General features: G+C 45.0%; 1 protein-coding gene across 1 annotated transcript; it reads right to left on the reverse strand.

Annotated features, from left to right (window-relative positions):
* Positions 1-5,028: 5,028 nt before the first annotated feature.
* LOC122539526 (selenoprotein P-like) lies at positions 5,029-23,655 on the reverse strand. The gene is made up of 5 exons (XM_087975246.1): positions 23,517-23,655; positions 15,787-15,998; positions 8,459-8,671; positions 6,437-6,557; positions 5,029-5,749 (listed from the first exon to the last, which is right to left on the reverse strand). The coding sequence occupies exons 2-5, from the start codon at positions 15,978-15,980 to the stop codon at positions 5,480-5,482; spliced, it is 798 nt and encodes a 265-aa protein (XP_087831372.1). The 5' UTR covers positions 15,981-15,998; positions 23,517-23,655; the 3' UTR covers positions 5,029-5,479.
* Between the last annotated feature and the right edge of the window lie 48,434 nt (positions 23,656-72,089).

Here is a 72,089-nt window from a genome sequence, read left to right on the forward strand (position 1 = left end):
GGCATGGAAAGATGTATATTCTAGCCTAATCACCTATAATGGCACCTACTTTTTTTGTGGGCTACAGGCCTATCTATGGCTCCCTGCAGACTTGTGGGGATCATGTTACATTGGGTATGTGGTTCCCCTTATTTGAGTTTTAGACAGGTTGCCTTTGCCCCCAAGGACCAAGAGGTACCTCCCTGCTCTTCTCACATCTCTTGGAATGTCTTACCCCCCCCCCCCCCCCCCCCATTTGCTTTCATTTACAGGGCACCCAATTAAGTAGATTGAGAACAATCCTGGAAAGTGTTGCTAATGATACAGCAAATGCCCTGACTAATTTTAATGCTAACATGGTCATGATCAGGACAGTGACCCTTCAGAATTGCTTGCCTTGGACTTTCCACTTGCTAAGGAGGGTGGGACCTGTGCCATTGTAGGAAAGGAATGTTGCACTTTTATTCCTGACCGGTCCTCCAATATCACTGATCTCTCAAGACACATTATCCATGAAGTTCTTCAGCTGAATAACATAGGCTATGGTGAGATGGGTAGTATTGCGGGATGGTGGCCATTTAATGGTATCTTTGGGAGTATTGGGAATATCCTTTTTCATTTTGTTTCTATTACACTCACTGTTCTTATCTGCCTTCTCCTTTCAAATGCGTGTTTTCCCTCATATTGAGCTGCTTCTACCATAACTCAGAAGACTGACCCAATTGATCAAAAGGAGGGAATGATAAAGTATGAAAGAAGTAATAGCTAAAAAGAACCTCTATATTTACAGGACTCCATTTTGTATTAATAAATTGACATTTAAAAAAAGCTAAGTTAGGTGACCATGAGAATACATGAATCCTGGCACAGATTAATAGTCGTCCTGTTTCTCAGACAGTTGCCATAATAGTTGCTATGAAACCATGACAATGACTAGAACAAGATAGTTCCCTAACTACTGACTTATATAACCCTGAATAGTTGGTTTGTTTAACATGTGTGAAAGAATCCTAGTAGAATTAACGGCTTTGTTCCTTATCTCATTCCCATACACTTACTCAAATAACAGAAAATGTCAGCGGCTTTATTTAACAATATTAAATTATTAATTATCTAATGAGAACTAATTAACAAAGAAACACTGTATGGTGAGAAATAGAGAAAATAAGATAGTAGTGCATAATAAGGGTATAAATGATGCTGTCTCTTTACTATGTTTCAGAGATCAGTTATTAGCATATTCAGGATTATCTCTTATTGATACCCTGGATTTTTGTCTATTGATCTCTCACTGGCTTAATTGCAATGAAGTGTGCTTTTTGTTACTTATGTGTGGTCCGAGAATTTCTGAGTCTACAATGCTAAATCGGATCAATTTATGGCAATGCAAAACTTGACATCCCTAAGGAAGTGTGGACCATCAGCAGGAGCAAAATTGAATTCAACCACAATCTGTAGCCCCATGGTCAGTAGAATCCCCACTCCACCATTATCATTAAGCCTGGGGATTGCATCTGTCACTCAATACTTTGATGTGCTCCTCAAAACATTGTGCTATATTTCCATCTCCTTTAAGAGTTGCCTGACATTTCTGCATTCTTCCTCCCTGGCTTAGTTTCCATTGTTTCAAGACAACAATCCATATGTTGAACTTAGCAGCAAAAGACATTCCAAGATTTATAAAGGTTTTATTGTAAATCTATCAGTTTTACTGTAAGATCTATAACACCAATATTAGTTTCCATCTTTCGCCTTTCGAACCCTATCCTTGTCTAAAATCAACTCTCTACTGGAGAAGAAGCCAGCTCTTATTTTTGTGTTAAACATTCACCATGATCAATGTCATTTAGAAGGACAAAGGCAACAGGTACATGGAAATACCACAATCTGCAAGTTCCTCTCCCAATCACTCACCATTCTGACTTCAAATGTTTTGCAGTTCCTTCACAGTCATTGAGTCAAAATACTGGAATTCCCTCCCTCATGATATTGTGGATCTACCTACCACACATGTAACCCTAACCCTATCACAGTGGTTTAAGAAGACCTCCACCTCCACCTTCTCAATGGCAACCACGGATAGGCAATAAAATCTTGCCCAGCCAGCAACACCCACATCACACAAATGAATTAACAAAAACAATGAACTCCAGATCAACCTTTCAAGAATCTTTTCATTAATCAAGAACCACTATCAAATCACCCATGTCACTGGTTAAATACCAATTACCCATCATAGAACATAGAACATAGAACAATACAGCACAGAACAGGCCCTTCGGCCCACGATGTTGTGCCGAACTTCTAACCTAGATTAAGTACCCATCCATGTACCTATCCAAATGCCGCTTAAAGGTCGCCAATGATTCCGACTCTACCATTCCCACGGGCAGCGCATTCCATGCCCCCACCACTCTCTGGGTAAAGAACCCACCCCTGACATCTCCCCTATACCTTCCACCCTTCACCTTAAATTTATGTCCCCTTGTAACACTCTGTTGTACCCGGGGAAAAAGTTTCTGACTGTCTACTCTATCTATTCCTCTGATCATCTTATAAACCTCTATCATGTCACCCCTCATCCTTCGCCGTTCCAACGAGAAAAGGCCGAGAACTCTCAACCTATCCTCGTACGACTTCCTCTCCATTCCAGGCAACATCCTGGTAAATCTTCTCTGCACCCTCTCCAAAGCTTCCACGTCTTTCCTAAAGTGAGGCGACCAGAACTGCACACAGTACTCCAACTGTGGCCTAACCAAAGTCCTGTACAGCTGCAACATCACTTCACGACTCTTGAATTCAATCCCTCTGCTAATGAACGATAATACTCCATAGGCCTTCTTACAAACTCTATCCACCTGAGTGGCAACCTTCAAAGATCTATGTACATAGACCCCAAGATCCCTCTGTTCCTCCACCTGACTAAGAACCCTACCATTAACCCTGTATTCCGCATTCTTATTTGTTCTTCCAAAATGGACAACCTCACACTTGGCAGGGTTGAACTCCATCTGCCACTCCTCAGCCCAGCTCTGCATCATATCTAAGTCCCTCTGCAGCCGACAACAGCCCACCTCACTGTCCACAACTCCTCCTATCTTCGTATCATCTGCAAATTTACTGACCCACCCTTCGACTCCCTCATCCAAGTCATTAATAAAAATTACAAACAGCAGAGGATCACTGCCCATCAGGACATTTCTGACACTGTCATCCATTTCACAGAATCATAGCATCCCTACATTGAGGAAGCCGGTCTTTCAGCCCAATTCCACACTGACCCTCCGAAGAGCATCCCACCCAGACCTCTCCCTGTAACCTGCATTTCCCATGGCTAATTGAGCAAGCTGGCACATCCCGGACACTATGGGCAATTTAGCATAGCAATCCACCTAACCTACACTTCTTTGGGTGATGGGAGGAAACTGAAGTATGCAGAGGAAACCCACACAGACACAGGTAGAACGTGTGAACTCCATGCAGTGACCCAATTTAGTACTACCTACAACTTAGTGAAGTCATTATTGAATATTTTGTTGCGTGAAAAGTTCTATTGAAATGCAAGCGGCTATTTTTGATAAAAACAGAAGGTATCAAAAAGCTTAAATCCTTAAGCAGGAACTGTGGAAACGGAAACAGAATTAATGCCTCAGGATGATGACCTTTCCTCCAAACAGGTATGATGAAAGTTCAATGACATGATATATTAACCCTGTTTCTCTCTTCATAGATGCTGCCGGACCTGTTGAATTTTTCCAGTATTTTCTGTTTACATTTCAAATTCCAGAATCAGAAATCTAACATTTTAATTTTGTATTATTATTGTTTAAATCTAATTTGAAATACTAGCTACTGTATACACAACGATTAACTAATGGTGCAATTACATCAGAAACCAATTACTTTGTCCTAAAATTTTGTAGTATGTATCTGGTGTCAGGTAATGACTGCAATATAAAGCGAACAGAATTGAAACTCCTGAAAGATTCTGTTTTGATCCAGAGTCAGGTTAAGCCTGAACTGTAGTTTTACATTAATAATGTTAAAAATCACACAACCCCAGGTTATAGTCCAATAGGTTTAATTGGAAGCACTAGCTGTCGGAGCAATGTTCGTGAATCAACCACCTGATGAAGGAGCAGCACTCCAAAAGCTAGTGCTTCCAAGTAAACCTGTTGGTCTATAACCTGGGGTTGTGTGATTTTTAACTTTGCCCACCCCAGTCCAACACCTACATCGTGCATTAATAACATGAGTATAGGAGCAAATTAAAATCTGTCTTGTGTAACTGATTCTTAAATTGACTAAAACTTAATTGCAGAATTGAATCTCAATGTCTAAATCAATTTTTCCAGTACAGATTGCCCAGCATAAAATATGTCTTCATCATTAATGGATTTCTTCATAAATAGACAAGACTGTGCCAATAGTGATTTTTGAAAACAGAATGTTTATTAAAATATTCTAACATAATAATTCCAGTGCACTACAGACATTCCAGAAAATCTAATTCATTAACATTTACCATACGAGAATTCAGGTGAACTAGGGTAAATGGTTTCCCTGGTAACCATCATGAAATATGGTACTTGCTCTCAAATGATCTTTCATTTCCCTTGAATTAGGGAGTGGAGTAGATCTGAGTTGGAATTGCAACTTGTCTATTTATGACTCCCAACCTCCTGTTTCCACTGGCTGTATTTAATTACAAAAAAGGAGGAATTATTTGCTAATTTCTCTTTGAAATGTTCTTACTTGTTATAACTGAAATGAAAAAATGTTAGAGGAAGACTAAAAGTAGAAGAATCTCTTTATCTCAAAATTATTGTAGAAAATGAATATGATGAGTTGAAAGTACCAATCTGGTTAAAAAGTTGTTGGATATAATGCAGATTAGCTTTTCTACTTCACTTATCTTCCCTTTGTATTTGCCTTACATCAAATAGCAGCTCCTACAGAATAGTTTGTGCTGCTGTCCTCATACAGGCAACCACAATGATTAGGACAACAAGCAATAGTGAGAAGGACTAATCGGTACCTTCTACTGATCAGCTTTGGAGGATGTTTGGCAGCAGATCAGCTCTTAAGATAGAAAAGAGGGCTTAGAGTGAACCTTGGAGCTAAAATTCAACATGGAGTTTCAAAGCTTTATGAAAATAGACAGCAGTTTACATTCCAACTGAAATGTTTACTGCTGCCTATCTTGTCATTCTCAGTTTTTATCTCCTTGTCAAGGTCCTCATTGCCTTTGGCTCACCTGATCTTGGGGTCAGAGAGCAAGGAGCAGGCGTCATTGTCAGGATTCAGTGAGGCTGTCCAGCCGTCCCTGTTCCTGTCATTGTCAGGATGATGACTGTGTCCTGCAGTGTCATGTCACCTCATTATTGGAGGACTTGTCACTGAGCAGCAGACGACAGTATCATCATCATCTGATCCCTGTTAACTCTGACATACCTTCGGGTTTTCACTTGAACTTTCTCTTACAATTTGATTTGTGCATTCATAGTTGTGGTGAGCCATTATCTGCTGTTAGGTCATGAGTTTCTGATTCTGCATCAACTTGGTCATGCAGATGGTGGGGATGGTGATGGCTTTGGGGATGTTTATGTGTATTATGCCCTAACTGCGTGGCATCCGTCCTGTTTTTCCGGAGTTGGTCATTTCCATAGACTTTGGACCTGCGGTTCTGATATAAACGATGGTGCCCTCTGTGGAGTTTGCTTAAATCACTTGTTGTTATGTTTCTTGCAATACATTCCGGAGAATTATCCTGCAGGTACAAGGAGAGGACGTGTCAAACAATGAAAACATAGGAAATATTTCAAAATACCTCAAATGTATTCCTTTACATACTTGGATATCTAAAATAAAGTTATCTAGCCATTATCACATTGTTGTTTGTAGGATTTTGCTGTGCATAATTGCAACATTACAACACTAACTACCACTTCAAAGTGCTTCATTAACTGAAAAAATGCATTGGGAAATCTTATGGTTGTGAAAAGCGCAATAAAATTGGAAGTCCTTGTCTTTTTGACATTGAGTTATACTGATACCATTTATTCTTTCTTGAAATGTGGGTACCACTGAATTAAGTGTCTTTTTGAGCCATTATAGGGGGCTAATTAAGGATCAAGCAGTAGGCCTGGCCAAGTAAGGATGCAGATTTCTCTCCGTAAAAGGACATTATTAAACTGGATAAGTTTTCACAATTATAACTAATTACAGTTCTGTTGTCAGTAATTGCTAGTTTCATTGTGACCATATTCTAGTGTGCTCAGTCTCTGCTGGGATTTCTGTATTTCTCAGTCAGATGACTGTTGTGCTCACTAATCCTCAGTCTATCATTCATCCAACTGTTTAACTCTCTAATCTGTTCTCAGGTTATCACTGTGCAATGACTCAATACATTTCCTAGCATTTGAATAATATAATAAATTCATGGTTTGGTACTTACTTGAACAAAAGAGCAGTTACTACATATTCTTTGACAATATGTTTTTATAATCGCATGTGCCACATACGACTGTGTTAGGATGGTAAATGGCAGTTCCAGGTGATAAGTCAATTGGCCACAGCTGTTAAAAAATTTACAGTTTATTAGATTCCTACAGGCAGAAGATTAGAAATTTAAATAGAGATATTTAAATCTGTTTCTATTAGAGCTAGTAAAAAGAAAACAGTGTATGTCGTTTGTGATATTCAACTTATAAAGTGATTGCAGTGTTGTGGAAAATTAAACATCAACAAAAGCTTAACTAATTTTTTTGGTAGTACAGACTTTAAGCATTGTTAAAAAGAGTTTTTTGTCTTACACTCATTAAAATCATGGTACATTGAACAGACTTTGACAAAGGGACATCAATCTATACAGCATGAGAATAGGGTCCTAACTTATCAGTCCATCAGTAGAATGGAGATGCATCAAGTACAAATAATTGTCAAACTTAATTCTCAGATCAGACAGAGAGATTTTGATTGGTCAGGATATTGTCATGGGAATACAGAAGCGATCAATTGCCTCCGTGATGTCTTCTTCTAAAAAGGTATGTACAATACATTGCACTACAAGCCCGGCTGATGGGTGTCCAGCGCAACTCTTAGCATAGTCCGGATTATTTAATGAATGATTCTCAATAGCAGAATAACATCCAATGATGGATATACTTTTGAGGCTTGCAATCTCAGACTTATGGAGCATGCTGACAGCCTAGAGTGGTTGACAGGATGTATTATTTGATATGGTGTATGTATAAGCATTGGGATGCCAATGTAACAAGTACTGAAATTCATATATCACATTACACATTTGTGTGGTTGCTAAATGTCTTTTTAGCTTGATTACAGGATCCTGGTAATAGAGAAAACCCATGGATTGACTGTATAATAGCGGTTTGTTGTGAAGACACTTCCCTTCGCAGGGTAATCTGAAGTAGACTGAACTTCATTTAAGGTCCAAAAGTAGCATATGGAGCTGTTTCTTGAGTTTTGCAATATACAAGTGATGATTTGATCAGGGCATCCATCATCATGCAGGATAATTTTGATAAGCTCTATCTCAGCATCAGGCTTGCATGGTGAGCAAATGGCTAGAGCCCTATTCATGAGATTGCTAAAAAGATCGATCCTGTATATGTGAGACTGTAGGAATTCAAATGTACAGACTGATTGGTGAACTTAGGCTTTTGGAAGATCATAATTAACCCATTGTCAAACTTCTCAGCTAAGGCACAAGCTAAGGGAGCTCAGTAAATTGCTCCATTCTAATGGATGGAGTTTATTAAACTATAAAGAAATTATTTGATGCAAATGTAGATTCAATTATTACAAACAATAGGATACGAGCTTCATTGTTCTTTCACTGAAGATGTGCTTCTCATGATAACCAACAACTACCTTAGCAATATTGAATCTAGTGGGGATTTCTTGGCAATGTACATGGTGTCATTGAAACTGAACTCAACTGCATGAGTTAAGTTTATGAGTTCGCTGAACAGAGATTTCCACACAGATGGCCATGGTATAGTGGCTTAATGCAAATGTCAAGAGCTTATTTGTGTTGGTAAATCAGTTAGCAATGTCAAGAGAGCACATAGACATATTATTATTCTCAATATGTAAACCTTGTTTAGTCTTATTTATGTGGTAGTTAAGATTGACAAGTAACTGATCTTGCTGTATCTCCATACCAACAATCATCCAACCAATCAGCACTCTATTATCATGCAGTACAAGATGTGTCTGTTTTTTGTTCATAATTCTGATATATGCAACACTAAAAGCTTCAACTTCTTGTGTCCTTTTAGAAATGTTTAAAAACACAACTCATTCTTTCAAGATGCACTTATGTTATAAACAAGAGACAAAGTTACATGGTGTGGTAGTGTAGCATCAATGCAATTTGCAGTGAGAAACATAGAGTATATACATACTGAAATGCTGTTGACTAATCTCAACATTAACCATTAGTGTAACAGACCTGTCATAGATAAGAAAATCATCCTTCTTTCCTTGGAGCAGATCCCAAGCATCAGCTTGATCAACATCCTGTTGATACACGGGAATTTGATTTTCCACCTTTGATTTTAAGAGTTGGTACTTTTCACGTGAGGCTTTCCCATGGTGATTTAGCACAATGATGGAGATGTTCACAAATCCATTTTCATGTAGTTTTTGTTGCAGGACTGTCAAACTGAAATGATAAATTAAATTTATAAATCACAAACTGAAGATAGAATGTTAATGTAACTTAGCTAAGGAATTTATGAATAGAAATGTTTCATTAAGTTATTAATTAATACCGTTGATATTAATTATTTACAAACCAATAACGTAAATACCAGCAATGAAGTAAAAGGAAGGATAACTTTGTTCAAATGTTACTCAGCTTTCTGAAAGAAAACAAGTTATGCTACGGGTTTCCAAACCTGGAAAGTTGCTAAATTTGCAATCTTGCCTGCAGCATTTAAAAAGCAATAATTTTTGGCAGTGTTGGCAAAGCAGTATTTAATGGTATAAATTACATAAGTTGGTATTAACTTTAAAAAATTTGCTAGACTCTATATTCCATCAGCCTGGCAAGTAGCAAATAAAACCTCACTTTCGTGAAAGAAGGGAAACGGAAAAAGATAGACTATAGTTAGTCAGCCTGAGCTGAACACATAGAAAAACTTAAGGTAATTAAGAAAAGTCAGAATTGTTTCATTTCATGAAAGGGAAATCATACTTAACTAGTTTACTGTAGTCATCTGAAGGAGTATGTGAGCTGTGAATAAGGGAACCTGTACTTGGATTTCCAGAAGGCAGGAGAAAGTGAGGACTGCAGATGCTGCAGATCAGAGCTGAAAAATGCGTTGCTGGAAAAGTGCAGCAGGTCAGGCAGCATCCAGGGAGCAGGAGAATCGACTTTTCGGGCATAAGCCCTTCTTCAGGAATGCATTTCCAGAAGGTATTTGACAAGGTGCCACATACAAGGATATGAAGAAAATAAAAGATCATTGTGCTTTTATTGGTGGGGGAATAATATGCTAACATGGCTAGAAGATTAGCTGGCAGAAAACTGAGAGTATGCTTTAATGGATCTCTGATTGGCAGTTGTGACAAGTGCAGTAGCCTTTTCCAATTATTATCAATGATTTAAATGAGAGGAGTGATGTCATGGCAGCTAAACTGTAAATGACAAAATAGGGAGGAACATATGCTGTGAAAAGGACATAGGAGGATGCTGAAGAGGAGTCTTTGGACTCAAAATGTTAGCTATTTTTCTCTGTTCTCAGATGCTTCCAGAACTGTTGAAGTTCTCCAGCATCTTTTATTTTTAACTGAGGAGGATACCTATATAAGTTAAGATGGCGGGGGGGGGGGGGTAAATTTGCAGATGGAGTATAATGTGGAATGAATGAGTTGTCTTACAAGGACAGGATGAACATGTTGGGCAATATTTTCACTAGAGTTCAGAAGAGTAAGTAGTGATGTGTGTGAGCAACGTTGTTTTAAAATTAGGGGTCACTATTTCAGGTCAGGGATGAGCAGATTCTTGTTTCTCTCAGGGGATTATGTGTTCCAGGAATTTTATCTCAGAAATAAGTGGAAACAGTGTAGTTGAATGTTTTTTTAAGACTGATGTTGATGGATTCTTGTTAGGCAAAGGATTCATGGGTTATTGGGAGGAGATGGCACTGTGGAATTCAAAACACAAACAGATTGGCCATGATCTTTTTGAATAGAACAGCAGGTCCAAGGGGCTAAACAGACTACTTTGTTCCTAATTCCTATATTTATGTCATATGTTTTACAGTTTATAGGTTTTTAAAAAGTAAGGGGTGGTGGATGGAAGAGGAGTTCAGACCAGATTGGAATGTGGTCCTGGATAATTGCAGAGGATTATCTCAGGATGAATTAATAGCTAATTGAATTAAGTTCTAATTCCAAGAATCAGGCTCCAAAACCTGTCTTTTATGCCAAGGAGTACATTATACGACAAGATTATTAAAGGGGAAATTTGGAGACGGTGAAATACAGATGCTGGGATGCTATGTGAAGACTGATACATCAGTGCACAACCTACAACAAACTATTCTACATACTGCGTATAAATAAATGAATTGCCAGCTGGCAGTGAATAGGAGTGAGTTTATATCAATGAGTATGAAGAGAAACAATTTTTAAGATGTGGAACTCAAAAGTTGAGATTTTCAGTTCAGGTCGGAAGCTGAGCAGCTGGAGAATTCTTGGGTTTTGACCCCTGTGTCAGTCACGCAATGCTACCTATCTACAAAGGTTCATGTCCTAATTAAGGTGCTGGTGATGTTAGTGCTCAATTAGTGATGGCCAAGAGGCAGGGTGAACTCCTGAACTGACATGTAGCAATGATTGTGAATTTTTAACAGATCTTTGACTTTGTACAGCAAGAATTGACATGGCAGGTCTAATGGATGTATGGTATTCTTCAAAATTTGTCAGACTGTTTGAAAACATCTAGAATAAGGAACTGACTACTGTTAGTGTGGATGGTAAACTGATGGAATGTTTCAAATTAATAACTGGGGTGAGACAAGGATGAAATATTGAATCTTGTACTGCAGGCTATACTAGATATAGGTTATACAGGTGTTGTGTAACAAGATAGGATTAATGAATAATGAATAGTGAAGGCTAGCAATCATAATGTGATTGAATTTTACATTCAGTTTGAGGGAGAGAAGAGTAGGTCAGCTTTTAAAATTTAAATAAAGACAATTCAGAGAGCATGAAAGCCTGGCTGACAAAAGTGAATTGGCAAATTGGTCAATGAAGATGCAGTGGCAGACATTTAAGCGTATATTTCAAAATATACAGAATTAATACGTTTCAACGAGTAAGAAAAATTCCAATGGATTTTATTCCATGCACCCACTGTCTGTGGCTAAATAGAAATATCAAAGACAGTCTCAAACTTAAAGCAAAAGCATGTAACTGTGCAAAGACAGGTGGCACTTAAGATGATTAGACAGAATATAAAAAACAAGAAAAATATCACAAATAAAGAGGGAGAAATTAGAGTACAAGAGGAATCTAGTCTGTAATGTAAGAGGGAATGGTGGGAGTTTCTATAAATATTTAAAGAAGAAAATAGTTAACAAAGTGAGTGTTGGTCCTGCAGAAAGTAGAAGTGACAGTGAGGAATTAATAACAGAAAATAAAGATTTGGTAGATGAGTTAAACAGTTATCCTGCACCAGTCTTCACCATACAGAGCATCAGTAACATCCCGGAAACAGGGATACATTGGGAAATGGAAGGGAGGGAGAAGCTCAGAAAAATAAATTACAATTATCAGGTAAGTGGTGCTGACTAAAATTGTTGGAGGTGTGGACTGACAAAATTTGATAGACTCGAAAAAGAAGTGGCTAGTGAGGTTGATGAAGTATTGACTTTAAATTTTTCCAAAAATCTCAAATGTTGGGATGGTAGAAAGCAAATTTAACTCTCATTCAAAAAGGGAAGGGAACAGAAAAGAGGAAATGACAGACAGGTTGGCTTGCCATCTGTCATATGGAATTTCTTAAAAACTATGATTAAAAAGGTTCTATACCAGCACTTGATTAAACTCAAGATAATCAGGCAGAGTCGACATGATTTTGTGACAGGGTTATCATATTTGACCAATATTTTGGTGGTCTTTGAAGAGGTAACAAATGCTATAGTTTAAAGGGAAGCTAGAGGATACACTGTACTTTGATTTTCAGAAGGCATTTGATAATGGGCCATAATAAGAGTTCTTATAGAAAATAAAAATTTATGGTGTAATGTGTAACATGTTGGCTTAAATTGAGGATTGACCGACCAACAGGAAGCAAAGCAGGTTGGCAAGATATAATGAGCAGAGTACTACAATCATTGGTGTTGGGGGGGCCTTATAATTTATATAAAAGGACCTAGCAGTTTTGGGCCTGCTATCTAAGGAAAGAGGATGTTTACAAGAATGATCCCGAGGATGAAGGGCTTGTCATATCAAGAGAGGTTGGGAACTCTGGTTCTCTACTTATTATAACAGGATGCAGGGAAAATCAGATTAAAGTTTCCACAATGCAGAGAACCCTGGATAAAGTGGATGTGGAGAAGATGTTCCCATTAATAAGTGAGAGACTAGGACTAGAAGGCATAGCCTTAGACTGAAGGGACAACCCTTCAGAATTGAGATGAGGAGGAATTTTTTCAGCCAGACGATAGTTAATTTGTGGAACTCATTGCAGAAAGGAACTGTGGAGGTCAAGTCATTCAGTGTATTTAGGACAGAGATATAGTAAGAAGATCAAGGGTTATGGATGGAAGGCAGGAGAATGGAGTTGAGAAACATATCAGGCAAAAGTGAGGACTGCAGATGCTGGAGATTAGAGTCAAGAGAGTGGTGCTGGAAAAGCACAGCAGGTCAGACAGCATCTGAGGAGCAGGAGAGTCGATGTTTTGGGCAAAAGCCCTTCATCAAGAATGCCTGTAGAGAGAGGAGAACTTCTTCAAGGTAGGCATCTTTGGGAACATATCAGCCATGTTCGGATGGCAGGGCAGATTCAATGGGCCCAATGGGTTAATTTTTATTGTCTCAGGTGTTGTTGTCAAATTGGCTGATGGCACAAAGATAGGTTAAAAAAAGTTGTGAAGAAGACACAAAGAGGTTACAAAATAAGATAGGTTAAATGATTGAGGAAGGATGTGGAAAATGGAGTAAAAGGGAAGATGTGAAATTGTCCATTATAGCAGGAAGAATGAAAAAGGATATTATCTAAATGATGAGACATTGCAAATCACCGAGATACCAAGGAAATTGGGTGCCCTGGTTTGCATTTTGATAAAACAAAGAAGGAAGGATTTATACAATTAATGGTAGGGCCCTGGGTAGTTTTGTTTAACAGAGAGACCTAGGGGTTCAGGTACATAATTCTTTGAAATTTGTGTCACATTGTGACAGGGTAGTTAAGGCATTTAGCACGTTTGCCTTCATTGCCTTTGAGTATAGGAACAAAAACAGAAATTGCTGGGAAAGCTCAGTAAGTCTGCAGCATCTGTGAAGAGAAATCAGAGTTAACTTTTCGGATCTGGTGACCCTTCCTCAGAACAGGAGTTAATAAATGCTGTAGTTAATAGGCGAACTGGAGGATATACTGTACTTTGATTTCCAGAAAGCATGTTTTTCTTTGAGTAAAGGAGTTGGGACATTATATTGAGGGTATAAAGGACATTGGTGAGGCATTCTCTGGAGCACTGTAAAATTCTGGTCACCCTGCTATAGGAAGGATATTATTAAATTGGAGAGGGTTCCGAAAAGACTTAATCAGGATATTGCCAGGAATGCAGGGTTTGAGTTATAAAGATAGGCTGGGACTTTTTTCACTGGAATATAGGAGGTTGAGGGGTGACCGTAGAGAGACTTATAAAATCATAAAGGTGATAAGGTCTTAGATAAGATGAATAGTAAGGGTCTATTCCTTAGAATGGGGGAGTTTGAAACAAGGGGCAATATTCTTAAGGTGAGAGGAGAAAGATTTAAAAAGAACATGAGGGGCAACCTTTTCTAGACAGAGGATAGTTCATGTGTGGAATGAACTGCCAAAGGAAATCGTCGAGGCAGGTACAACATTTAAAAGACATTTGGATAAGTACATGAATAGGAAAGGTTTGGAGGAATATGGGCCATATACAGGCAAGTGGAACTAGTTTGATTTGGGAACATGGTTGGCATGGACTAGTGGACTCAAGGGTCTGTTTTTATACTGTATGAATATGATTATGAATTTAAAAAAGGTTACTATGCAGGTCTAGCAAGTAATTAGGAAAGTTTATAGAGTGTTATCATTTATTGCAAGGGGGAATCAAACACAAAAAAGGTGTATTATGCTTCAATTATAAAGTGCATCGGTGAGACAAAATCTGGAGTACTGTGCACAGTATTGATCAATTTCTTAAGAGGAAAGATGGATGTGAATGTGTTGCTAACAGTGCAGAGACATTTTCCAAACTGAAATCACAAAAATAGGTAAAGTTCTTCTAACTTATTGATATAATCAGGAACAAATGTGTTTAATTTATTGTCATTGCCTGAATGAACAGGTAAGGTTTGGCAAATTAATCTTGTATCCAATGGAAGTTAGATTTAGAAGATGTACTTGAAACATAAAATCCTCAAGATTCTTAACAGGGTAGATGTGGAGAGAATGTTTCCTGTGTGGTAGATTCTCAAACTAAGGGGTTACAAATTAAGGGCTTCCATTTAAAACAGAGGCTTGGGAGTCTTTGGAACTCCATTCCTGAAAAGGTGATGTAAGCAGAGTCCTTGAATATTTTTAAGGCAGAGATAAATAGATTTTTGTTAAGAAAAAGGTGAAACGTTATCGGGGTGTGGGGTGGGGTGGGGGGAGGTGGGAAGTAGATTGGCTGTTATAAGTAGGTGGTTAGCACTGCAGCCTCACAGTGCCAGGGGCCTGGGTTCAATTCCAGCCTTGGGTAACTGCCTGCGTGGAGTTTGTACATTCTCCTTGTGTCTGTGTGGATTTCATCTGGGTGCTTTGGTTTCCTCCCACAGTACAAAGATGTATAGGCGAGGTGGGTTAGCCATGGGAAATGCAGGGCTAAAGGGATGGTTCAGGATTGCTCTTCGGAGGGTTGTTGTTGATCCTATGGGCTGAATGGCCTGCCCCCACATTGTAGGGATTCTACAAAGATAAGCCATAGTCCTATTGAATGGATTGCAGAACTGGTGCAGAATTAGATTCTGTAAATGTCTACAATCTTGAGGTGTGAATAATTATAACAGACCAATAGAATCATAGAATCCCAACAGTGAAAATCAAAATGAGATCATTCTAGCTTCTTGCCACTAGCTTCTTGCATTGTTTTCCCCATAGGCCATCTGAGACCTTCAATAACACTACTGTTTTCATTAAAACTTGGAAAGGAGCATGAAAAATTTTGAACAGCAAAATGATCCACACAGAGGAGACATTTTGGCCCATTGTGCTGTGCGAACTGTTTAGAAGAGCTATAGAATTGTATGGTTGAAGGAAAAAAAACTGCTGAGCAAACTCTATTAGTCATTATTTGCCAGACGTTGTTTTAAATCCTAGCAATGTTGCTGGGAAAAAATACGTTAATTTCCAGTTCTACTGAAAGTTTGTTAATTTGTGATTTTGCTGTTCAAACCACTGTGTGTGCCTATCTTCTACTTAATGACCTTGTACATACTGAATAGTCTCTCCAGAAACCTATATACAGTAAAATGATTCCACCTTATTGACGTAACCAGGAACAAATACATTTAACTTATTGCCCTTACCTAGATGCCTGAGACAGACAGAAATGTCAGCTAGCCTGGAGCAATGCAACCACTGTCACTTTGCCCAGAGAATCATTCATTGGTGCTTTCCCTCCTATGGTCCATGCTGGTGGCTTGTTGCAGTGCCCCTGACTCTCCACCCACCCCACCAGGAGCAGGCAGAGAGTCAGGGCAACACCCAGCCCTTTTTGCATTGATGCTCAGGGCTTTGGCTGAAAGAAAAACATTAAAGTGTTGACTAGATCAAATTTTAACAAGTTCTTTAACTGGATAGTACATACTTTGGACATATCCCATATTTCCAGATCTTCATTTCAGACAACCATCAATCTCCAGTTCACCATAATGATAATATTATTTTATAATAAACCACAATTTTATTGGAATATAATTTTATTAATTGTACTTTCATAGAACAGCAATTTGGACAGCATTAAAAGATTCTCAATGCATTAGGACACTCAACAAACCAAAATCTTACTTAGTGTGGTGATAAAAGTGTTAAAGCAAAATGCTGCAAATATAGAGTTAGCATAAATCTGCCCAGAGGATATTTGATTCCTTTAGGATAATTGGGCATTGCCACCTCATTTCTAAATTCACTGCTTAACAATGACTCAAATCCCATTTGCATTACATGGATTATATGATCTTTGCTGGTTAATTTGGGATCACATCCTCTGATCCTATCAATTTATATTGAATTTAATTAAGCATCCCTCTTTTTGGGAACAGAATGATGTGATTTAATCCAATTCTCCATTGGTCAGAGTTAGAAAAACCAAACTAACATTTCACCAGAACAGAAAAATTATCAGAGTTATATTTCTTTTTGGCACTCCCACAGTCAGAGTGTTTCCAGCATTTTCTGGGTTGATTTCTGCAACTGGACTGTTTAGTCTAGTGCTTAAACATTTAGTACCACAAGGCCATAAGGCATCGAAGCATAAGTAGGCCATTCAGCCCATTTGAGTCTGCTCCACCATTCATTCAATGAGATCTTAGGTGATCTCATAATTCTCAACTACATTTTCCTGTTTTTCCACAGAACCTTTAATTCCTTGCTGATTAAAATTCATCTGTCTCAGCATTGAGTGTACTTTACTACCCAGCTTGGATAGCCCTCAGTGGTAAAGAGTTCCACTGATTCTGTATCCTCTGAGAGAAGAAACCCCTCATCTCTGTCTTAAAGGGTGTGATCCTTATTCTGAGATTGTGCCCTGTGGTTCTAGACTCTCCTGCAAGAGGAGCTGAAAATGTGTTGCTGGAAAAGTGCAGCTGGTCAGGCAGCATCCAAGGAACAGGAGAATCGACGTTTCGGGCATAAGCCCTTCTTCAGGATTTAAACTAGTAAGGTGGGGGGGGGGGGGAGGGGGGAGAACCCAGGGAGATAGTGAGGAAAGAGATCGATCTGAGACGGGTACAGCTGAGAACAGAAGTGAGTCAAACAGTCAGGGCAGGCAGGGACAAGGTAGGACTAATAAATTAAACTCCATTTATTTCAATGCAAGGGGCCTAATAGGGAAGGCAGATGAACTCAGGGCATGGTTAGGAACATTGGACTGGGATATCATAGCAATTACGGAAACATGGCTCAGGGATGGGCAGGACTGGCAGCTTAACGTTCCAGGATACAACTGCTACAGGAAGGATGGAAAGGGAGGCAAGAGAGGAGGGGGAGTAGTATTTTTGATAAGGGATAACATTACAGCTGTGCGGAGGGAGGATATTCCTGGAAATACATCCAGGGAAGTTATTTGGGTGGAACTGAGAAATAAGAAAGGGATGATCACCTTATTGGGATTGTATTATAGACCCCTAATAGTCAGAGGGAAATTGAGAAACAAACTTGTAAGGAGATCTCAGTTATCTGTAAGAATAATAGGGTAGTTATGGTAGGGGATTTTAACTTTCCAAACATCGACTGGGACTGCCATAGTGTTAAAGGTTTAGATGGAGAGGAATTTCTTAAGTGCGTACAAGACAATTTTCTGATTCAGTCTGTGGATGTAACTACTAGAGAAGGTGCAAAACTTGACGTACTCTTGGGAAATAAGGCAGGGCAGGTGACTGAGGTGTCAGTGGGGGAGCACTTTGGGGCCAGCACCCATAATTCTATTTGTTTTAAAATAGTGATGGAAAAGGATAGACCAGATTAAAAAGTTGAAGTTCTAAATTGGAGAAAGGCCAATTTTGACGGTATTAGGCAAGAACCTTTGAAAGCTGATTGGGGGCAGATGTTCGCAGGTAAACGGACGGCTGGAAAATGGGAAGCTTTCAGAAATGAGATAACAAGAATCCAGAGAAAGTATATTCCTGTCAGGGTGAAAGGGAAGGCTGGTAGGTATAGGGAATGCTGGATGACTAAAGAAATTGAGGATTTGGTTAAGAAAAAGAAGGAAGCACATGTCAGGTATAGACAGGATAGATCGAGTTAATTCTTAGAAGAGTATAAAGAAAGTAGGAGTATACTTAAGAGGGAAATCAGGAGGGCAAAACGGGGACATGAGATAGCTTTGGCAAATAGAATTAAGGAGAATCCAAAGAGTTTTTACAAATACAATAAAGACAAAAAGGTAACGAGGGAGAGAATAGGGCCCCTCAAAAATCAGCAAGGCGACCTTTGTGTGGAGCTACAGGAGATGGGGGAGATACTAAATGAGTATTTCACATCAATGTTTACTGTGGAAAAGGACGTGGAAGATATAGAATGTAGGGAAATAGATTGTGACATCTTGAAAAATGTCCATATTACAGAAGAGGAAGTGCTGGATGTCTTGAAATGCAGAAGAGTAGATAAATCCTCAGGACCTGATCAGGTGTACCCTAGATCTCTGTGGGAAGCTAGAGAAGTGATTGCTGGGCTTCTTGCTGAGATATTTGTATTATCGATAGTTCCTGGTGAGGTGCCAGAAGACTGGAGGTTGGCTATCGTGGTGCCACTATTTAAGAAAAGTGGTAAGGACAAGCCAGGGAACTATGGACCAGTGAGCCTGACATCGGTGGTGGGCAAGTTGTTGGAGGGAATCTTGAGGGACAGGATGTACATGTATTTGGAAAGGCAAGGACTGATTCGGGATAGTCAACATGGCTTTGTGCGTGGGAAATCATGTCTCACAAACTTGATTGAGTTTTTTGAGGAAATAACAAAGAGGATTGAAGAGGGCAGAAGAGTAGATGTGATCTATATGGACTTCAGTAAGGCATTCGACAAGGTTCCCCATGGGAGACTAGTTAGCCAGGTTAGATCTCAGATTACAGGGAGAACTCACCATTTGGATACAGAACTGGCCCAAAGGTAGAAGACGGCTGGAAAATGGTGGTGGTAGAGGATTGTTTTTCAGACTGGAGGCCTGTGACCAGTGGAGTGCCACAAGGATCAGTGCTGGGCCCTCTACTTTTTGTCATGTACATAAATGATTTGGATGGGAGCATAAGAGGTACAGTTAGTAAGTTTGTAGATGACACCAAAATTGGAAGTGTAGTGGACAACGAAGAGGGTTACCTCAGATTACAACAGGATCTGGACCAGATGGGCCAATGGGCTGAGAAGTGGCAGATGGAGTTTAATTCAGATAAATGCGAGGTGCTGCATTTTAGGAAAGCAAATCTTAGCAGAACTTATACACTTAATGGTAAGGTCCTAGGGAGTGTTGCTCAACAAAGAGACCTTGGAGTGCAGGTTCATAGCTCCTTGAAAGTGGAGTCGCAGGTAGATAGGATAGTGAAGAAGGCGTTTGGTATGCTTTCCTTTATTGGTCAGAGTATTGAGTACAGGAGTTGGGAGGTCATGTTGCGGCTGTACAGGACATTGGTTAGGCCACTGGTGGAATATAGCATGCAATTCTGGTCACTTTCCTATCGAAAAGATGTTTTGAAACCTGAAAGGGTTCAGAAAAGATTTACAAGGATGTTGCCAGAGTTGGAGGATCTGAGCTACAGAGAGAGGCTGAACAGGCTGGGGCTGTTTTCCCTGGAGCGTCGGAGGCTGAGGGGTGACCTTATAGAGGTTTACAAAATTATGAGGGGCATGGATAGGATAAATAGGCAAAGTCTTTTCCCTGGGGTTGGGGAGTCTAGAATTAGAGGGCATAGGTTTAGGGTGAGAGGGGAAAGATATAAAAGAGACCTACGGGGCAACGTTTTCATGCAGAGGGTGGTACGTGTGTGGAATGAGCTGCCAGAGGATGTAGTGGAGGCTGGTACAATTGCAACATTTAAGAGGCTTTTGGATGGGTATATGAATAGGAAGGGTTTGGAGGGATATGGGCCGGGTGCTGGCAGGTGGGACTAGATTGGGTTAGGATATCTGGTCGGCATGGACGGGTTGGACCGAAGGGTCTATTTCCATGCTGTACATCTCTATGACTCCACTAATTATAGGTTTCCATCCTGATAATAGCCCCATTATACCAACTCTGTTTCTATTAGTTAGCCAACCCTCTATCTATGCTAATAATTAACCCCAATACTTACTAAGTTGCCTAAGGTGTAGCATTTCATCAAACACCTTCTGAAAATCCAAATCCACTGCTTCCCCTTTATCTATCTGGCTTGTTACCTCCTCAAAGAATTTTAGTCAATTTCTCAGGCATGATTTCCCCTTCATGAACCCATGTTGTCTTTGCTTGGTCATAGTCTATATTTCCAACTGCTCTGCTATTACATCCTTTAGAATAGACCCTAACATTGTTCCAATAACAGACATTAAGCTAACAGGCTTATAGTTACCTTTTTTTTGTCTTCTTCCACTTTTAATGAAAGGTGTTACATTGGCACATTTTCAATCTCTGGAGATTTTCCAGAATTTAAGGATTTCTGGAAGATTATTCCCAGTAATCCAATGTCTCTGCAGCTACTTCCTTTAATATCCAATTTCATATCGGTCTTGATATTAGTTATCTTCAAAGTTTATTGTCTTCCTTTTTTGATACCTTATGGTGGTTTTAAAAACATTCCCAATGCTCTGGGCTCCCACACTGCATGATTATTTTTGCTGAAAATGTGTTGCTGGAAAAGCGCAGCAGGTCAGGCAGCATCCAGGGAACAGGAGAATCGACGTTTCGGGCATAAGCCCTTCTTCAGGAATGAGGAAAGTTTGTCCAGCAGGCTAAGATGTTCAGTTTGATGCCACCCTTAACTTTCCTGGTTAACCATGGTTGCCTTATTCCCCTTCCTAGAATCCTTCTTCCTCACTGGGATATATCTTTGTTGCGTGCCATGAACTATTTTCTTAAAAGTCTATCATTGTTCCTTAATCATCTTTGCTGCTAAACTCCTTCCCCAGTCCATTCCAGCCAGCTGTCATCATTCCTTTGTAATTAGCTTCATTTAGGTTTTGCACAGTTGTTTCCCAGGTTCCTCCTCTCAAAGTGGATGTTAAATTTTACCACATTATGTACACCGTTTTCAAGGGGATCTTTTACTCTGAAATAATTTATTAAATCTGCCTCATTGTTCATCTGCAGATCAAAAATATCCTGATCCCTGGTTGGTTCCACAACACTTTATCCCAAATCCTCTCAACTGATTCTTCCCCATGGCTTCCCCTGCCACTCTGACTCTCCTCGTCTACATGATTAATATACTGTGTTACATTCCCTCTTAATCTCTTGGTTTATTCCCTGTCTCTCCGTACAGTTCCTGTTAGTGGGCCGACAGACCACACCCCCCTACAACCCACCCTCCCATCCTGGCACTTTCCCCTGCCACCGCAGGAACTGTAAAACCTGCACCCACACCTCCTCCCTCACCTCTATCCAAGGCCCTAAAGGAGCCTTCCACATCCATCAAAGTTTTACCTGCACATCCACCAATATCATTTATTGTATCCGTTGCTCCCGATGCGGTCTCCTCTACATTGGGGAGACTGGGCACCTCCTAGCAGATCGCTTTAGGGAACATCTCTGGGACACCCGCACCAATCAACCACACCGCCCTGTGACCCAACATTTCAACTCCCCCTCCCACTCTGCCGAGGACAGGAGGTCCTGGGCCTCCTTCACCGCCGCTCCCTCACCACCAGACGCCTGGAGGAAGAATGCCTCATCTTCCGCCTCGGAACACTTCAACCCCAGGGCATCAATGTGGACTTCAACAGTTTCCTCATTTCCCCTTCCCCCACCTCACCCTAGTTCCAAACTTCCAGCTCAGCACTGTCCCCATGACTTGTCCTACCTGCCTATCTTCTTTTCCACCTATCCACTCCACCCTCTCCTCCCTGACCTATCACCTTCATCCCCTCCCCCACTCACCCATTGTACTCTATGCTACTCTCTCCCCACCCCCACCCTCCTCTAGCTTATCTCTCCACGCTTCAGGCTCTCTGCCTTTATTCCTGATGAAGGGCTTTTGCCTGAAACGTCGATTTTACTGCTCCTCGGATGCTGCCTGAACTGCTGTGCTCTTCCAGCACCACTAATCCAGAATCTGGTTTCCAGCATCTGCAGTCATTGTTTTTACTTCGACAGACCACACCTGCCAATTTTTTTTTATTTTTAGCTCCATCCAGATGGAGCCTGCGTCTTCGGATTCAAGATCCCATCCTGCACTAACAAAACTTACTCCACCTTTCCTTTCTGTCCGTCCTTTCAAAAAGTCACATACCCCTGAACATTTAATTCTCAGCTTTGAAATCTCTGTAGCAACCCCTCCATAATGGCTATAACATGATACCCATTAATCTGTATTTGTGCACTTAATTCATTTATTTTGTTCTGAATAAAAGTACAGATTCACTAATTTTGGCATTTTCCTATTTTTGCCCCTTTGATCCGATTTACTGCTTTTCTTAACGTTTGAATACTCTCTCCCAGTCCCCACTCCCAACCCTCCCCGCCTCTAATTCGTTGAAAGCTCTCTGGGCAGACCTTGCTGGGTCATGGGTGGAGATGTTTTTGTTGGTGAAACATCCAATTCAGATAATGGAGCTGTATTTATAGTTTGAAACTGACAGTGGATGGATTTCCAATAAGTTTCGTTTAGATCTTCAGATAACTGGAATTGAAATCGAAGTCCACATAACACGGCGAATTGTTTTCACCAGCACAGTGGGTTCTCGATTGATGTGGCATGTTCTGTTTTATTTAAATTACAAGTTCTAACTATTGCCACCAAGCAAGACAGATTCGCACAGATTTGGTGTGTGAAAGTTGCTAGAATTCGGTGCAATTCTGGTGTTGGCAGATGCCTGTGTAAAGCACTAACAACGCCTGTTAATTCTGCAACAGTTTATATCTATTGCACAGATTCTAATGTAGTCAGATTAAAAATAATTCCTACAAATACTAAAATGAAACCTAACTCTACAAAAGATTTTTGAAAAGGGTCCTAAAGAAGATTTTAAAAGCCGCAGGTTCTGAAATTAACGCAGTGGTAACTGGGCAGTAATTAACATAATTATTCGCCGGGTTCAAATACATTCCATTCACAAAACCTAAACGTGTAACTCAAACCAATGGCTTGTTCGGGTCGGACTTTTCACCATAAACGGCATGACTCAATCCCACATAGCCACTGAGTAAATTAAACGACATAGCTGATTAAGAAAAAAACGATCAATTTTAGGTGTTTGCTTCATTAAACTTGACACGTTTTAAAACAAAAGTACGCTGACAAAATAAGGACAAAGTATCAATCTACCTTGCATTATTAATTGATATTTACTTATTTTAATATTTTAATGCAACATATCCGTTAACTTTATTAAAAAGTACAACATTATGCCTTACGTGTTGTTTTGGTTTTCCTGTTTCGGTCTGAATCTTGCTCCGATTAGTCTTGTGTATTGGGGGGCCAGCTGTTCCTCGCTATTTATATTCCTGTCGTTTGTCTGTTTGCAGTCACAAGATTTGGCTCAAAGTTCACAACTGTCAGCCACATTGTAAAAAGAAAATCAGCAACTATGTTCCCAGTTCCCAATTTCTTGTCCTTTTTTAAAAGCTATTGTTTCACTTTATGAAAAAGGCCACAGTCAGATACTTATTCAGATATTTCCTCATGGTGTTACCATCATTTTCAGGAAGTTAAAATATTTCAAGGCCCTGCAGTAGAATGTAGAATATTCGAAAATAAACAATTTGTCTAAAATTAACTGCTTCCAGAAGTTTTTGTTTCATTCCCATGGGAGATTTCACAGAAAATTCTCCACCACCACAAAAGGTCCAAAAAATCTGAGCAACAAAGTAGTCTGAAATTTGGTGAAAATATCAGGGTCTTAATTTGGAAGTGACAAATTTTGGATAATTGCTTTCCTTCTACAGGTCAAAGCTCCATTTAATGATTAATTCCTAGTTAATCTAGAAAGAGATAAATTCCATTTTTAAGTCAATCTAAGCAGAAATATCCAAGACTGTTTCTGCCTGCCTGCTTCACAAGGCTATATACAAGCACAATAGTAACATTCATTCACCTGGCATCTTTCACATGATTAAACATCCAAGGTTTTGCACAGTAAGTGAGTGTTATGAATCAAACCATGATGATGAACCGTAGAAAGTGGTATTAGGTCATATAACCAACATCCTGATGAAAGAACATGGAGCACAGAACATTACAGTGCAGTACAGGCCCTTCAGCCCTGGATGTTGCACCAACCTGTGAAATTAATCTGATGCCCATCTAACCTACACAGTTCCATTATTAGCCATATTAGATTAGATTAGATTCCCTACAGATTGGAAACAGGCCCTTCAGCCCAACCAGTCCACACCGACCTTCTGAAGAGTAACCCACCCAAACCCATTTCCCTCTGACTAATGCACCTAACACTATGGGCAATTTAACATGGCCAATCCACCTGACCTGCACGTCTTTGGACTGTGGGAGGAATATGTCTAACGCCCATTTAAATGCCCTTAATGTCAACAAGTCTGCTACTGTTGCAGGCAGATGGTTCCACATCACTACTATGCCCTGAGTAAAGAAACTATCCCTCATACCTGTCCTAAATCTGTCACCCCTCAATTTAAAGCTATGTCCCCTCATGTAGCCTTCACCATCCAAGGAAAAAGGCTCTCATTCTCCACCCTATCTAACCCTCTGATTATCTTAAACGTCTTGATTAAGTCACATCTCAACCTTCTTCTCTGCAACAAAAATAACCTCAGTTCCCTCAGCATTTCCTCGTAGGACCATCCTTCCATACCAGGCAACTTCCTAGTAAATCTCCTCAGAACCCTTCCCAAAACTTCAACATCCCTCCAATAATGTGATGACCAGAACTGTACACAATACTCTAGGTGCGGCCTTACCAATGTCTTGTACAGCTGAAGCATGACCTCGTGACTCTGAAGCTCAGTCCCCCTACCAATGAGTTGTCTTAAACAGAGAAAAGTGAGGTACAGAACTGGAATTTCGAGAGGCAATTTTAGAATTTGGAGGTCAAGCAACTGATGATGAAGCAATTAAAATTGGGAAGCCACAAGTGTCAAAATCAGAGGAGTGCAGATATTTCAGAGGGTTGTGGGACTTGGCAAGATTTCAGAGATACAAAGGAACAACATGATACAGGGGTTTGAAATCAAGGATGTTTCTTTTAAAATCAAGATATTTCTTGACAAGGAAGGTGAGTGAGCAACATCAGTGAAAGGAATACAGGACTGACTGCATTTTAAGTCAGAGGCAGCAGAGTTATAGAGGATTGCATCTGGGAGTCCAGGAATGGGTTGAAATAGTCACATTCAGAGGAAATAAAAGCATCGATGACAGGTCAGTGGCAAATGAGCTGAGACAAGGGTGAATTTGAACAATGTCACAGAGGTAAAATTGGCAGTATTAGGGATGTACATATATGAAGTTGGAAGTTCACCTCAGGATTAAATATGACACCAAGGTTATGAATAGACTGGCTTACTTTCAGACTGTTGCTGGGAGATGGATGGAGTCAGGTATTAGGGAACAGAATTTGGAGTGGGTACCAAAATAATAATTTCAGAATTCCCAAACATTTTTGCAGAGAAAGAACGGTGTAATATAAATGGGTATCCATTATGAATGTGTTAGTTCTCTGAAGAAACTATCCTCTTCCTTTTCAAAGCTACAACATAGTAAATCAAACAGATGCCCAGAATTTGGGCTAAGACCAAGATAGGGCACAAACCACCTCACAAAAACCACTCAGCAATATTTGTTCTGCCTCAACAGCAGAATTGCATCCAGTTTTGAACATTGTATGTTAGGAAAAAAATTGAATCATAGAATCATAGACTCTTGTCAGTGCAGAAAGAGGCTATTTGGCCAATTGAGTCTGCACCAACTGTCTGAATGTCAGGTAAGATGATGGTGGAATACGGCTTCTGAGTCTGGGGAGGTCCACTTTTTTTGTGTTTTTTCTCATTTGTTTCTCGTCTAATTTATTTTACTTACCTCTTAGTAAAGAACTCAGTCACAGTGTTGGCATCGGCGGCGATGGATGGGCCCAGCCTCGCAGACTCATGGTGACAGCATGAGAAGTGAGTTTGGGAATCCGTCCGAGTGTGCATCCAGTACAGGTTCATGGAGGCAGCAGCAGAGAGTGGTCTGGGCCCAGTATGAGACCCAGAGGCATCCACAGAAGCCATATTGGCAAGGGTGAGCCTGAAGCAGACTCATGGTGGTGGTGGAGCTGAGTTTGCGCTGGTGCAGTACCCGGCAGCGCCTGTATTGTTGTGATCCAGCAAGGACTCACAATGGGGAGGATCTCAGTGAAGGCGAGATGGTTCTGAAGGGTGGGAGACTTTTATTCCAGCAGTGGCCATGGCGGAGCACTTAACCAGAAGGAATGTAACGTTTGTTTTCTTTATTTTTCTGACTTTACATTCTATATTTTGTTTTTTTTTGCGTGTTTTAAGATGATACCAGAGAGTGATGCCACTATACAACACTTTTCACTATATTTTAGAACAAAGAACAGTACAGAACAGTACAGGCCCTTTGGCCCTCGATGTTGTGCCAGCCTTTTATCCTACTCTAAGATCAAATTAACCTACATACCCTTCATTTTACTATTAGTCATTTCCACCCTGGGAAAATAGTCTCTGGCTATCCACTCCCTCTATGCCTCTCACCATCTTGTACACCTCTATCAAGTCACCTCTCATCCTTCTTCACTCTAATGAGAAAAGTCCTACCTCCCTCAACCTTTCTTCATAAGACATGCCCTCCAGTCCAGGCAGCATCTTGGTTAATCTCCTTTGCACCCTCTCTAAAACTGCCACATCTTTCCTATAATGAGGCGACCAGAACTGAACACAATATTCCAAATGTGCTATAACCAGGGCTCTATAGAGCTGCAGCATAACCTCTCAGATCTTAACAACATATACATGAAAATAAATAAATCAAATCAAACTCAAATTGAAGAACATTCCATCCAGCCCCAGCAACCCCACCCTCATGGCTAATCAACAATTGCCTGGATATTATAGAAAATTTTATTTTAGACTATGGGAGGAAACCGGAGCACCCAGAGGAAACCCATGCAGACAATGGGGGAATTTCAAAACTCAAGATAGATGGTTGCCCAAGTCTGGCATGAACCCAAGTCCCTGGTGCTATGAGGCAACAGTGCTACGAAAGGCATTAAAAAGTGTCAAAAAGATTTATAAGAATGATTCCAATGATCCACTTTAATTATGAAGATATTTTGGACAGGTTAGGGGTGTTTACCTTGGAGAAGTGAAGTTTGAGAGGAGACTTGATTGAGATGCTCAAGTTCATGAAGAGGCCTATGCAGAGTAGATGTGAAGGAACTGCTTCCATCGAAGAAGGATTCAGAACCTTGTGGTACAGATTTGAAGCAATTGACAAAAGAAGCAACTGATGAAAAAAAATCACAAACCAAATGGTTAAGATCTGGAATGTACCATATGAGAGTGTTGGGGGGGGCAGGTTCACTTGAAGAGTTAAGGTCTGGAATGTACTGTCTGAGAGTGTGGGGGGAGGCAGGTTCACTCGATGGGTTAGGGTCTGGGATGTACTGTCTGAGAGTGTGGGGGAGGAGGAGGTTCACTCGAGGGGTTAGGGTCTGGGATGTACTGTCTGAGAGTGTGGGGGGAGGGGGAGGTTCACCCGAGGGGTTAGGGTCTGGGATGTACTGTCTGAGAGTGTGGGGGAGGGGGAGGTTCACCCGAGGGGTTAGGGTCTGGGATGTACTGTCTGAGAGTGTGGGGGGGAGGGGGAGGTTCACCCGAGGGGTTAGAGTCTGGGATGTACTGTCTGAGGGTGTGGGGGGTGGGGAGGTTCACTCGAGGGGTTAGGGTCTGGGATGTACTGTCTGAGAGTGTGGGGGGTGGGGAGGTTCACTCGAGGGGTTAGGGTCTGGGATGTACTGTCTGAGAGTGTGGGGGGGAGGGGGAGGTTCACCCGAGGGGTTAGAGTCTGGGATGTACTGTCTGAGGGTGTGGGGGGAGGAGGAGGTTCACTCGAGGGGTTAGGGTCTGGGATGTACTGTCTGAGGGTGTGGAGGAAACTTGAGAACTTAAAGATTTTAAAGTGAATTGGATCTTTATCTAAAAGGAAAACATTTGCAGGACAATAGGAAAATGATGAAGGGAGCAGTAATATTTCCATCAGGGACCAGCTCAGACATGGTGGTTTGAATGGCCTCAGTCTGTGCTGTAACCATTCTATTGGTGTGCCAAGGTTGCGTGCCCATGTCCCAAGGGAAAGCTACAATCATGTCAAAGAATGGCCACGGGTCAGGGTATTTAGGGATGGAGAACTGCACTGACAGTGGGTCATAGAGTCATAGAGATGTACAGCACAGAAATACACCATTCAGTCCAACCCGTCCATGCTGAGAGATATTCTAACCTAATCTAGTGCCATTTGTCAGCATTGGCCCATATTCAAATGCCCATTCATTCCTATCCATATACCCATTCAGATGCCTTTTAAATGTTGTAATTGTACCAGCCTCCACCACTTCCTCTGGCAGCTCATTCCATATACACACCACCCTCTGAGTGAAAAAATTGCCCCTTAGGTCCCTTTTAAATCTTTCCCCTCTCACCTTAAAGCTATGCCCTCTAGTTCTGGACTCCCCAACTCTGGGGCAAAAACCTTGTCTATTTGCCGATTTGTCCTATCCATGCTCCTCATGATTTTGTAAACTTCCATAAGGTCACCCCACCCCAGCCTCCGATGCTCCAGGGAAAACAGCCCCAGCCTATTCAGCCTCTTCCGATAGCTCAAACCCTCCAGCCCTGGCAACATCCTTGTAAATCTTTTATGAAGCCTTTCAAGTTTCACAACATCTTTCCTGTAGGAGGAAGACCAGAATTGAACCAGTATTCCATAAGTGGCCTAACCAATGTCCTGTACAGCTGCAACATGACTTCACAACTCAATGCACTGACTAATAAAGACAAGCATACCAGATTGCAATGTTAAATACCCCTACTTCTGTGGGGAGAAAGTGAGGTCTGCAGATGCTGGAGATCAAAGTTGAAACTTTATTGCTGGAACAGCACAGCAGGTCAGGCAGCATCCAGGGAACAGGAGATTCGACGTTTCGGGCACAGGCCCTTCTTCAGGCCCTACTTCAGTGGCCCCACAAGAAAAGCATTTTTATATTCCCTTTTGCTTGCAGTCTCCATTGGAGAAATAGATATTGAAGAAATGTATGTCATTAGTGTATGGTGAAGTATGTTGGTATATAGAGAATGTAGGATGAAGCAATAAAGATGAACAATTGCCCTCACTGACTATTGTCTATTGTCTATTATTGTGGATGATCAGCCATGATCATAATGAATGGTGGTGATGGCTCGAAGGGCTGACTGGCCTACTCCTGCACCTATTGTCTATTGTCTATTGCTGCTGTGCCCCAACAAACGCGCTCTCTTGCTCACAAGAAACTGCTTTGAACTCAAACCTAAACTGAACCAGGCAAAAATAAACAGAAAATCGTGCACTTCAGATGGAGCAAGGTCACGTTGTGGGGGAAATTTAATGCATCACATATGGACCCTTCTTGAACTTGCCATATGTTTCCAACACATTCTGATTCTTAAATGCAAATTTCCAACATCTGAAATATTTTGCTTTTTTTAATCCTATAGAAAGATTCATTTAAATATTGCATTTTTGTGCACATTCAGAAAATGTTGATGCATGATATGCTGCGTGGCTTAAATTATGCTAATTTCCAATACAAATTATCCATTGATTGTAGCAGTATGTGAAACTGATATGTTGAAATGTGCGGTGCTGGAAAAGCACAGCAGGCCAGGCAGCATCCGAGGAGCAGGAGAATTGACGTTTCGGGCACTGTGAAACTGATAATCCAAGATGCTTACACGCTGACCTTAAAAGGAGGCAAGTGACAGTTACTAACAATAGGGCACTGGAGCATGCTAGCCATCATTGTTAGTGCTGGACATTGTGTTTGGAAGGGTGGCAATTAGTATTGACAACAAAAGATACCACAAAGTTATTCTGAATATTTACTCGCAGCGGTGCAACATGGTTATTGGGTCTGGTGGAGTCCTGGCCTCCAAAAAATGGCAAAAATATATTGAGGAGATAAAGCAAAGGGTTTTGAGAAAGTGTTGATTCAGTGTGGAGGAAGAAAGAAATAGAAGTCCCTGGAACTGAGTTTTTATGTTCTTGGTAAATGTTGATTCATATTGACCTGTTTCATCGTCACCAACCGACCCATGAATGTATGTTCCCTCCTTTCTTATCGTGGTCACCCTGGAGTGTGAGTGACATTCTGTTGCTAGAATGCAAACCAGATGTGATTGATCATATGTACCCATGTTATATTTTAATGTATCTTGATTATGACTGTTTTGTTATTGTTCTGAATTCAGATCAAAAATTCGTAAATGTGTTCCTATTTTTCTGGATCCTGACCAAGAGTCTGATATTTAATTGCCTTCACTAATTCAGTTTGAGACTTTCAATTAAATGCTTTGTTTTGGGGAAGGAAGAGCTGTTCTCTTTTTGCTGTATCATTTTCCAAAGTGTGTCTTGTTGGAGTGAAGTTAATAAGTCTGCTGGGAGACTGTTGGAAATGAGGGAGTTTAAGTCAGGTTTTGTGTAGATTCCTCACATAAAATTGAGACAAGCCAGAATTTAAACAAACTCTCAAACCAATTCCACTCATCAGATTCCTATTTCTTTTTTGATAAATTCAAAGTAGATAATTCATTCATTTATTTTTAAGACAATATCTATACTTTGTGTTGGTTTATAATCCTTGGTTTTAAAACCACAAACAAGCATCAAGAAACTGTTTTTATGACAAAACTACCCCATGTTTATTCTATTTTTAAGAATCCTTTTTTTGTAAAATGTTTAGAGTTGTTTCTGTTTGCTTTCTGCAATTGGCATTTAGAGCCATTTTTATATTTGAGCTGAGCAATTGTGTCCAATTATGTGTCAAAATTGCAAGTTTTTTTTAGTTTAACTCAGTTCTTCGTTTTCCACAGTGGAATGTTTGAATGATTAGAAAGGCCATTTGATAGGGTCCGATGTAGCTCAGAGACTAACTGCTTGGAGAACTGTGGCATCTAGCTGAGCAAAGGCTGAAACGGTTTCAGATTTGATCCATGATGAGAGGTGACTGATCTGAACTGAAACAGCATTATGTTGGAAGCACGACAATGAGGGAGTTGGCAAATGATTAAAAGAAGGATGAGCTGCAGCCCTCGGCTGTGACAGTGCATGGAGCAGGGACACCCGGCTGTGCCAGTGCCCGGAGCAGGGACCCCCGGCTGTGGCAGTGCCTGGAGCAGGGACCCCCGGCTGTGACAGTCCATGGAGCAGGGACTCCCGGCTGTGACAGTCCATGGAGCAGGGACTCCCGGCTGTGGCAGTGCGTGGTGCAGGGACTCCCGGCTGTGGCAGTGCGTGGAGCAGGGACCCCCGGCTGTGCCAGTGCCCGGAGCAGGGACCCCCGGCTGTGACAGTGCGTGGAGCAGGGACTCCCGGCTGTGGCAGTGCGTGGAGCAGGGACTCCCGGCTGTGGCAGTGCGTGGAGCAGGGACACCCGGCTGTGACAGTCCATGAAGCAGGGACCCCCGGCTGTGTCAGTGCGTGGTGCAGGGACCCCCGGCTGTGCCAGTGCGTGGAGCAGGGACTCCCGGCTGTGGCAGTGCGTGGAGCAGGGACTCCCGCCTGTGGCAGTGCGTGGAGCAGGGACTCCCGGCTGTGCCAGTGCGTGGAGCAGGGACTCCCGGCTGTGCCAGTGCGTGGAGCAGGGACTCCCGGCTGTGGCAGTGCGTGGAGCAGGGACTCCCGGCTGTGGCAGTGTCCGGAGCAGGGACTCCCGGCTGTGGCAGTGTCCGGAGCAGGGACTCCCGGCTGTGGCAGTGCGTGGAGCAGGGACCCCCGGCTGTGCCAGTGCCCGGAGCAGGGACCCCCGGCTGTGACAGTGCGTGGAGCAGGGACTCCCGGCTGTGGCAGTGCGTGGAGCAGGGACTCCCGGCTGTGGCAGTGCGTGGAGCAGGGACACCCGGCTGTGACAGTCCATGAAGCAGGGACCCCCGGCTGTGTCAGTGCGTGGTGCAGGGACCCCCGGCTGTGCCAGTGCGTGGAGCAGGGACTCCCGGCTGTGGCAGTGCGTGGAGCAGGGACTCCCGCCTGTGGCAGTGCGTGGAGCAGGGACTCCCGGCTGTGCCAGTGCGTGGAGCAGGGACTCCCGGCTGTGCCAGTGCGTGGAGCAGGGACTCCCGGCTGTGGCAGTGCGTGGAGCAGGGACTCCCGGCTGAGCCAGTGCGTGGTACAGGGACTGCCGGCTGTGACAGTGCATTGGGCAGGGACTCCCGGCTGTGACAGTGCATTGGGCAGGGACTCCCGGCTGTGACAGTCCATGGAGCAGGGACTCCTGGCTATGGCAGTGCCTGGAGCAGGGACTCCCGGCTGTGGCAGTGCGTGGAGCAGGGACTCCCGGCTGTGGCAGTGCCCGGAGCAGGGACTCCCGGGTGTGACAGTGCGTGGTGCAGGGACTCCCGGCTGTGGCAGTGCGTGGAGCAGGGACTCCCGGCTGTGGCAGTGCGTGGAGCAGGGACTCCCGGCTGTGACAGTGCGTAGAGCAGGGACTCCCGGCTGTGGCAGTGCGTGGAGCAGGGACACCCGGCTGTGACAGTCCATGAAGCAGGGATCCCCGGCTGTGTCAGTGCGTGGTGCAGGGACCCCCGGCTGTGCCAGTGCGTGGAGCAGGGACTCCCGGCTGTGGCAGTGCGTGGAGCAGGGACTCCCGCCTGTGGCAGTGCGTGGAGCAGGGACTCCCGGCTGTGCCAGTGCGTGGAGCAGGGACTCCCGGCTGTGCCAGTGCGTGGAGCAGGGACTCCCGGCTGTGGCAGTGCGTGGAGCAGGGACTCCCGGCTGTGCCAGTGCGTGGTACAGGGACTGCCGGCTGTGACAGTGCATTGGGCAGGGACTCCCGGCTGTGACAGTGCATTGGGCAGGGACTCCCGGCTGTGACAGTCCATGGAGCAGGGACTCCTGGCTATGGCAGTGCCTGGAGCAGGGACTCCCGGCTGTGGCAGTGCGTGGAGCAGGGACTCCCGGCTGTGGCAGTGCCCGGAGCAGGGACTCCCGGGTGTGACAGTGCGTGGTGCAGGGACTCCCGGCTGTGGCAGTGCGTGGAGCAGGGACTCCCGGCTGTGGCAGTGCGTGGAGCAGGGACTCCCGGCTGTGACAGTGCGTAGAGCAGGGACTCCCGGCTGTGGCAGTGCGTGGAGCAGGGACTCCCGGCTGTGGCAGTGTCCGGAGCAGGGACTCCCGGCTGTGGCAGTGCATGGTGCAGGGACTCCCGGCTGTGACAGTCCATGGTGCAGGGACTGCCGGCTGTGACAGTGCGTGGTGCAGGGACTCCCGGCTGTGGCAGTGCGTGGAGCAGGGACTCCCGGCTGTGACAGTGCGTGGTGCAGGGACTCCCGGCTGTGGCAGTGCATGGTGCAGGGACTCCCGGCTGTGGCAGTGCATGGTGCAGGGACTCCCGGCTGTGACAGTGCGTGGAGCAGGGACTCTCGGCTGTGGCAGTGCGTGGAGCAGGGACTCCCGGCTGTGGCAGTGCGTGGAGCAGGGACACCCGGCTGTGGCAGTGCATGGAGCAGGGACTCCCGGCTGTGGCAGTGCATGGAGCAGGGACTCCCGGCTGTGGCAGTGTCCGGAGCAGGGACTCCCGGCTGTGGCAGTGCATGGAGCAGGGACTCCCGGCTGTGGCAGTGTCCGGAGCAGGGACCCCCGGCTGTGGCAGTGCCCGGAGCAGGGACTCCCGGCTGTGGCAGTGCATGGAGCAGGGACTCCCGGCTGTGGCAGTGCGTGGTGCAGGGACTCCCGGCTGTGGCAGTGCGTGGAGCAGGGACTCCCGGCTGTGGCAGTGCGTGGTGCAGGGACTCCCGGCTGTGGCAGTGCGTGGAGCAGGGACTCCCGGCTGTGGCAGTGCGTGGAGCAGGGACTCCCGGCTGTGGCAGTGCCCGGAGCAGGGACTCCCGGCTGTGACAGTGCGTGGAGCAGGGACTCCCGGCTGTGACAGTGCGTGGAGCAGGGACTCCCGGCTGTGACAGTGAGTGGAGCAGGGACTCCCGGCTGTGGCAGTGCCCGGAGCAGGGACTCCCGGCTGTGACAGTGCGTGGAGCAGGGACTCCCGGCTGTGGCAGTGCCCGAAGCAGGGACTCCCGGCTGTGGCAGTGCCTGGAGCAGGGACTCCCGGCTGTGACAGTGTGTGGAGAAGGGACTCCCGGCTGTGGCAGTGCGTGGAGCAGGGACTCCCGGCTGTGGCAGTGTCCGGAGCAGGGACTCCCGGCTGTGGCAGTGCATGGAGCAGGGACTCCCGGCTGTGGCAGTGCATGGAGCAGGGACTCCCGGCTGTGGCAGTGTCCGGAGCAGGGACTCCCGGCTGTGGCAGTGCATGGAGCAGGGACTCCCGGCTGTGGCAGTGCATGGAGCAGGGACTCCCGGCTGTGGCAGTGTCCGGAGCAGGGACTCCCGGCTGTGGCAGTGCATGGAGCAGGGACTCCCGGCTGTGGCAGTGCATGGAGCAGGGACTCCCGGCTGTGGCAGTGTCCGGAGCAGGGACTCCCGGCTGTGACAGTGTCCGGAGCAGGGACTCCCGGCTGTGACAGTGCCTGGAGCAGGGACTCCCGGCTGTGGCAGTGTCCGGAGCAGGGACTCCCGGCTGTGGCAGTGTCCGGAGCAGGGACTCCCGGCTGTGACAGTGCCTGGAGCAGGGACTCCCGGCTGTGACAGTGTCCGGAGAAGGGACTCCCGGCTGTGACAGTGCGTGGAGCAGGGACTCCTGGCTGTGGCAGTGCGTGGAGCAGGGACCCCCGGCTGTGGCAGTGCGTGGAGCAGGGACTCCCGGCTGTGACAGTGCGTAGAGCAGGGACTCCCGGCTGTGGCAGTGCGTGGAGCAGGGACACCCGGCTGTGACAGTCCATGAAGCAGGGACCCCCGGCTGTGTCAGTGCGTGGTGCAGGGACCCCCGGCTGTGCCAGTGCGTGGAGCAGGGACTCCCGGCTGTGGCAGTGCGTGGAGCAGGGACTCCCGCCTGTGGCAGTGCGTGGAGCAGGGACTCCCGGCTGTGCCAGTGCGTGGAGCAGGGACTCCCGGCTGTGCCAGTGCGTGGAGCAGGGACTCCCGGCTGTGGCAGTGCGTGGAGCAGGGACTCCCGGCTGTGCCAGTGCGTGGTACAGGGACTGCCGGCTGTGACAGTGCATTGGGCAGGGACTCCCGGCTGTGACAGTGCCCGGAGCAGGGACTCCCGGCTGTGACAGTCCATGGAGCAGGGACTCCTGGCTATGGCAGTGCCTGGAGCAGGGACTCCCGGCTGTGGCAGTGCGTGGAGCAGGGACTCCCGGCTGTGGCAGTGCCCGGAGCAGGGACTCCCGGGTGTGACAGTGCGTGGTGCAGGGACTCCCGGCTGTGGCAGTGCGTGGAGCAGGGACTCCCGGCTGTGGCAGTGCGTGGAGCAGGGACTCCCGGCTGTGACAGTGCGTAGAGCAGGGACTCCCGGCTGTGGCAGTGCGTGGAGCAGGGACTCCCGGCTGTGGCAGTGTCCGGAGCAGGGACTCCCGGCTGTGGCAGTGCATGGTGCAGGGACTCCCGGCTGTGACAGTCCATGGTGCAGGGACTGCCGGCTGTGACAGTGCGTGGTGCAGGGACTCCCGGCTGTGGCAGTGCGTGGAGCAGGGACTCCCGGCTGTGACAGTGCGTGGTGCAGGGACTCCCGGCTGTGGCAGTGCATGGTGCAGGGACTCCCGGCTGTGACAGTGCGTGGAGGAGGGACTCTCGGCTGTGGCAGTGCGTGGAGCAGGGACTCCCGGCTGTGGCAGTGCGTGGAGCAGGGACTCCCGGCTGTGGCAGTGCATGGAGCAGGGACTCCCGGCTGTGGCAGTGCATGGAGCAGGGACTCCCGGCTGTGGCAGTGTCCGGAGCAGGGACTCCCGGCTGTGGCAGTGCATGGAGCAGGGACTCCCGGCTGTGGCAGTGTCCGGAGCAGGGACCCCCGGCTGTGGCAGTGCCCGGAGCAGGGACTCCCGGCTGTGGCAGTGCATGGAGCAGGGACTCCCGGCTGTGGCAGTGCGTGGTGCAGGGACTCCCGGCTGTGGCAGTGCGTGGTGCAGGGACTCCCGGCTGTGGCAGTGCGTGGTGCAGGGACTCCCGGCTGTGGCAGTGCGTGGAGCAGGGACTCCCGGCTGTGGCAGTGCGTGGAGCAGGGACTCCCGGCTGTGGCAGTGCCCGGAGCAGGGACTCCCGGCTGTGACAGTGCGTGGAGCAGGGACTCCCGGCTGTGACAGTGAGTGGAGCAGGGACTCCCGGCTGTGGCAGTGCCCGGAGCAGGGACTCCCGGCTGTGACAGTGCGTGGAGCAGGGACTCCCGGCTGTGACAGTGCGTGGAGCAGGGACTCCCGGCTGTGACAGTGAGTGGAGCAGGGACTCCCGGCTGTGGCAGTGTCCGGAGCAGGGACCCCCGGCTGTGGCAGTGTCCGGAGAAGGAACTCCCGGCTGTGGCAGTGCGTGGAGCAGGGACTCCCGGCTGTGGCAGTGCGTGGAGCAGGGACCCCCGGCTGTGGCAGTGTCCGGAGCAGGGACTCCCGGCTGTGGCAGTGCGTGGAGCAGGGACTCCCGGCTGTGGCAGTGTCCGGAGCAGGGACTCCCGGCTGTGGCAGTGCATGGAGCAGGGACTCCCGGCTGTGGCAGTGCATGGAGCAGGGACTCCCGGCTGTGACAGTGCGTGGAGCAGGGACTCCCGGCTGTGGCAGTGTCCGGAGCAGGGACTCCCGGCTGTGACAGTGCGTGGAGCAGGGACTCCCGGCTGTGGCAGTGCATGGAGCAGGGACTCCCGGCTGTGACAGTGCCTGGAGCAGGGACTCCCGGCTGTGGCAGTGTCCGGAGCAGGGACTCCCGGCTGTGGCAGTGTCCGGAGCAGGGACTCCCGGCTGTGACAGTGTCCGGAGAAGGGACACCCGGCTGTGACAGTGAGTGGAGCAGGGACTCCCGGCTGTGACAGTGTCCGGAGAAGGGACTCCCGGCTGTGACAGTGCGTGGAGCAGGGACTCCCGGCTGTGACAGTGCCTGGAGCAGGGACTCCCGGCTGTGACAGTGCCTGGAGCAGGGACTCCCGGCTGTGGCAGTGTCCGGAGCAGGGACTCCCGGCTGTGACAGTGCCTGGAGCAGGGACTCCCGGCTGTGGCAGTGTCCGGAGCAGGGACTCCCGGCTGTGACAGTGTCCGGAGCAGGGACTCCCGGCTGTGACAGTGTCCGGAGAAGGGACTCCCGGCTGTGACAGTGCGTGGAGCAGGGACTCCCGGCTGTGACAGTGTCCGGAGAAGGGACACCCGGCTGTGACAGTGAGTGGAGCAGGGACTCCCGGCTGTGACAGTGCGTGGAGCAGGGACTCCCGGCTGTGACAGTGTCCGGAGAAGGGACTCCCGGCTGTGACAGTGAGTGGAGCAGGGACTCCCGGCTGTGACAGTGTCCGGAGCAGGGACTCCCGGCTGTGACAGTGTCCGGAGAAGGGACTCCCGGCTGTGACAGTGAGTGGAGCAGGGACTCCTGGCTGTGGCAGTGCGTGGAGCAGGGACTCCTGGCTGTGGCAGTGCGTGGAGCAGGGACCCCCGGCTGTGGCAGTGCGTGGAGCAGGGACCCCCGGCTGTGGCATTGCGTGGAGCAGGGACTCCCGGCTGTGGCAGTGCGTGGAGCAGGGACTCCCGGCTGTGGCAGTGCATGGAGCAGGGACTCCCGGCTGTGGCAGTGCGTGGAGCAGGGACTCCCGGCTGTGGCAGTGCATGGAGCAGGGACTCCCGGCTGTGGCAGTGCGTGGAGCAGGGACTCCCGGCTGTGGCAGTGCATGGAGCAGGGACCCCCGGCTGTGGCAGTGCCCGGAGCAGGGACTCCCGGCTGTGGCAGTGTCCGGAGCAGGGACTCCCGGCTGTGGCAGTGCGTGGAGCAGGGACTCCCGGCTGTGACAGTGCGTGGAGCAGGGACTCCCGGCTGTGGCAGTGCCCGGAGCAGGGACTCCCGGCTGTGGCAGTGCGTGGAGCAGGGACTCCCGGCTGTGACAGTGCGTGGAGCAGGGACTCCCGGCTGTGACAGTGCGTGGAGCAGGGACTCCCGGCTGTGGCAGTGCCCGGAGCAGGGACTCCCGGCTGTGGCAGTGCGTGGAGCAGGGACTCCCGGCTGTGACAGTGCGTGGAGCAGGGACTCCCGGCTGTGACAGTGCGTGGAGCAGGGACTCCCGGCTGTGACAGTGCGTGGAGCAGGGACTCCCGGCTGTGGCAGTGCCCGGAGCAGGGACTCCCGGCTGTGGCAGTGCCCGGAGCAGGGACTCCCGGCTGTGGCAGTGCGTGGAGCAGGGACTCCCGGCTGTGGCAGTGCGTGGAGAAGGGACTCCCGGCTGTGGCAGTGCGTGGAGAAGGGACTCCCGGCTGTGGCAGTGCCGAGTGCAGTGACTCCCGGCTGTGACAGTGCGTGGAGCAGGGACTCTGCAGATATTATCCTCTACATTCGTTCCACTGGTTGGTTGTGGATAGACCTTTTGTTCCTTAGTGTTACCCATGTTAAACTGTTCTTGAACCCTCTGAGACATTCTCCTTCTCCAGCATGATGCTGGACTAAATCAGGGGCAGCACAGTGGCTCAGTGGAGTGTTGCTCAGTGGTGGCTCAGTGGTGAGCACTGCTGCCTCACAGCACCAGGGACCCCAGTTCAATTCCAGCCTTGGGCGAATGTCTGTGTGGAGTTTGCACATTCTCCCCGTGTCTGCGTGGGTTTTCTCTGGGTGCTCTGGTTTCCTCCCACAGTCCAAAAATGTGCAGGTCAGCTGGATTGGCCATGCTAAATTTCCCATTGTGTCCAGGGATGTGTAGGTTAGTCATGGGAAATGTAGGAGTGGGTCTGTTTGGGATACTTTTCAGAGGGTTGGTGTGGACTCAATGAGCCAAATAGTCTGCTTCCACACTGTAGGGACAGTGGGAAGGCTGGTCAGAAGAATGGACAAAATATAAAAGACTGTAACAAATGACCAAAAACATTAGGAGAGAAAATTGAAAGTAAGAAAGAAAGCTGGCCAGAAATACAAACACATGGTAATATCTTCAAACCAAAGAGTTTAAAAAGTGAACATTTGTCCTATAGAAACTGAGACTGGAGAATTAATAATGCGCAATAAAGAAACAGACAATATATTTTGCTTTGGTCTTCATGATAGCCCTTTTTGAAAAGCACAAACAAGGTATTTTAAGTACACTCAGTGACTTGGCCTCCACAACTTTCTGAGGCGATGGGTTCCACAGATTCATCACCCTCCAGCTGAAGACATTCCTCCCATCTCAGCTCTAACAAGTTGGCTCTTCACTCTGAGGCTGTGCCCTTCGATCCTCGTCTCTCCTACCAATGGAAACCTCTTCATTGTGTCCACTCTATACAGGTCTCTCAGTATTCTGTACATTTCAATCAGATTCCCCCTCATCCTTCTAATCTCCATCTAGTACAGACCCAGAGTCCTCAAGCACACCTCACAAGACAAGCTCTTCATCCCTGGGATCATTCTTGTAAACCTCCCCGGGCCCCCTTCAATGTCAGCACATCCTTCCTTACATACAGGACTAAAAACTGCTCACAATATTCCAAATGTAGTCTGACCAGAAACTTATACAGCAATACATCTCTGCTCTTGTATTCTAGTCCTCTTGAAATGAATGCTAACATTGCATTTAATTTCCTAACTGCCAATTAGTTAGTAAGCTTCGAGAGCTGGACACACCACAAGTTAGAGGTAAGCAAGAAGATAGGGAATAGGCAAGAGAAAAAGGCAATTAATACAGGAACCCCCAGAGGTCCTGCTCACTAAGTGGTTTTCTTTTTCTGGATCTCAGTGAGAGGGCTAGATCATTGAAGCAGTGCAGCATCAGCAAGCCTGTGGCACAGCAACTGGTCGTGCTGTACAGGAGGAGAGGATGGAGAGTGGAATTGATCAGCAATTCTTTATTAAGGGGGATAGATAAGTGGTTGTGCGGCTGTCCATGTGACTCCAGGTTGATTTGTTGGCTTCTTGGTGCTCGAGTCAGTTTTATTTCGGAGAGTTAGTGCTGGGCTAATAATCCAGAAATGTGGTGCTTATGCTCGAAACATCGAATCTCCTGCTCCACAGATGCTGCCTGACCTGCTGTGCTTTTCCAGCACTATACTTTTTGACTCTGATCTCCAGCACCTACAGCCCTCACTTTCACCTAATAATCCAGAACCCAAGGCTAATATACTGGGGAAATGGGTTCAAATCTCATCGTAGCAAATGGTGCAATTTGAATCAATGAAAAACATCTGGCATTAAAAGCTTTTCAAATGGTAACCAGGTCAATTATTGTAAAAGTCCATCTGGCTCACTAATATCTTTTAAGGAAGGAAATCTGCCAAACTTGCCTGGTCTGGCCTCCATGTAACTCCAAACCCAAAGTCATGTGGAGGACACTTAACTGTTCCCTGGGAAATTAGCTGGCCATACCAGTGACACTGACATAGAGTCATAGAGATGGGCAGCACAGATCAGACTGCTTTGTCCAACTCATCTAACTTGACCAGATATCCGAAATTAATCTAGTCCCTTATCCCTCTAAACCCTTCCTATTCATATACCCATTCAGGTGCATTTTAAATGTTGCAATTGTACCAGCCTCCATCACGTCCTCTGGCAGCTCACTCCATATGCACCACCCTCTACATGAAAAGATTGCCCCATATCTCTTTTAAATGTTTCCCTTCTCACCCATAAACAAATAAAAATAGTCATAGAATGACTGCAGGACATTCATCTGAGGGAAAGCTTACAGCCAGATGTCATGGCCCTAATGATGTAGGTAAGGGTGCAGGGTTCTTGTAAACAAAATTTAGGGAGCCTTGCAGAAAATTAGCCAGCTGTAGTAATCCACATCAATACCAAGTCCAGTTGAGTACAGAAATAGAAAAATAAGACAGTTCACAAGGAAAATAAATAAAATATGAGTGCATGACTGCAGTGGCAAGAAAAACATACAAATCAGAAGCAGAGATAGGTCATTCAGCCCATCAAGTCTGCTCCACTATTCAATAAAATCATGGGCAATCTGATGGTAAACTCACTTCCCCAGGTACAACAGAGTGTTACAAGGGGACATAAATTTAAGGTGAAGGGTGGAAGGTATAGGGGAGATGTCAGGGGTGGGTTCTTTACCCAGAGAGTGGTGGGGGCATGGAATGCGCTGCCCGTGGGAGTGGTGGAGTCGGAATCATTGGCGACCTTTAAGCGGCATTTGGACAGGTACATGGATGGGTACTTAATCTAGGTTAGAAGTTCGGCACAACATCGTGGGCCGAAGGGCCTGTTCTGTGCTGTATTGTTCTATGTTCTATGTTCTATGTTCTATGTTCCCGTGCTAACATTTATCCTCTTTCTTAACAAAAGTCTGTCCGTCTTTAAAAGTATTCGAGTGCCCGAGTCCTAGAGTCAAGTGCCTGGAGGTCATCCTAGAGTCTTAAAAGAAATGCCTATGGAGTTAATTGATGCATTGGTTTTCATTTTCCAAAATTTCCTTTATTCGGGAATGGTTCCATTAAATTGGAAAGTAATTAATGTAACTTGTTTATTCAAAAAGGCAGGATGACTGAAGATAGGAATATATTGGCCAGTCGGCTTTATATCTGTCATAGCAGAAATATTAGAAACAATTATTAAAGACATTGTAGCAGCATGTTTAGGTAAGTCCAAGGTAATCAGGCACAGTCACCATGGTTTTGTGAAAGGGACTAGATGATTGATTGGTGCTCTTTGGGTAAGTTATGTAACTGCTTTTGATAAGGTGCCACATCAAAGATGATTGCAGAAAATTAAAGCTTGTGGTGTTTAAGGTAACCTGTTGACATTGTTGGAATATTGAGGTAAAGGGCTTTTGCCTGAAACGTCGATTTCGAAGCTCCTTGGATGCTGCCTGAACTGCTGTGCTCTTCCAGCACCACTGATCCAGAATCCATTGTTGGAATATTGCCTCACGAACAGGAAGCAGAGAGTAGGAACAAGTGAGCATTTTTCAAGTTGGCAGGATGTCATGGCTGGTGTGCCGCAGGGGGCAGTGCTGAGGCCTCAACTCATTACAATTTGTACAAATGACTTGAATGAAGGGAAAGAACACAAGCTCACCAAATTTACTGATGACATAAAGATGTGTGTGCCGACTTATACAATGTTTCACTTTTTTTTTCATGTAAAAATGCAGGTGACAATAAATTTCTGTTCTATTCTATAAGTAGAAAAGAGTTTTGAAAGGACATATGGAAGCTACAGAAGGTAATATATGGGAAGTGAGTGGGCAAAGATCTGACAAATGGTGTATAATGAGGAAAAATGTGAACTCGTCCATTTTGGCAAGAAGAATAAAAAAGAAGCAGATTATATAAATGGTGATAGATTGGAGAAATCTGAGTTTTGAGGGATTGAAATGAAGTACCGAATAAGGTCTTATTGGTTGAGTTCAGAAACAAAAAAAGAAGCCACATTACTTGGTGTGTACTATCAACCCCTAAACAGTGGGAGAGAATCAGGCAGGAAATTATCCTTAGGAATGGAAGGAAGATGAAGCAAAAAAAAAGCTTAAAAATCTTTAAAAAAATTAATCATTTCAGAAACCAGACAAGGAACATCCATCCCCTCCACCACTGACGCTCAGTAGCAGCAGTGTCTACTATCAACAAGATGCACTGCAGATGTTCACCAAGGCTCCTCAGCCAGCACCTTCTAAACCCACGACCACTTCCATCTAGAAGGACAAGGGCAGCAGGTACATGGGAACACCACCCCCTGCAAGTTCCCCTCCAAGCCGCTCACCATCCTGACTTGGAAATATATCGCCATTTCTTCAGTGTTGCTGGGTCAGAATCCTGGAATTCGTCTCCTAATGGTATTGTAGATTTTCTACTCCCTAAGGACAGCAACAATTCAAGAAGGCAGCTCACTACCAACTTTTCCAGTACAGTTAGGCGTGGGAAATAAGTATTAGCCCAGCCAGGAATCACTCATTTCCCTTGAATGATTTTTTAAAGATATGACAGGACTACAGAGCATAGATCTAATCTGTGGTTATGGCATTAGTTTGTGACAGCATAGCATTAATTAAGTGATAGTGTTGTATCAGTCCAATGATGGTGTTGTAATATCCAATGAAAGAAATGGATCCAGAGAGTGGTTTTTTGCTGGTGAATTTGATTGTTGGAATAGTGGTTGGGGAGCTACAGTTGGGATCTGGTGACCTTTCTGCTCCCCCAGGGTTTCCCCCGCTCAGATTAAGTTGGTGACAGTGAAGCCTGTGGGTAGCATCAGTGGGAGGATCCTTCATCCTGGGGAACAGCTCATTATTAGCCACTCTGAGGTGCACAAGATATGATGAGCCTTCCCAGTAATAGGCTCCTCTCTAGCCAGCATCAGAGACCTCCATTTAACAGACTGACACAGACTGATGAGTGACCTATGTCAGTGAGGCACGTGAACTTATTCATCTTAACATCCTCATCTTAGCTCCACACATGGATAAGAGTTGCATGGGGGGGATCTAAGATGGCGGCGATCTGAGAAGATCACACTGCAGAGCTTCGCATCACAGCAGGAGCAGGACGGTCCTTTAACCCACCCAACCCAGGTCATCAGGATTTCGTGGGGCGTTGGAAAGATTGTGGAGCCCAAAGAAACATGTAAAAATTGACTTGCCTGTATTTTCAGCTGTCCAGAAATGCCTAAAAAGGGAGGACAATCTGAGGCCGGGCCTGCAGCTCAGCCTGCAGCAGCCTCGGAGCCGATTACTCTCCAGGACCTGGTGAACCAGCTCTCGAAATCTCGTGAGGTGTTGGGGAAACAGATTGAAGAGAAGCTGGCTCTAGTCTCTCTCATGCTGCAGAAGCATGAGCAGCAGCTGGGAGACCTGGAGAAGAGGACGGATGAGGTGGAGCACAGGGTCACAGTGGTGGAAGCTGATGCCAGTTCACCCAAGGAAGAGATCCAAGCCCTGAAGACGCAGGTTCGTAATTTGCACGACCAAGTGGATGGTCTTGAAAACAGGGCAGGAGAAAAAACATTTGGATCATCGGTCTGCCTGAGGGTAAGGAAGGTGAGCGGCCTGCGGAATTTGTTGAAGATTGGCTTCCGAATCTCCTTGACTTGGAGACTGGCATGAGAGGATTGAAGATAGAGAGGGCTCACCGGGTCGCAGCACGGAGGTCGGGTCTGGGTCAACGCCATCGTCCTTTCCTGGTGCGGTTCCATCATTACCGGGATAAGGAGAGAGTCATGGAGGCTTCCAGATTCCAGGGGAAGGATCCAAAGGCCCTAATTTACGAGGGGTCTAAGATCATGTTTTTTCAGGACTTTTCAGCTGCGGTGATCCAGAAATGAAAATCGTATGATGGTGTCAAGAGAAGACTGAAGGAGCTTGGGATTCAGTACTCCCTGAGATATCCGGCAGTGCTTCGGATCGCCTTAGATGGATCTATGCATCTCTTCAACACATCGCAGAAGGCAAGAGACTTTGTGGACAAACTAACCTAAGTTAAACAATTGGAATATGTATAAATATCGTTGCTTGGGTATGCGTTTATCATTCTGTAAAAGAAATGGAGGAAATCCGGTTGGAGCTTTGTTTTTCCCCTTTTTTTTCCTCTATTGATTATAATTTGGTTCAAACTATGTCTGGCGGTGGTTAAGATGTACATTTTAAATTTCTAAGTTAGGACATACCAAAGGATGGGTGGGGTATTTATTCCCTCTTTTTATAAAAGAATGTTTTTTTATCCATATTGATATTCTATGGGGTGTTTATTCTTTTTAGCTTGTGCTTGCGATGCGGCTCTCGCTGGGAGAAGTGAAGGTGGTTGAGATGGTTAGATGCCTATTTATGGGCATTCGGGACGGGTAGTTGCCCCCTCCGGGCAGGGGGTGAGTTCCCCGACTCAGCACTTGATGCTTTATATGTTGGTTTGTTTTCTGGTTTTTGTTGTTTTTTATTTTTAATAATTTTGTATGTTTGTTAAATGTAGTGGTTTTAGTTTATGTCGTTTTTATACTTGGTGGACCATGCGACACTAAGGCTCAGCAATTTGCGGTTCGGGTTCCTCCTCTCTGGAATTTAAATGTAATTGCAGAAGATTATGGCTAATGATTTGATTAAATGGTGTACCTGGAATATCAAGGGAAGTCACTCACCAATTAAGAGGAAGAAGGTACTCTTGAGCCTTAGAAAGGAGAAGGTGGATATTGCTTTGTTACAGGAGACACATTTGGATGACAAGGAGCATCTGAAATTACAGCAGAATGGCTTTGACCGAGTTTATTTTTCATCATTTAATACCAGAAGCAGGGGAGTGTCTATGTTGGTTAGGAAAAATCTCTCATTTAAATTGTTGGAGAGTGTTAAAGACACATATGGGAGGTTTGTAATTCTTAAAGCCTTGATAAATGGGGAAGAATATGGTGTTTTAAATGTTTATTGTCCCCCAGCTCATCCTCTTAAATTCTTGGTAGATGCTTTTTCTAAACTGATAAATCTCAAGTCTTGGCACATCATTATAGGGGGAGATTTTAACTGCCTCATGGACCCCACAGTAGACAGGTTGCCTAAAGGTCCCTCAATACCCTCTGCATAAACTAAACAGTTATTGGGTCTGTGTGGGGAATTAGGGTTGGTGGACATCTGGAGGTGTCTCCACCCTACAGATAGGGATTTCATGTTTTTCTCCAATCCACATAGATGTCACACGATGATTGATTTTTTTTCTGACCCCTGCGGTAACCCTGGATCTGGTGGCATCCTGTCTGATTAGTAATATTGCCATCTCTGATCATGCTCCAGTGTACCTCATGGTTAAGATTAAGGATGTTACAGTGGATTCAAGGTACTGGTGAATGGACCCCTTTATTCTCATGGACAGCAAGTTTGTGGAGTATTTCTCTAGGGAATTTCGGGTGATCCTAGACATCAACATAGGCTCGGTTGATAGCTCATCTGTTCTCCGGGAAACTGCTAAAGCTTATGCCAGAGGGTTAGTTATTTCATATTCCACCAGTAGGAAGCGGCAGAAGGGTGAGCAGCAACATCTCCTTGAAGCACGGTTGAAGGCAGCTGAGAAGGCCTATTTTGACAGACCCTCGTTGGTCAAACTACAGAGGATTATGGCACTGTGGTCTGCACTAAATTCCGTACTCACACAGACGGCAAAGAAGGAGCTGGCTTTTGCAAAGCAAAGGTTATACGAGCATGCTGACCAGCCAGGAAAATACTTAGCATACCTTACCAGAAAGAGAAGTGCTCCACAAACCATTACAACAATTAGGGAAGGGTCTGGGAACCTAACATGTGATTCTAAAAAGATTAATGTGGCGTTCCAGAGATTCTACTCTGAGTTATATCAATCTGAGAATTGTGAGGAGGGGCAGGCCAAAATGGAATCCTTTTTTAGAGATCTGAAGCTCCCGGGTGTTACTCCCGAACAACAGTCCCTTCTCAATGCCCCATTATCAGAGCAAGAAGTGCAGGAAGCTGTGAGGTAGCTTCAGGGTGGAAAGGCGCCTGGATCTGATGGACTTCCCAGTGAATTCGATAAGGAATTTATAATATGCTGTCAGGCCCAATGCTCAATATGTTTAATGATTCATACAGTCATGATTATCTCCCACCATCTCTGAGAGAGGCCAATATTTCACTTATCCTTAAAAAAAGAGAAGGATCCGGAAGACTGTGCTTCATACAGGCCCATCTCGCTCTTAAATGTGGACTTTAAGATCCTTTCTAAGGCTCTCGCGTTAAGGCTGGGGACTGTGTTACCCTCTATTATTAAAGAGGATCAGACGGGCTTCATAAAGGGTCACAGATCCTCCAATAACGTTAGGAGGCTGCTTAACGTAATTCAAGCATGCCAACAGCAGTCAATACAGGGATTGGTGATTTCTCTAGATGCAGCGAAGGCATTTGACCGAGTTGAGTGGCTGTACCTTTTCTATACTCTAGAGCGGTTTGGTCTGGGCGAAGTTTTCATCAGATGGGTAAAGGTTCTCTACGGTGTACCTCTCGCTGCGGTCATTACCAATGGAGCACGATCAAGCAATTTTAATATTTCTTGGGGCAGCCGGTACCATTACTTTTTATGTTGGTGATTGAACCGTTGGCAGAGGCCATTCGTGGGGATCTCAATATATCAGCTCCAGAAGTGGGGTCAAAAGTACATAAGATCTCGCTGTATGCAGATGACGTTCTAATTTTCTTGACCAATCCAGCAGTCTCAGTGCCTTGCCTGATACAATACATTCACGCATTTGGCGCTTTTTCAGGGTATAAGATTAATTTTGCTAAATCAGAGGCTATGCCTATGGGTGTCTTACGAAAGAGTTGGCTCTTGAGAGTGACTATAGATTCCCATTTAGGTGGTCACAGGGGGGTTTTGTGTATTTGGGCATATTCATTACTCCAGTTCTGGATTGGCTGTTCAAAGCCAATTTTACTCAATTATTTGAAAAAATTAAACAAGATCTCCAAAGATGGGAGGCACTTCCAGTCTCATGGTTGGGTCGGATAGCGCTTATTAAGATGAATATCCTCCCTCATTTGCTATACCCTATACAGATGCTCCCCCTGATTTTCAATAAGCAAACACTCAGGAGACTGAACAGTTGGTTCAGCTCCTTTATCTGGCACTGTAAACGGCCCCGCATCAAATTAGCCAAACTGCAGTTGCCTCACAGATTAGGGGGAGTAGACCTTCCGGACATTAAAAATTACCAATGAAGCTCACTTTTGACCTACATGAGTGATTGGGTTTGTGGGGACCCTCTTTCAATATGGCTAGATATCGAAGCCTCCCAGGCAAGGTGTCCCCTTACCAGTTTGCTGTTTTTGGACAAGGTGAGGACAGTTAGGGAATATTGCCATAACCCAATAGTCATCAATACTGTTAAAGCATGAAGGGCAATTCGGCAGAGGGAAGGTAATATTGGCTAAACATCTTTGTTTAGACCTTTAGTGGGTATGATAGATTCAGGATTTAAACCGGGTTTTCAACCGGGTATGATAGATTCAGGATTTAAACATTGGGCAGCTAGGGGTATATCTTGCATGGGTGATTTATTTGAGGGAGACGTAATGATGTCCTTTGATCAGTTAGTACGGAACAACAAGTTACCTAACAGAGACCTCTTTCGTGCTTTTCAAGTTAGGGATTTTATTCAAAAAAAGACCACACTTTTGACTGATCCCTGCAAATCTGACATAGAAAGAGGGGTACTAAGGGCTAAGAGTACATTCTCTGTCAGTACTTTATATCACCAATTGGGGGGGGATGCCACCTCAGATGAGTCTGATCGACTCTGCAAGATGTGGGAGAGAGAGCTGGGTGTTGAAGTTTCTTCAGAGGCATGGGAGGATATTTGGGAGAATGCAAGGAAGATATCAATTTGCAATAGGACCCATGCTTTACAGTTGAATATTCTCGACAGGGTCCACTTAGCCCCAAACCGTTTGTCAAAATTCAAATCAGGGGTATCTTCAGCATGTCCGAAGTGCAAGGTCTGTACGGGTACTCTTACCCATTGTCTTTGGTCTTGTGAAAGGCTTCAAACATATTGGAGCGCTGTGGCGAGCCCAATGGAGAAGATTTTAGGTGTAGGGGTGGAGAAGGACCATATTTCTCTCCTTTTGGGCCTACCCATTGTATTTCCTGCAGATGCACATAAGAAAAAACTTTTCAATATTCTTATGTTCTATGCAAGGAAGAATATCTTGCTAGGTTGGATATCAGAAAAACCCCCCAGGCCTGTCGGATTTGTGGGAGATTGTTATGGAGCATATTTCCCTCGATTTTCTCACAAATATGGTACATCACAAAACTGAGAATTTTTACAAGACATGACAACCCTTTTTGAAATACCTGGACACAGATTTATCTGCCACACTAACAAGGGCTTTTATATAGCCGTAACGATTGTGTTTCATGAGTTCAATATCCAGGGAGGAGGAATGTGAATGTATGAGTGTTTTGTTTGGCTGGGCTGAGTTATTACTATTTATTTGTTTGTTGTTAGGTATTTATTTAGTTAGTTAAATAGCTAGTTTAGGTTTTTTTTAAAATTTTATATGTTTATACATTCGTACAGGAGGGTGGGTTGGGGAATCTTTTTTATTATTTGGGTTTAATTTTGCACTATTTTTGTACTGTTTTGAATTGCATTGTTTTGTATTTCTAATATTTAAAAATCTATTTTTTCTTAATAAAAATATATTATAAAAAAAAAGTCGCTACCACAGCCACATTTGCTTATGCTACTTTCTCCCCACCCCCACCCTCCTCTAGCTTATCTCTCCACGCTTCAGGCTCACTGCCTTTATTCCTGATGAAGGGCTTTTGCCCAAAACGTCGATTTTGCCTGTCCTCGGATGCTGCCTGAATTGCTGTGCTCTTCCATTCACCACTGATCCAGAATCTGGTTTCCAGCATCTGCAGTCATTGTTTTTACCTTGTTTGTATCCAGTCATGTCATTGCACTTTAATGTGTTAGCCATTATCAATCACAGGACTTTAGACTCACTGGACTCCACCTGAACGCAGACAGGGAGAAAATGGTGGCCTCAGACTGACTATTGTTACCAGCAGCTAAACAAGAAGGTTCAGAGATTCTCCAGCTGAGGCACAATGCTCCAGGCCATTGGCAGTTTCTCTCAGAGCTGACCTAATGCCCTTTAGGGAGGGATATCTGCTGGTCTACATGTGACTGCAGACCCCACCAATGTCACTGACTCTGAACTGCCCTCTGAAAAGCACAAGCAAACTGATCAGTTCAAGGGCCATTAGAGATTGGTAACTTGGATGAGCATTCTGAATGGATGTCTTGACAGTGATGCCCACATGCCATGAAGGATCAAAGTAAAGAAGATCACTGATAACTTTATCCTGACTGTTTTCTCATTCATTCGTGGAACATGGGTGTCGCTGACTGGACCAGCATTTCTTACCCGCCCCTTATTGCCCCTGGAAAAGGTGGGGGTGAGCTGCCTTCTTGACCCGCTGCAGTCCATGTGCTGTAGGTTGACCAACAATGCCCTTAGGGAGAGAATTCCAGGATTCTGACCCAGCGACACTGAAGGAACGGCGATATATTTCCAAGTCAGGATGGTGAGTGGCTTGAAGGGGAACTTGCAGGGGGTGGTGTTCCCATGTATCTACTTGTCTTTCTGGATGGAAGTGGTTGTGGGTTTGGAGCTTTGGAGAATTGACTATTGGCTGTTGCTTCAACCAGGAACACAGGAGGTCGGGACAGTTTGACTCCATATGAAGTTTCTTTCCACCTTCAAAGGAGAGGAGAATGGATCCACTCAGGTCTTAGGAGAAAGTGAGGACTACAGATGCTGGAGATCAGAGTCGAGAGTGTGGTGCTGGAAAAGCACAGCAGGTCAGGCAGCATCCAAGGGGCAGGAGAGTCAACGTTTCTGGCAGGAGCCCTTCATCAGGAATGAGGCTTGTGAGCCGAGGTGGTAAAGAGATAAACTGGAGGGGGATGGAGCCGGGGCGTACTTGACAAGGGAGTTGTAGAGGGAATGGTTTTTACGGAAAGCGGATGGGGTGGGGAGGAAAAAATATCTCTGGCGGTGGGGTCCATTTGTAAGTGGCGGAAATGGCAGATGTGATCTATACGGAGGTTGGTGGGGTGGAAGGTGAGGACCAGGGGGTTTCTGTCCTTGTTGCGGGTTGGAGGGGTAGAGTTCAAGGGCGGAGGTGTGGGATGTAGAGAATATGTGCTGGAGGGCATCACCGACCATGTGGAAGGGGGAATTGCCATCTTTGAAGAAGAGGGCCATCTGGTGTGTTCTTTGGTAGAACTGGTTTTCCTGGGAGCAGAGGCAGAGAATTGAGAATAAGAGATATCATTTTTATAGGAGGCAGGTGGAAGGAGGTTAGTCCAGGCAGCTGTGGGAGTCGGTGGGTTTGTAGAAGATGTCTGTGTTGAGTAGATCACAGTGGATGGAGATGGAGAGGTCCAGGAAGGGGAGGGAGGTAATTGAGATGGTCCAGGTGAACTTAAGGTCAGGGTGGAATGTGTCAGTGAAGTTGATGAACTATTCAACGTCCTCATGGGAGCCTTCCACGTGTATCAGAGTTTTACCTGCACTTCCACATGTATCATTTATTGTATCCGTTGTTCCCGATGTGGTCTCCTCTACTTTGGAGAGACAGGGCACCTACTCACAGAGTGCTTCAGAGAACATCTCCGGGACACCCACACCAACCAACCCCACCACCCCGTGGCTGGACATTTCAAATCCCCCTCCCACTCCACCAAGGACATGCAGGCCCTGGGCCTTCTCCATCGCCACACCCTAACCACCTGACGCTTGGAGGAAGAATGCCTCATCTTCTGCCTTGGGACCCCCCCATCTACATGGCATCAATGTGGATTTCACTAGTATCCTCATTTCCCCTCCCCCCACCTTATCCCAGATCCAACCATCCAATTTGACACCGCCCTCATGACCTGTCCTACCTGTCCATCTTCCTTCCCACGTATCCGCTCCACCCTCCTCTCCGACCTATCACCATTACCCCCACCTCCATCTACATATCGCACTCTTAGCTACATTCTCCCCAGCCCATCACCTTCCATTTATCTCTCCACCCCCTCGGCTCATAAGCCTCAGTCCTGTTGAAGGGCTCTTGCCTGAAACGTTGATTCTCCTGCCCCTTGGATGCTGCCTAACCTGCTGTGCCACTCAGGCTTGCAGCAGCATAGGATTAGCATTTAGACTCCTGAGACATAGGTAATCAGAAAGAACAGATTAGATAGAAATCAGAATTATCTTTAGTTTTTCCTACATTTTGCAGATTTACAAATTGCAGACTTTTTTTGAAATTCCAGTTCTTTTCACTCTGTCTTGTTGACATTTGAAAAGCTGACACATGAACTTTTTCTTGGAAGGGAGGAAGGTTCAGTGTGTGCTTTTCCTGTTTAAGCAACAGTTGAGCCAACTTGAAATTTGGTCACAGGGCTTGGGGCCAGCTCAGGCTGGAACTGCAACTGGAGTGGTGCCAAAGTGCTGTGTGAAATTGTCTCCATCAGCACTTCTGCCATCAGCTGACATCATCTCTTCAAACTGTTTTGTTCTTTTAAATGTTTGCCCTTGATTAAACGCCAGAAATGAAACGTGTTTAGCTCAATGTTAACTCTAAGATGCCCAGAAAATGTGTTATGCAAAGACTAGTTTTACAATAGTTAGAAATATGAAATATGAAATGTTACCACCACAAAAACAAGGTTCTTGCCTAATTTTGTGCTGTTGGAGGGAGACCTGCTAAGATCGAGTTGGCTTGGAAGAAAGCTTGCTTTGAATAAGTGTCCATCTGATCTCTACCATTTCTAAAAAAAAAACTCTCTACATCTGTTCAGGGTGAAACTTATTTGTCCTTTTGAAAAAGTGATTGAAAGGAAAATCTCAAGGTTGTATTTCCTGAGCAAGTTGTGTTCTCCCTCAGCTAAAGAATCACTACTCTTCCATGGTGAATACATTCATGCCACATAAATGCCAGACAATGACCATCTGTAAGAAATGATTATCTAACCATTACCTGTTAATATTCAGTTTGTTACCTTAACTATCATCATCTTGGAGATTATCATTTCCTACAAACTGAACAGGACTAGCCATATAAATACAATGGCTACAAGGACAGGTCAGAGGTTCGGAATGCAGCGGCAAGTAATTCACCTCTTGACTGCTTAAAATTAGTAAGTAGATTATTCCTTTGGAAGTGCTGCCTGCTCGCATTGTTGATAATACCTTGAGAAGGGAATTGAACACAAAAGTGAGGTTATGCTTCACTTAGACCGGGCACTGTTGGGATCACATGTGGAGTACAGAATTAGTCTCCTTATTTACGGAAGGTTGTGAATGCAATGGAAGCAGTTCAGAGAAGGGTTGCCAAACCAAAACTGAATATGATTAGGTTGTCTTATGAGGAACGATTGAGCAGGCTGAGCTTGCATCTGCTGGAGTTCGGAAGAGCAAGAGGTGATTTGATTGTTGCATGAGATCCTAAGGGATCTTGAGAGGGCACATGTGGAAATGATGTTTCCTGCTGTTGAAAAATCTACAACTAAGGGTAATTCAGTCAAAAATAAGGTGTTGTCCATTTAAGATAGAGATGAGAAGTAATTTTTTCTCACTAGTATCTGTACAAGGCACTAGTCAGACCATAACTATAATACTGTGAACAGTTTTGGGCCTGTTATCTAAGGAGAGATATGGTGGCTTTGGAGACAGTCCAGAAAAATTTCACTCAGCTGATACCACATATGGAGGGACCACCTTATGAAGAGAGGTTGAATAGATTCAGTCTGCACTCACTGGAGTCTAAAAGAATGAGAGGTAACCCATTGAAACAACAAGGACTTGACAGGGTCGATGCAGGCAGGTTGTTTCCTTTTGTGGGAAAGTCTGGGACCAGAGGATGTGGTCTCAGAATAAGGGGTTGGACTTTTAAGACAGAGATGAGGAGGAATTTCTTCCCTCAGTAGCTAGTGAACCTGTGTAATTTTTTACTGCAGAGAGCTATTGAAGCTGGGTCAATCAGTATATTCAAGGCTCGGATAGACTGATTTTAATTAGTAATGGAATCAAGGATATGGGGAAAAGGCAGGAAAGTGGAGTTGAGGATTATCAGATCAGCCATGATCTCACTGAATGGTGAAGCAGACTCGATGGGCTGAATGGCTGATTTCTGCTTCTACATTTTATGGTCTTATTGAGTATTTGGAACTCCCTTCCTGTAAAGGCAGCAGAAGCAGAGTCATAGAGATGTACAGCACAGAAACAGACTCTTTGGTCCAACTCATCCATGCCCACTAGATATCCCAACCCAATCTAGTCCCATTTGCCAGCACTTGGCCCATGTCCCTCCAAATCCTTCCTTTTCACATACCCGTCTAAATGCCTTTTAAATATTGTTATTGTATCAGTCTCCACCACTTGCTCATTCCATACATATACTGCCCTTTGTGTGAAAAAATTGCCTCTTAGATGCCTTTTATATCTTTTCCCTCTCACCCTAAACCTATGCCCTCTCGTTCTGGACTGCCCACCCTGGGGAAAAGACCTTGTCTATTTACGCTATCCATGCCCCTCATGGTTTTATAAACCTCTATAAGGTTACCCCTTAGCCTCCAACACTCCTGGGAAAACAGCCCCAACCTAGTCAGCTTCTCCCTAAAGCTCAAATCCTCCAACACTGGCAACATCCTTGCGAAGCTTTTCTAAACGCTTTCAAGAGGGAGACCAGAATTGCAGGCAATATTCCAATAGTGGCCTAACCAATGTCCTGTACAGCCGCAACTTGACCTCCCAACTCCTGTAAACAATGCTCTGTCCAATACAGGAAAACATACCAAACGCCTTCTTTACTATGAACTATGAACCTGTACTCCAACGTCTCTTTGTTTAGCAACAATCCTCAGGACCTTGCCATTAAGTGCTGTGCCTTTCCAAAATGCAGCACCTCACATTTATCTAAATTCAACTCCATCTGCCACTCCTTGGACCACTGGTCTATCTGATCAAGATCCCATTGTACTCTGAGGTAACCTTCTTCACTGTCCACTACATCTCCAATTTTGGTGTCATTTGCAAACTTACTAACTTTCCCTCCTAGGTTGACATCCAAGTTATTTACATAAATGATAAAAATCATGGACCTAGCACCAATCCTTGTGGTACACCACAGGTCACAGGCCTCGAGTCTGAAAAGCAATCCTCCACCACCACCTTTGAGCCAGTTCTGTATCCAAATGGCTAGTTTAGATTAGATTACTTACAGTGTGGAAACAGGCCCTTCGGCCCAACAAGTCCACACCGACCCGCCGAAGCGCAACCCACCCAGAACCATTCCCCTACTTTTACCCCTGCCCCTAACACTATGGGCAATTTAGCATGGCCATTTCACCTAACCTGCACATTTTTGGACTGTGGGAGGAAACCGGAGCAAACCCACACAGTCAGTCGCCTGAGGCGGGAATTGAACCCGGGTCTCTGGCGCTGTGAGGCAGCAGTGCTAACCACTGTGCCACCGTGCCGCCCGTTCTCCCTGTATTTCATGTGATCTAACCTTGCTAACCAGTCTCCCATGAGGAACCTTGTCAAATGCCTACTTGAAGTCCATATAGACCATATCCACTGCTCTGCCCTCAGCAATCCTCTTTGTTACTTCTTCAAAAAAACTCAATCAAGTTTGTGAGACATGATTTCCCACTCACAAAGCCATGTTGACTGTCCCTAATCAGCACGTGCCTTTCCAAATGCTTGTAAATCCTGTCCCTCAGGATTCCCTCCAACAACTTGCCCACCACCGATATCAGGCTCAATGGTCTATAGTTCCCTGGCTTTTCCTTACCATCTTTCTTAAACAGTGGCACCACATTAGCCAACCTCCAGTCTTCCAGCAACTTACCTGTGACTATCGATGATACAAGTATTTCAGCAAGAAACTCAGCAATCACTTCCCTAGCTTCCCACTGAATTCTAGGGTACACCTGATCAGGTCCTGTGAATTTTTCCACCTTCATGGCATTTTATGATATCCAGCACCTCCTCCACCATACCATGAACATTTTTCAAGATGTCACCATCTATTTCCCTACATTCTATATCTTCCATGTCCTTCTCCACAGTAAACACTGATGCAAAATACTCATTTAGTATCTCCCCCATCTCCTGCAGTTTCACATATAGACTTCCTTGCTGATCTTTGAGGGGCCCTATTCTATCCCTGTTTACCCTTTTGTCCTTAATATATTTATAATATTGGCTTCATTCAGAGGCTCACTGAAGATGTTATCTAGTATGGTGACGAAACATTTGAAAACGAATCTTCCAGCTCAGTGAGCAAACCTACATCCAGAACTTCAACCTGAGCTACAAATCTTCTCAAAACTTGCTAATATTTATAAAATTCCTTTGGATTCTCGTTAACCCTATTTGCCATGGATATTTTAAAGGCAGAGATCAATGTTTCATGAGCAAAGGGAGGGTGAAAGGTTATTGAGTGTTGGTAGGAATTTGAAATAGTTAGGTTAACCTTGATCTAACTGATTGGGGGTAGTAGGGCAGCGGGGTTGGGGGGAATACTGGCTGATTAGCCTAGTTTTGTCTGTAATTTTGGGGTTCAAAAGTTTGTAACATGTTTGAGCAGGGAGTGAAGGGATATGAGGAGTGAGTGGGTAAGTGGAGATGAAGTAAAAACAATGACTGCAGATGCTGGAAACCAGATTCTGGATTAGTGGTGCTGGAAGAGCACAGCAATTCAGGCAGCATCCGAGGACAGGCAAAATCGACGTTTCGGGCAAAAGCCCTTCAAATCGACGTTTCGGGCAAAAGCCCTTCAAATCGACGTTTCGGGCAAAAGCTCTTCATCAGGAATGATGAAGGGCTTTTGCCCGAAACGTCGATTTTACTGCTCCTCGGATGCTGCCTGAATTGCTGTGCTCTTCCAGCACCACTAATCCAGTAAGTGGAGATGAAGCTGAAGATGAGCAATGGCTTAATCATATTGATTGGTAAAGCAGGTTCGATGAGCTGAATGGTCTACTCCTGCTCCCATTTCCTATGTTTATATGAAGTGCACTGGTTTAATTCCTGGGAATGTCACTTTATGAGGAATGATTTTGCAGATTGGGTCTACCTTCATTGAAGGTTAGACAAATGAGAGGTGATCTTAGTCAAACAGGCAAAATTATGAGGAGTTTAACAGAATGGATGCTGAGAAGATGTTTCCCCATGAATGGAGTCAAACTAGAAATAGTGAACACCATTTTAAAATAACATGTTGGCAATTTAAGGCAGAGGTGAGGAGGAAATTCTTCTTTCAGTGGTTCATAAATCTAAGGAAATCGAGACCCCAGGGAGCAGTGAAGGCTAGGTCATTCAATTTAATCAAGATTTAAGGTCAGTAGATTTTTGAACTGTAGGGAAGTGAAGCATTATTAAAGCCCTGCTGGTCTGTGGAGTTGAGCCAAGATCAAATTATCCATAAGGTTAAAAAGCACACAACAGCACGTTATAGTCCAACAGGTTTATTTAGAAGCTCTAGCTTTTGGAGCGGTGCTCCTTCATCAGGTGGCTGTGGAACAGGACCAAAAGACACAGAATTTGTCAATGATCATAGTGAGCAGCCAGGCTCGAGGGGCTGGATTGTCACTCTTACAACAGCAAGCTAGGAGCTTAAAGAACATTATTTAAATCAGTTGACCTGGCTGGTTGGGTGAATGCACAAATAAAACACACAGTTTATGGTGCAATATTCTTGATTTTCTATCAGTACTTGGCAGACAAATGCATATGTGATCAGGCGACAGATCAGCAAATGACCAAGTAATCTCCTCAAGGTTACAAAGATTGAGAAATCTCTGTATGAGATTGTGCTCATTCAGTATAACAGGAACAGTCACTATTACTCCCTGATGATACGAAAATCACCTGCGAGCATTTCTCCCTGTCCAAAGTCACTGACAGCGACATGAATGATTTCATTGACTCAAATATAATCTTAGTTAGAAGTCACTCCTCACCCTGAGCTTTGACACGTGGAAGGCATCTGAAAGCACTGGAGCAATCCCATCAACACTGCCTGCCCAAGACCCTGTGAATCCACTGGGAAGAAAGACACACAAACACCTACATCCTCCACCAGGTATTCTACACTCAGCCTTGAAATGGCAGGCGAGCCCCAGTTAGACCGCCAATGATGATGATGACTCTCTACCCAGCTCATTATGTAATCACGCATTACCTGAAGAAGAAAAAATTAACATCATCTACTGAATGGAGTCAAACTGAACCAGTGAATGAGTGGGGACTGAAAACTAATTCTTATAAAGGTCCCTCACACATGGGTAGATTAGAACGTAGAACATACAACATAGAACATCACAGCGCATTACAGGCCCTTCAGCCCTCGATGTTGCGCCACCCTGTGAAACCAATCTGAACCCCATCTAACCTAAACTATTCCATTTTCATCCATATGTTTATCCAATGACCATTTAAACGCCCATAAAATTGGTGCGTGTACTACTGTCGCAGGCAGGGCATTCCATGCCCTTACTACTCACCGAGTAAAGAAACTACCTCTGAAATCAGTCCTATATCTATCACCCCTCAATTTAAAGCTATGACACCTCGTGCTACCCATCACCATCAGAGGAAAAAGGATCTCACTGTCCACCCTATCTAACTCTCTTACATGTCTCAATTAAGTCACCTCTCAACCTTTTTCTGTCTAATGAAAACAGTCTCAGGTCCTTCAACCTTTCCTTGTAAGACTTTCCCTCCATTCCAAGGCAATATTCTAGTAAATCTCATCTGAACCCATTCCAAAGCTTCCACATCCTTCTTATAATGTGGTAACGAGGACCCAAAGGCACAGCCTGAGAGTAAGGGGAAGACCTTTTAGAATGGAGATGAGGAGAAACATCTTCAGCCAGAGAGTAGAGAATCTATAGAATTCACTGCCACAGAAGGCTGTGGAGGCCGGGTCATTGAGTATATTTAAGACTGAGATCGATAGGTTCCTGAGTATCAAGGGGATCAAGGGTTACTGGGGGAAAGGGGGAGAATGAGATTGAGAAACTTATCAGGGAGGAGAAAGTGAGGACTGCAGATGCTGGAGATCAGAGCTGAAAATGTGTTGCTGTAAAAGCGCAGCAGGTCAGGCAGCATCCAAGGAGCAGGAGAATCGACGTTTCGGGCATGAGCCCTTCTTCAGGAATGAGGAAAGTGTGTCCAGCAGGCTAAGATAAAAGGTAGGGAGGAGGGACTTGGGGATAGGTGGAAGGAGGTTTGTGGAACGTTTCAGAGAATACCTCTGGGACACCCGGACCAACCAACCCAACCACCCTGTGGCTCAACACTTCAACTCCCCCTCCCACTCCACCAAGGAAATGCAGGTCCTTGGACTCCTCCATTGCCAGACCATAGCAACACGACAGTTGGAGGAAGAGCGCCTCATCTTCCGCCTAGGAACCTTTCAACCACAAGGGATGGACTCAGATTTCTCCAGTTTCCTCATTTCCCCTCCCCCCACCTTGTCTCAGTCAAATCCCTTGAACTCAGCACCGTCTTCCTAACCTGCAATCTTCTTCCTGACCTCTCCGCCCCACCCCCACTCCGGCCTATCACCCTCACCTTGACCTCCTTCCACCTATCGCATTTCCAACGCCCCTCCCCCAAGTCCCTCCTCCCTACCTTTTATCTTAGCCTGCTGGACACACTTTCCTCATTCCTGAAGAAGGGCTCATGCCCGAAACGTCGATTCTCCTGCTCCTTGGATGCTGCCTGACCTGCTGCGCTTTTCCAGCAACACATTTTCAGCAGTTGAGATACTTATCAGCCATGATTGAATGGCAGAGCAGACTCAATGGGCTGAATGGCCTAATTTCTGCTCCTATGTCTTATGGCCTTATTCACCACCCTGTGAAGAAATTCTTCTGCATTTCAGTTCTAAAGGGTCACCTCTTCACTCTGAGGCTATGCCCTTGGATCCTAGTCTCTCTTACCAGTGAAAACATCGTGTCCATGTCCACTCCCACCAGGTCTCTCAGTTTTCTGTAAGTTTCTTTCAGATTCACCCCCATCCTTCTAATCTCCATCGAGTACAGATCCAGAGTTCTTAACGGCTCCTCATATGACATGCCCTTCCTGGAATCATAGAATCCCTACAATGCGGAAGCAAGCCATTCAGCCCATTGGGTCTATACCGACCCTCCAAAGAGCACCCACCCAGATCGACCCTCCTCACTATATCCCTATAACCTTTTATTTTCCACAGCTAATACAACTAGACTGCACATCCCTGAACACTATGGGACAATTTAGCATGGCCATCCACCTGACCTGCACATCTTTGGAGTGTGGAAGGAAACTGGAGCACCCGGAGGAAATCCACACAGACACAGGAAAACATGCAAACTCCACACAGACAGTTGCCTGGGGGCGGAAATGAACCTGGGTCCCCGCGCTATGAGATAGCAATGGTAACCATTAAGCCACCATGTACTGTTCATCCCTCAGATCATTCTTGTAAACCATTTCTGGACCCCTCCAAGGCCAGCACATCTTTTCCTTAGATATGGGGCCCAAAATTGCTCACAATATTCCAAATGTGGTCTGACCAGAGACTCATACAGTCTCAGTAGTCGATCCCTGCTCTTGTATTCTGGCCATCTCAAAATGAATGTGAACATTGTATTTACCTTCTGAACTGCCAAGTGAACCTGCATGTTAACTTTAAGAGAATCCTGAACTAGGACCCCTATGTCCCTTTGTGCTTCAAAGTGCTGAATCTTTCCCCTTTTAGAAAATAGTCCATGTAACTAATCTTCCTACCAAAGTGCATAACTCACACTTTTCCACATTGTATTCCATCTGCCACTTGTTTATCCACTCGCTCAACCTGTCCAAGTCTTTGTGCAGCCTCCCACCTCCTACCTGCCCTTCCATGAATCTTTGTGCCATTTCAAAATTTAGCAATAAGCCCTTAATTCCTTCATCCAAATACAGTCAGAGAGTTATAGAGTCATACAGCACAGAAACAGGTCCTTCAGCCCAACTCATCTATGCCAACAGGTTTCCTAAACTGAACTACCCCCACTTGCCTGTATTTAGCTCATATCCCTCTAAACCTTTCCTATCTATGTACCTGTTTGTTAAATGTTGCAATTGTATCCACCTCTATTACTTTCTCTGGCAGCTCAATCCATACATGCACCACCTCCTGTGTGAAAATGTTGCCTCTCAAGAGCCTTTTAAATATTTCTCCTTTCACCCTAAACCTATGTCCTCTAGTTTTGGATTCTCCTTCCCTCAGTAAAGGACTTTGTCTATTTATCCTATCAATGCACCTCATGATTTGATAAACTTACATAAAGTCACCCTTCAGCCTCCTTCCCTCCAGGGAAAAAGGTCCCAGCCTATCTAGCCCCTCATTATAATTCAAACCCTCCGGTCCCGGTAACATCTGTGTAAAAGCTACTAGTTAAATACAAGTTTTTTTGTAACCCAAGGTCCTGGGGTAATACAATGTGTTTTCAGCACAGAACAAGCCTCTACGGTAGGATATGAATAGGAGCTGGGTGTGAACTTTCTGGCAGTACCTGGGGGTGTGGGATCATCATTCAGAGTGTAATGAAGTTGAAGACGTGTAGTGTACCTTTAAGAGAGACCCGGGTTCAATTCACAGCGCCAGAGACCCGGGTTCAATTCCCGCCTCAGGCGACTGACTGTGTGGAGTTTGCACATTCTCCCCGTGTCTGCGTGGGTTTCCTCCGGGTGCTCCGGTTTCCTCCCACCATCCAAAGATGTGCAGGGCCAGGTGAATTGGCCATACTAAATTGCCTGTAGTGTTAGGTAAGGGGTAAATGTAGGGGTATGGGTGGGTTTCGCTTCGGCGGGTTGGTGTGGACTTGTTGGGCCGAAGGGCTTGTTTCCACACTGTAATCTAATCTAATCTGAATGTTGTTCTGCACTGACAGCCAACAAGCACCTGTGACATGACCAGATAGCAGTCCCAGAGTGTATTGGAAAATTGAAAATATGTAACATTTGGCTGTGAAATGGATACCTGAGTTTTGGTTGCTGTTTTGACAACAATTCAAATTTAACCAATCAGTTTAAATTATGGCCCAGGATACTAAAACTCAATTTAGTTCGAATTTATTGTTTTGCCAACATTGAGCCGATGAGACAATCCAATGTTGGGGGGTACAAAATGAGCTGGAAATGTGTTGCTGGAAAAGCGCAGCAGGTCAGGCAGCATCCAGGGAACAGGAGAATCGACGTTTCGGGCATAAGCCCTTCTTCAGGAATGAGGAAAGTTTGTCCAGCAGGCTAAGATAAAAGGTAGGGAGGAGGGACTTGGGGGAGGGGCGTCGGAAATGTGATAGGTGGAAAGAGGTCAAGGTGAGGGTGATAGGTCAGACTGGGGTGGGGGCGGAGAGGTCGGGAAGAAGATCTCAGGTTACGAAAGCGGTGCTGAATTTGATGGATTTGACTGAGACAGGGTGGGGGGAGGGGAAATGAGGAAACTGGTGAAATCCGAGTTCATCCCTTGTGGTTGGAGGGTTCCTAGCCGGAAGATGAGGCGTTCTTCCTCCAACCGTCGTTTTGTTGTGGTCTGACGATGGAGGAGTCCAAAGACCTGCATATCCTTGGTGGAGTGGGAGGGGGAATTGAAATGGTGAGCTACAGGGTGGTTGGGTTGGTTGGTCCGGGTGTCCCAGAGGTGTTCTCTGAAACGCTCCGCAAGTAGCCGGCCTGTCTCCCCAATATAGAGGAGGTCACATCGGGTGCAGAGGATGCAATAGATGATATGTGTGGAGGTGCAGGTGAATCTGTGGCGGATATGGAAGTTTCCTTTGGGGCCTTGGAGGGAGGTGAGGGGGGAGGTGTGGGCGCAAGTCTTGCACCTCCTGCGGTTGCAAGGGAAGGTGCCGGGAGTGGAGGTTGGGTTGGTGGGGTGTGTGGATCTGACGAGGGAGTCACGGAGGGAGTGGTCTTTACGGAATGCTGATAGGGGAGGGGAGGGAAATATATCCTTGGTGGTGGGGTCCGTTTGGAGGTGGCGGAAATGACAGCGGATGATGCGCTGTACATGGAGATTGGTGGGGTGGTAGGTGAGGACCAGTGGGGTTCTGTCCTGGTGGCGGTTGGAGGGGCGGGGTTCAAGGGCGGAGGAGCGGGAAGTGGAAGAGATGCGGTGGAGGGCATCGTCGACCACGTCGGGGGGGAAATTGCGGTCCTTGAAGAAGGAGGCCATCTGGGTTGTGCGTTTTTGGAACTGGTCCTCCTGGGAGCAGATGCGGCGGAGTCGAAGGAATTGGGAGAATGGGATGGCGTTTTTACAGGGGGCGGGGTGGGAGGAGGTGTAGTCCAGGTAGCTGTGGGAGTCGGTCGGTTTGTAGTAGATGTCCGTGTTGATTCGGTTGCCTGAGATAGAAAATGAGGACCTTTTCAAAATTGATCAAAGAGCAACTGCCATCGAGACAGAAATGCCTAGAGATCTAACATTTTGCTCTCCATGAAATTAGGAAACACACTCAATCAAAGGTACTTTTTCATATGAAATATACTTGCTGTAAAAAGGAGTTGGCCCAGGGAGATCTTCTGTTGGAAGAAGGAAGATACAGAACACGACAGTAGCTGTGTGGTTTTGAAATTAAGTTGATGTAATTTTAATAAGTGTCTTATTGGAACAGCATTTGTTATAGTGTTGAAGGCAGATAATAAGTAGTAAAGAGAAAGGGAGGCTTAGAATCGTCAATAGTTGTTTAATGTTCACTTTTAGAGTTAAAATAAATTAATGATATTTTCTTTAAATAGTGGAGTTTGGGAGTTCTCTGTCACTCATATTTTAATGGATTACAAGGCTTTTCTGGAGGTTTGGTTGAATTAACAGAAGGGTTCACTGCCCTATTGTGACAGTTTGTGGGCTTGGGTCCGAGATTTGGACAGATCCAGTCTGACACTTGGAGAGATTTGAATAGTTTTGGGGTATGAAATGTCCCAGCAGATTTAAACACTTGCTGATTAGTGTCCCAGATCTTTAAATAAAATGTAGTTGGGAAAATGTGTTTAATTTTGGTTACTTGTGGTTGGTTAAAAGTGAGGGAAATGACTCTTAAGATTGCTAAAGAGATTCTGGGGTTTGAAGATGCTTCCCAAATTTGCCAAGAAAGTTTAGAAAGATAGAGGAAGGACATACTTTTAGAATTGGCAAATAGGTTAGAATTGGGTTTAACCAGGGACAAAAAAAATGTTGAAATTGTAATGGAGTTGGTCAAGCACTTAGGTGTATCAGAGAAACAGACAAATGCAGTAGAGTTAGAAAAACTTCAATTGCGATTGAGACAAATGGAGTTAGAAGATAAAGAAAAGGGAAAGAAGGGCCATGTTAGAGTGAAAGAGAGAGAGAGGAAAAAGAAAAGGAGAGAAGGTTCTTACTTGAGCAAAAAGAAAGAGAGAGAGAATTTGAATTTGAGAAGTTGCGAAAGTCATGAACGTCAAGTTAACAGGATGGAAATGAAGAGAGAAGGTAGTGATATATACAAATATGTTAAACATTGCCACATTTTGATGAGAAAAGATGTCGATGCCTTCTTTATTTTGTTTGAAAAATTGGCTTGACAGATGGAGTGGTCAGAGAACTTGTGGGTAATGCTCGTTCAGACTAAGCTGGTGGGCAGACCTAGTGAGGTGTTTGCAGTGCTACCAGATGAGGGGTGAAGAGATTATGCAGATGTCAAACAGGTTATTTAAGTGTTTATGAATTGGTACCAGAAGCGTATAAACAGCGGTTCAGAAACATAAAGAAGGAACCAGGTCAGACTTATGTTGTGTTTGAAAGAATTGAATGTAGTAATTTTAAAAATATATATTTTTATTGAAAAATTGGATTTTTAAATATTACAACAGTACAAAACAATACAATTCAAAACCGTACAAAAAAACCCAAATTAAAAAAAATCCAACCCACCCTCATGTACAAATGTATCAACATATACAGAAAAATATAGAATTTTTTAAAAACCCAAACTGGCTATTTAACTAAATAAATAAATAGCCACCAACAACAAACTAAAAAATAGTCATAACTCAGCCCAGCCAAACAAAATGCTCATACGTTCACAATTCCTCCTCCCTGGATATTGGACTTATAAAACACAATCGTTATGACTATATAAAAGTCCTTGTTCGTGTGGCAGATAAACCTGTGTCAAGATATTCCAAAAAGGGCTGCCGTGTTTTATAAAAATTCTCAGTTTTGTGGTGTACCATATTTGTGAGAAAATCCAGGGGAATATGCTCCATAACAATCCTCCACAAACCTGACAGGCCCCGGCGGGTTTTCGGGTATCCAACCTAGCAAGATATTCTTTCTTGCACAGAACGTGAGAATATTGATAAGCTTTTTTCGTATGCGTGTCTGCAGGAAATACAGTGGGTAGACCCAAAAGGAGAGAGATAGGGTCCTTCCCCACCCTTACACCTAAAATCTTCTCTGTTGGGCTCGCTACAGCACTCCAATATGTTTGAAGCCTTTCACAAGACCAAAGACAATGGGTAAGAGTACCCGTGCAGACCTTGCACTTTGGACATGCTGAAGATACCCCTGGTTTAAATTTTGACACATGGTCCAGAGCCAAGCAGACCCGGTGGAGAATATTCAACTGTAAAGCATGGGTCCTATTGCAAATTGATATCTTTCTTGCATTCTCCCAAATATCCTCCCATGTCTCTGAGAAGACTTCAACACCCAGCTCTCTCTCCCAGACCCTGCAGAGTCAATCAAACTCATCTGAGGTGGCACCCCACAATTGATGATATAAAGTACTGACAGAAAGTGTACTCTTAGCACTTAGCACTCCTTTCTCTATGTCGGATTTGCAGGGATCAGTCAAAAGTGTGGTCTTTTTTTGAATAAAATCCCTAACTTGAAAAAAACGAAAGAGATCTCTATTAGATAACTCCTACTTACATTCTAACTGATCGAAGGACATCATTACGTCTCGCTCAAATAAATCGCCCAGGCAAGGCACACCCCTAGCTGCCCAATGTTTAAATCCTGAATCTATCATCCCCAGTTGAAAACCCAGCATACCCACTAAAGATATAAACAAAGTCTTTTGCCAACATTGCCTTCCCTCTGCTGAATTGCCCTCCATGCTTTACCAGTATTGATGACTATTGGGTTATGGCAATGGTCCCTAACTGTCCTCACCTTGTCCAAAAAAAAGCAAACTTGTAAGGGGGCACCTTGCCTGGGAGGCTTCGATATCTAGCCATATTGAAAGAGGGTCCCCACAAACCCAATCACTCATGTAGGTCAAAAGTGAGTTTAATTGGTCATTTTTAATGTCCGGAAGGTCCACTTCCCCAATCTGTGAGGCAACTGCAGTTTGGCTAGTTTAATGAGGGGCCGCTTACAATGCCAAATAAAGGAGCTGAACCAGCTGTTCAGCCTCCTGAGTGTTTGCTTATTGAAAATCAGGGGGAGCATCGTATAGGGTATAGCAAACGATGGAGAATATTCATCTTAATAAGCGCTATTCAACCAAACCCGAGACTGGTTTGGTTTGAACATCTTTTTTAATTTTTCCAAATAATTGGATAAAATTGGCTTTGAATAGCCAGTCCAGAACTGGAGTAATGAATACGCCCAAATTCACAAAACCCTCCTGTGACCACCTAAATGGGAATCTATAGTCACCCTCAAGAGTTAGGTCCTTTGTAAGACCACCCATAGGCATAGCCTCTAACTTCACAAAATTAATCTTGTACCCGAAAAAGTGCCAAACGTGCGAATGCATCGCATCAGGCGAGGCACTGAAACTGCTGGATTTGTCAAAAAAATTAGGACATTGTCTGCATACAACAAAATCTTATGTAATTTTGACCCCACTTCTGGAGCTAGTATATTGAGATCCCCACTTATGGCCTTCGTCAACAGTTCAATCACCAAGCGATGGTGAAAGGGAACAGCCCTGCCAGCTGCCCCTAAAAATATTAAAATTGCTTGATCGTGCTCCATTGGTAATGACCGCTGTGAGAGGGTCACCGTAGAGAACCTTTACCCATCTTATGAAGAGTTCGCCCAAACCAAACCGCTCTAGAGTATAGAAAAGGTACGGTCACTCAACTCGGTCAAATGCCTTCTCTGCATCTAGAGAAATCACTAATCCCTGTATTGACTGCTGTTGGCATGCTTGAATTACATTGAGCAGCCTCCTAACATTATTGGAGGATCTGCGACCCTTCATGAAGCCCGTCTGATCCTCTTTAATAATAGAGGATACCACAGTCCCCAGCCTTAATGCGAGAGCCTTAGATAGGATTTTAAAGTCCAAATTTAAGAGCGAGATGGGCCTCTATGAAGTAAAGTCTTCCGGATCCTTCTCTTTTTTTTAAGGATAAGTGAAATATTGGCCTCTCTCAGAGCTGGTGGGAGACAATCATGACTGTATGAATCATTAAACATATTCAGCATTGGGCCTGACAGTATATGATAAATTCCTTATAGAATTCACTGGGATGTCCATCAGGCCCGGGAGCCTTTCCACTCTGAAGCTGCCTCACAGCTTCCTGCATTTTTTGCTCTGATAATGGGACATTGAGAAAGGACTGTTGTTCGGGAGTCACACATGGGAGCTTTAGATCCCTAGAAAAGGATTCCATTTTGGCCTGCCCGTCCTCATAATCCTCGGATTGGTATAACTTAGAGTAAAATTTCTGGAAAGCCATATTAATCTTTTTAGAATCACATGTTAGGTTCCCAGACCGTTCCCTAATCACGTAATGGCTTGTGGGGCACTCCTCTTTCTGGCAAGATACGCTAGGTATTTGCCTGGCTTGTAACCATGCTCATATAACCTTTGCTTTGCAAAAGCATGTTCCTTCTTTGCCGACTGCATGAGCACGGAATTTAATGCAGACCGCAGCACCATAATCCTCTGCAGTTTGACCAATGAGGGTCTGTCAAAGTAGGCCTTCTTGGCTGCCTTCAACTGTGCTTGAAGGAGATGTTACTGTTCACCCTTCTGCCACTTTTTACTGGCGGAATGTGAAATAACTAACCCCCGGCATAGGCTTTGGCAATTTCCCAGAGAACGGATGAGCTATTAACCGAGCCTCTGTTGATGTCTCGGAACACCCAAAATTCCCTAAAGAAATACTCCACAAACTTATTATCCTTGAGGATAAAGGGATCCATTCACCAGTACCTCGAACCCACTGTAACGACCTTAATCTTAACCAACAGGTACACTGGGGCGTGATCAGAGATGGTAATATTACCAATCGTACAAGATGCCACCTAATCCAAGGTTACCACAGGGGTCAGAAAAATATCAATCCTAGTGTGACATCTGTGTGGATTGGGGAAAAAACGTAAGATCCCTACCTGTAGGGTGATGACACCTCCAGACGTCCACCAACTCTAACTCCTCACACAGATCCACTAACTGTTTAATTTGTACAGAGGGTATCGAGGAACCTTTGGACAACCTGTCTACTGTGGGATCCATGAGACAGTTAAAATCTCCCCTGATAATGATGTGTCGGTTCCCGAGACTTATCAGTTTAGAAAAAGCATCCACCAAAACTTTAAGGGGATGAGCTGGAGGGCAATAAACATTTAAAACATCATATTCTTCCCCAATTATCAAGGCTTTAAGAATTACAAACCTCCCCTGTGTGTCTTTAACACTCTCCAACAACTTAAATGGGAGATTCTTCCTAACCAACATAGACACTCCCCTACTTCTGGTATTAAATGAAAAATAAACTCGGTCAAAGCCATTCTGCTGTAATTTCAGATGCTACTTGCCATCCAAATGTGTCTCCTGTAACAAAGCAATATCCACCTTCTCCTTTCTAAGACTCAGAAGTACCTTCTTCCTCTTAATTGGTAAGTGACTTCCCTTGATATTCCGGGTACACCTTTTAATCAAATCATTAGCCATAATTTTCTGCATTAATATTTAAATTCCATAGCGGAGGAACCCGAACCACAAACTGCTGAGTCTTAGTGTCACATGATCCACCAAATATAAAAACTACATAAACTAAAAACACTACATTTAACAAACCTATAAAACTATTGAAAATTAAAAACAACTAAAAACCAAAAACAAACCAACGTATAAAGCGCCAACACTGCTGAGTAGGGGAACTCACCCCTTGCCCAGAGGGGGCAACTATCCATCCCAAAACTGCCCATAAGTAGGCATCTAACCATCCCAACCACCCTCACTTTTCCCAGTTAGAGTCGCAGCACAAACACAAGCAGAAAAGAATAAACATCCCATAGAATACCAACATGAATAAAAAAATTTTTTTAAAAAAAGGGAATAAATACCCCACCCATCCTTTGGTATATCCTAACTTAGAAATTGAAAATGTACATCTCTACTGCCGCCAAACATAGTTTAAACCAAATTATTATCAATAGAGGAAAAAAAAGATAAAGCTACAACCGGACTTCCTCCGTTTCGTTTACAGAATGATAAACACATACCCAAACACACTACTTATACATACTAAAATTGTACAAATTAGGTTAGTTTGTACACAAAGTCTCTTGCCTTCTCCAACCTGTCAAAGAGTTGTATGGATCCATCTAAAGTGTACTGAAGCACCGCTGGATACCTCAGTGAGTACTGGATCCCAAGCTCCCTCAGTCTTCTCTTGACACCGTTGTAAGATTTTCGTTTCTGGATCACCATTGCTGAGAAGTCCTGAAAGAACATGATCTTAGAGCCCTCATAAATTAGGGCCTTCGGATCCTTCTCCTGGATTCTGGAAGCCTCCATGACTCTCTCTCTTTATCCCGGTAATGATGGAACCACACCAGGAGAGGACGAGGACATTGATGCAGACCCAGTCTCCACGCTGCAACCCGGTGAGCCCTCTCAATCTTTAAGCCTCACATGCTAGCCTCCAAGTCAAGGAATTTCAGCAGTCAGTTCTCAACAAATTCCGTAGGCCACTCACCTTCCTTACCCTCAGACAGACCGATGATCCGAATGGTTTTTGTCCTGCCCCTGTTCTCAAGACCATCCACTTGGTCGTGCAAATTACGGATCTGCGTCTTCAGGGCTTGGATCCTATCCTTGGATGAACTGGCATCAGCTTCCACCACTGTGACCCTGTGCTCCACCTCATCTGTCCTCTTCTCCAGGTGTCCCAGCTGCTGCTCATGCTTGTGCTGCATGACAGAGATTGGAGCCAGCTTCTCTTCAATCTGTTTCACCAGCATCTCACAAGACTTCATGAGCTTGTTCAGCAGGGCCTGGAAAGTAATTGACTCTGAGGCTGCTGCAGGCTGAACTGCAGACCTGGCCTCAGGTGCTCCTCCTCCCTTTTTTGGCATCTCTGGATGGCTAGAAACACAGGTAGGTTAATTTTTAGAAGTTTCTTGGGACTCCACGATATTTCCGCGATGGCCTGGGGTGGGCGGGTTAAAGGTTCGTCCCCCTTGTGCTGCGATGCGGAACTCTGCAGTGCGATCTTAGATCGTCGCCATCTTGGATCCCCTCGAATGTAGTAATTTTGATAGATGAGTGCGGGCCTTAAAAATAGATAAGACATATGAGGCTGTAAGAGAGATTATTCTGCTGGAGATGTTTAAAAACTCACTTCCAGGGATGATAAGAATTCATGTGGATGAACAGAAAGTTAAAGAAATGAGAAGAGCAGCAGAGATGGCAGATGAATATACATTGGTGCATAAGGTGAAGTTTAGCTTCCGACAGGATTTTCATCCTGTGAGAGACAGAAATTGGGAGTAGGGGAGATCCTACAGTACAAAACAAAGAGTAGAGCACATTGGGAACAGTTTACCACAGGTGAAAACAGAAACCCAAGGGAATGGAAAAGAGATGAAAGGCCTCAGGTGTTTTCACTGTAATGGAGTGGGACACAGAAACTCACTGTGCCGATGGTTTAAGAAGGGCACCGGGAAAAGGTGCCAGAAGATGGGACACGTAAAGTCACAGTGCTGGGGTTAAAGAAAGGCATTGTGGGAAAATATGTGGTAAGAGAGGCTTGGCCAATGGGATTACTGAAAGTAGTAAAGGAGACCCCAAGAAATGTAGTCATGATTTGGAGATGCTGGTGTTGGACTGGGGTGTACAAAGTTACGAATCACACAACACCAGGTTATAGTCCAACAGGTTATTTGGAAGCACTAGCTTTCAGAGTGCACCTACTTCATCAGGTGGTTGTGGAGTGCACAACTGTAAGACACAGAATTTGTAGCAAAAGTTTACAGTGTGATGTAACTGAAATTATACATTGAAAAATACCTTGATTGTTTATTAAGTCTCTCATCTGTTAGAATGACCATGATAATTTCACTTCTTTCATATGTAAATCACAAAACAGTTTTAAAAGTTACATTCTCAGGATAACTGTAACAATTGGTGTCAGCACAGATAAGATGTTGAGATGTTGAAGGTGTTAGCCCCCTGTGTTCCCTGTTTGTGCCATAATGTTTAGACTGATTGTAGTCTAAAAAGTGAGTTAACAGAGTCTGACATGGATTCATGCAATTTTTGAGCAAAGTACAATGTAACTCTGCAAGTACAAATTCACCCCACAAACGTATATGTGTATGTATGTGTGTGTGTGTGTCTGGGGTGGGGGTTTGTGAGTGTCTGTGAGAGAGAGCGTATATGTGTGTGTGAGTGTAAAGTGGTCTAAGTCAGTGAGAGGTTGAATGTGTGAGTGTGGGAGTGTGTGTGTGTGTATCTGGGTTGGGGGGGTTGTGAGTGTCTGTGAGAGAGTGTACATGTGTGAGTGAGTGTAAAGTGTCTAAGTCTGTGAGAGGGTGCATGTCTGAGTATAGGAGTGTGTGTGTCTGTACGAGTCTGTGTGAGTGTCTGTGTGCCTGTCTGTGTATAGGAGTGCCTCTGTGTGTGTGTTTGTGTGTGTGTGTATAGTGCAATGTTGGTCACCTGTAGTGTGACATGAACCTAAGGTCCCGGTTGAGGCCTTCCCTATGGGTACTGAACTTAGCTAAGAAACGTAGAGGAGCTGCAGGCGAGTGCACATACTCGGCAGGGGCTGGATATTGAGTTAAAGACTTCACCTCTGTTGGTAAACTTTACTCAGTAAGAACAGGGGGACAAGGGACACAATTTTGAGAGATACGGGAGATAATCAGTCTTTAATAGTAAGAGGTGAAAGTATTTGCACTCTTTCTGACATGTTACCTGAGAGAGTGGTAATTTGTGGAATAGACGGACAGAAATTTCCCTTGTGTAAGATCAGGTTGGAA

Source organism: Chiloscyllium plagiosum, unplaced genomic scaffold (genome assembly GCF_037043375.1).
Source record: "Chiloscyllium plagiosum isolate Xiang-an unplaced genomic scaffold, Cpla_swu_hap1 HiC_scaffold_2, whole genome shotgun sequence".
Classification (NCBI taxonomy): domain Eukaryota; kingdom Metazoa; phylum Chordata; class Chondrichthyes; order Orectolobiformes; family Hemiscylliidae; genus Chiloscyllium; species Chiloscyllium plagiosum.